At 38.3% G+C, this 70,867-nt stretch overlaps 6 protein-coding genes and 4 pseudogenes across 21 annotated transcripts in view; 4 read left to right on the top strand and 6 right to left on the bottom strand.

Moving 5' to 3' along the window:
- Positions 1-332: 332 nt before the first annotated feature.
- LOC104759763 (protein PHLOEM UNLOADING MODULATOR) lies at positions 333-2,230 on the bottom strand. The gene is made up of 4 exons (XM_010482649.2): positions 1,813-2,230; positions 1,242-1,639; positions 967-1,160; positions 333-877 (listed from the first exon to the last, which is right to left on the bottom strand). Exons 1-4 carry the CDS (start codon positions 2,157-2,159, stop codon positions 482-484), a joined length of 1,335 nt encoding a protein of 444 aa, XP_010480951.2. The 5' UTR covers positions 2,160-2,230; the 3' UTR covers positions 333-481.
- A 5,950-nt stretch (positions 2,231-8,180) lies between these two features.
- On the bottom strand, positions 8,181-9,037 carry LOC147924507 (uncharacterized). The gene is made up of 2 exons (XM_087496812.1): positions 8,983-9,037; positions 8,181-8,800 (listed from the first exon to the last, which is right to left on the bottom strand). Exons 1-2 carry the CDS (start codon positions 9,035-9,037, stop codon positions 8,181-8,183), a joined length of 675 nt encoding a protein of 224 aa, XP_087352938.1.
- A 508-nt stretch (positions 9,038-9,545) lies between these two features.
- LOC109129942 (RNA polymerase II C-terminal domain phosphatase-like 5 pseudogene) lies at positions 9,546-10,447 on the top strand (annotated as a pseudogene).
- Positions 10,448-21,240: 10,793 nt separating this feature from the next.
- Positions 21,241-21,660, top strand: LOC104759764 (uncharacterized). Its single transcript, XM_010482650.2, has one exon. The coding sequence runs from the start codon at positions 21,241-21,243 to the stop codon at positions 21,658-21,660; it is 420 nt and encodes a 139-aa protein (XP_010480952.2).
- A 9,703-nt stretch (positions 21,661-31,363) lies between these two features.
- Positions 31,364-32,884, top strand: LOC109129943 (RNA polymerase II C-terminal domain phosphatase-like 5; annotated as a pseudogene).
- A 34-nt stretch (positions 32,885-32,918) lies between these two features.
- LOC104757917 (sterol 3-beta-glucosyltransferase UGT80B1) lies at positions 32,919-38,148 on the bottom strand. 11 transcript variants are annotated; one of them, XM_087494886.1, is made up of 16 exons: positions 37,763-38,148; positions 37,511-37,634; positions 37,029-37,426; positions 36,728-36,876; positions 36,262-36,501; positions 35,905-36,016; positions 35,576-35,746; positions 35,379-35,442; positions 35,225-35,282; positions 34,931-35,108; positions 34,584-34,714; positions 34,179-34,281; positions 33,995-34,074; positions 33,848-33,895; positions 33,561-33,710; positions 32,919-33,279 (listed from the first exon to the last, which is right to left on the bottom strand). In XM_087494886.1, the coding sequence occupies exons 3-16, from the start codon at positions 37,204-37,206 to the stop codon at positions 33,067-33,069; spliced, it is 1,875 nt and encodes a 624-aa protein (XP_087351012.1). In that variant the 5' UTR covers positions 37,207-37,426; positions 37,511-37,634; positions 37,763-38,148; the 3' UTR covers positions 32,919-33,066. The 11 variants fall into 11 exon arrangements, with proteins under 11 accessions (XP_087351012.1, XP_087351009.1, XP_087351010.1 ...); XM_087494883.1 differs by having other exon boundaries at positions 37,029-37,421; positions 37,750-38,002; XM_087494884.1 differs by having other exon boundaries at positions 37,750-38,002.
- Positions 38,149-48,859: 10,711 nt separating this feature from the next.
- LOC104757918 (transcription factor MYB88) lies at positions 48,860-52,371 on the top strand. 4 transcript variants are annotated; one of them, XM_087496294.1, is made up of 10 exons: positions 48,860-49,287; positions 49,624-49,707; positions 49,970-50,081; positions 50,313-50,368; positions 50,471-50,656; positions 50,758-50,936; positions 51,044-51,189; positions 51,321-51,448; positions 51,534-51,882; positions 52,096-52,371. In XM_087496294.1, the coding sequence occupies exons 5-10, from the start codon at positions 50,652-50,654 to the stop codon at positions 52,192-52,194; spliced, it is 906 nt and encodes a 301-aa protein (XP_087352420.1). In that variant the 5' UTR covers positions 48,860-49,287; positions 49,624-49,707; positions 49,970-50,081; positions 50,313-50,368; positions 50,471-50,651; the 3' UTR covers positions 52,195-52,371. The 4 variants fall into 4 exon arrangements, with proteins under 4 accessions (XP_087352420.1, XP_087352421.1, XP_087352419.1 ...); XM_087496295.1 differs by lacking the exon at positions 52,096-52,371 and having other exon boundaries at positions 51,534-52,000; XM_087496293.1 differs by lacking the exon at positions 49,970-50,081 and having other exon boundaries at positions 48,907-49,287.
- An 11,179-nt stretch (positions 52,372-63,550) lies between these two features.
- LOC147924508 (uncharacterized) lies at positions 63,551-65,978 on the bottom strand (annotated as a pseudogene).
- Positions 65,979-67,161: 1,183 nt separating this feature from the next.
- LOC104757919 (protein BYPASS1-LIKE pseudogene) lies at positions 67,162-68,827 on the bottom strand (annotated as a pseudogene). The gene has a single exon (XR_015587431.1). The product of XR_015587431.1 is annotated as a protein BYPASS1-LIKE pseudogene (transcript).
- Positions 68,828-70,512: 1,685 nt separating this feature from the next.
- The window catches only part of LOC104757920 (tubby-like F-box protein 5), a 2,641-nt gene continuing 2,286 nt past the window's right edge, over positions 70,513-70,867 (bottom strand). For both annotated transcript variants that reach the window (XM_087494237.1, XM_019239242.2), the window contains one exon: positions 70,513-70,867. This exon is cut by the window's right edge and continues 580 nt beyond it. In XM_087494237.1, the coding sequence (XP_087350363.1) occupies positions 70,706-70,867 (162 nt within the window). In that variant the 3' untranslated portion in view covers positions 70,513-70,705.

Raw genomic sequence — 70,867 nt, forward strand, 5'->3', positions numbered from 1 at the left:
TCTGCTATGGGCGATGGAATCGGTACTTTAACAGGGTTTGGTTTCAGTTCATTTTGAAACAGATTGTGCGAGTATCCCAAAACTTATCGAGGAGTTTGATGAGTGGCCAAACTTTTCCACGGAATTAGATAATTTTTTTAGTTTTTGGGATAAGTTTTTTGTGTTTTCTATTTCGCATATTCCTAGAACTATAAACATCCGTGCTGACCGCCTTGCAAAGGGTGCTCGGGCATGAGGTACTCTGTTTTCCCATGTTAACTCCGTGGTTGGCGTTAGAAACCAACCTATTCGAACCTGAGTAATAAAAGTATGGTGTTTTTGAGGTCAAAAAAAAAAAAAAAAAGTCTCTGATCATTAAAAACCAAAATGCCAAGAAAGTAGTAGCACAAAATTTTTAATGACACTTGTAAACGATAAACAGAGAAAACAAGATTGTAGAAAAACGTGGAAATATAACTATCCTTCTTAGTTCAACTCTCTTTTAGCCGTCGCTTGTCAAAGTCAACGCCAGAATCACTATAGTAAGTGTTGTGATCACTGTCGCACACGCAAACACAGTCATTGTCCGGTTCGAGACGGCTTTACTCTGCTTCTCTTCCCCAGAGCTAACCTCCATGTCCTCAACAAGTCTCCTTACAGCTTCCATGTCCGAATCCTTTGCTGCGTGGATTAGCCTGTTCTGAATCTTCTCTAGTTGTGTCTGCTTCGTTTTCTTTTTGTCTGACCAGATGAAACCCGTCATTTTCCAGAGAAGGATGCCAACGTAAATCGCCACGATGCAGTCTACCGTGTAATGGTGGCGCTCTCGTATTTCTCTCTGCGCGCTGTGAGCCACGAACAACCATATCATTGCCGAAGAGAAACCTCCATAAGCCTCCTGTGTTGATAGATTTACGACAAGCGTTACATATGAAATCTGTCTAACAAAAAATACATTAGCCAACAAGTGAAAGAAAATGAATATACCGTCCAAGCCATAGCGGTTAAGACAGCTACAAGCATGTGACCACTATACAAGAGGTCATTACAACCACCTCCAGCTTTCTTTAGTAGAGCAAACCAAGAAGACCCTTCCGAGTAACTAGGCCTCAAGAACTCACTGAGGAAACTCATTGAGCCCCAATCAGCTCTGTAATCACCAATATATCTTCCTGGATCAGCTGTTAAAATGAAAACAGAACTAATCAATCAGTAACCAATAAAGGCCTAAGTAGTATAAGTAAAGCAAGACTATATGTTACCATAAGCTGCATCCCAATGGAGGAGCTTCCGTATAGCAGCAGGGTCATTAGCATAGGGCACATAATATTTCTGAGCCCAACGATGAGGCTGAGAAGGTACATTGTTAAACCGAGCTGAAGCACACCAAGGTCGAGCTGAAGGTAAGATAGTCGATACGAAAGTTATAGCTCTTAAAAGACGTCCCACACCCATCGTAAACATGAATCTCGCACCTAATCCTAAACCTGGAGCTTTCACTGAGTCGAACACTACCGAGAAACCCAACATTACAAACAACATAAGAAAATGATGCAATCCAATGATATGAGCTCTCAAGATTTCCACAATTGTCTCGGGAAGGCTCTCGTTTAATGCAAGTAAGAACCATTGGCCTGTATCAGGAAGTGGAGGCGTATCCCTATCAAAGACAAAACCATTTTTATCAATACTCAAATCAAAAGATGCGAAGTAAAGAAGACTAAGAAGAGTTCAAGAATCAGATCAAAGTAGCTTAAAAATGTTAACTCTGTTCTAATTTAAAGTCAAAGACACAATCTTTGAACTAATTTGGAACAGATCTAAAATCTTTACCGGTGCCAATCTAAGCCAAGAACAGCAGTAACAGAGCGAACACAAAGAGCTTCAAAGAGAAGAGCACAGAGCATGAACACGATTGAACCAAGGAAAGGAATAGCCGCTCGTAGCTCTTTAGACCAGTGCTTGTAGAACAGAACACGAGTCACGACGGCGAGAGCAAGAACCGACCAAAGAACTGGCATAAGACGAGAATGCCAAACCGGTGACACGTAACGCATGTAATCGATTGCCACGTATGACATAGCGGCGATCCCAAGTCCACCTCCGGTCATCTGAGTGGCGGATGGTAGCCGCATCGTGCCGGATTTGGCGGTTGGAGGTCGAACACGGACAAAAGACATAATAAGGAAAGGTTTTGTCTGAAATTTGCAACAAACACGGGAATTTAATTAACTAAAGTCTTAAACTAATCATTTGTGTTTTGTTACAGTTAAACTAATAATTACTCCCTCCATTTTTTGTAACTTTATGAGAGAGGTTTTAATGTTATTATTACTCTATTTTTATTTACATGTAGTGATTATGTTTTAAATACCCGTTAATTAATACATTTTTTTCTCTTTTAGTAGGGATTTAACATGTTTTTTTTAAATTTTGTTTATGCTAATTTGTGGTTATAAACTTGGATATGAATGTTGGTATTTTTAATGTTACCATTTCATCAATCTACGGTTTTCTTATTACTAGATAAGGCCCCGCATAATGTGCAGGTATTAAAATCGTTGAAAAGAATAAATCTTAAATCCTAAACAATTTTTAAAAGATATAAAAGAAATTTATTTTTGAAGTAAATATATAAATAATTTTAGTTAGAAAAAAATCATATTTGCATTTACCTTCATACAATTATTTATATTTTTTGATTTTTAATATATTATAATAATTATTACAATAATCTAAAGCTAAATTATACTCCACCAAAATCATATTTGTATTTACCTTTATACACTTATTTATATTTTTATTATATTATAACAATTATTACAATAATCTAAAGCTAAATTATATCCCACCAAAACTTTCGCCAAATACTCATCATTACACATATTATTATTTTCAAATTTTAAAAACATTTCACAACTTATTACAAAATATTTTACATGCAAATAATTCATCAAAACAACATATAATGTAGTAACCACGTACAATTTTACTGTATGTTTCACCATTAAAATATGCTCTTAAACCCTAAATTATTATATTGTTAAAGTATGCTTTTTATCACCACCTATAAAATGTTTTTAAACAAATTAAACAAATTTTATGTTGCTTTGCAATATTATAATTGTTATAATTACTAAAATTGTTTTCTGACATAATTTCCTTAACCATGATTTTTTTTTACTCCAAAGATATTTTGGATGAACAACTGGTGAAAATTATCTACTCTATTACAATGATTTTATGACCAAGCTAATCAAAGTTGAGAAATTGAAAGAAAGTTAATATAGCATAAAAATAAAAATTTGAATATTATAATCATGATGGTATATATAAAGCCTTAGATAATTCAGATATACAAAAAATAAACTTTATAAACAATCCAAAACATGATATATGTCATAATCACGTTAAGGATCGATGCCTTAATTACTCCTCAGAAGTATCACATTGTACCAAAATTACTTAGAAATATGACCTTATCTCAATTATTCTTGAATCGTAAGTTTTCAACTTATTCTACCTGAATCAAAAGTTCTCATATATTTCTTTATATACTTGGATTTAAACGGTTTATGAACCAAATTTGATAGAAAACCACATAAATCAGGTTTGAAACAATTTTATAACGGTTTACCGTTCCAACTTCCCAAATTAAAAAATCGCTTCTCAATTACTCGGTCAAGCAGCTCTTGTGTCAGTCCCGAAATCATTGACATTATCCAGAAGATAAAATTCTAGATTTTGACTAAATACATCAACCACCGACAAATCTTTGAAACTTATAACGCTACTAACTGTAGATTTACTTTTGGAACCTCCATCAGTGTCTCCATCGTCAATTTGATAGAAAACCACATAAATCAGGTTTGAAACCAATTTTATAACGGTTTACCATTCCAACTTCCCAAATTAAAAAATCGCTTCTCAATTACTCGTTCAAGCAGCTCTTGTTTCAGTACCGGAATCATTGACATTATCCAGAAGATAAAATTCTAGATTTTGACCAAATACATCAACCACCGACAAATCTTTGAAACTTATAACGCTACTATATGTAGATTTACTTTTGGAACCTCCATCAGTGTCTCCATCGTCAATTAATTTAGCAAGCTTTATATACTTTGATTCCATTTCATTGCATCTGATAGCTTCCATTGAAGAACTCGCACGAATAAAAGACCCAAAATAGATTAGCAAAATTATATTAAAAAAATCAAAGATTAAAACTTTTTGATATAAACATATAAATTTTATGTAGATATAATGTTATTTTCTTAATTAGTTGTTCCTATTAAGTTTCAAAAATAATAATTCTTTTGACATAACTTTTGTTATTTTTTTAAGATTTGTTATTCACTATTTCTTGATTAATAATAATATACATGCTTAATGAATTATTTTTTTGTTTATACATGTCAAAAGCCAATTGAGAAAACACATAAAATATAATTAGCGTAGAATGGAAAATTATATTAGTTTTGTTAATTTTTCTTTTTGATTCAGGGAAATTTTTTTATAGATATAAAGATGTAAATTTTATGTAGATTTAATGTTATTATCTTAATTAGCTGTTTTAAATAATAATGTTTTATGTTACTATTTTAATTAGCTGTTTTACAAAATTAATAATTTTTTCACACATGTCAACGTATTAGAAGTATATTTGACACGTGTCACGATCTGGTGAGTTACTAACTTTGAGAACCAAACTTTATATAATAAGATATTCACACTATTGATGTTAGTGTATCAGTATTTTCCAAAATAACGATTTTATTTTTTATTTTTTATAACTTTAATAAAAATAATTAGCATAATATGATTATTACATTATTTTTTAATTTGAATCTAACAAAAACATACTAAAATATATTTAAATATATATATATATATAGTTGATTATAAATATTTAGAGAGAAATAACTAAAATATATATCTTTTAAAGACACAAATGTATATATAAATATATATAAGATTATAATTTGTTTTCTTGAAATTCCTATAATATTTTTATAGTTATATTTATAGTTATATTAACTGAAACTAATAATACTCAAAAAACTAATAAATGTATTTTTTGGTGAACCTTCTTGCATATTTTAGTAAATTTCATATCCTATCACATCTTTTGCAACTCTCATATTAATAATATTATTCATCTTTAAGGTACTAAATTTCATTTTATTGAAATTATTTACTTCTATTATATGTTGACACTTTTGTAATTTCCATAATATTATTAGTATTGTAATGAATAATAACAATTAGAAACATAATAAATATTAAAATATATTAATATGCATTTATTGCATTTTGTAACTCTCATATAGCTTATGTAACTTCTTATAGATATAAATTGATATAAGGATTAGTGCATTAACTATCCAATTAAATAATCAATTTATAATAGGCTTCTAACTCCAAATTTTTCTATAAAAAGAAAGATACACATCTCAATAACCCTCATATCTCAAATCTCACATAAGTTTGTAAATTCTATAAATTTTTGTATTCAACTAACATTATCTTAGTGTATTTCTCACAAATGGCACTCATTCCTCTCAAGATTATATTCATAAAAGATATCCTACAAAAATATCTTAACATTTTAGCAATGTCCTTTTAGTTATTATATATATATATATATATATATATATATATATTTCATTGATCAATCTATATATATGAAGCTGGCTTTTCTCTCTTCTCCTTCTTCCGCCTCATCACTTCTTATTTTTATTTTTTACACATTAATCTACATTATTAAAGGAACATAAAATCTAAAGTTAATTCATAAATTAATTCACTCATTTGTAGTACTTTTATTATTCAAAATAATAATTTACAATAATATAAACCAAAAATGAAATGAAAAAAAATACAGCAAAGTAAAACATTAAAATAAAATATGAATAGAGATTACATAAATATAAAATTATAATTATATATTTCTATCATAACATATAAGAATTCTTTAATAGTGAAAAATACTAAGAAGAAATTTAAGAAAGCTATTTGTAGTAAACAATTTGTAGTAGAATTTTAGTTAAAATTTATATACTTATATTTATGGATAGATACACATATTTAAAAGTTACGAGTAATATTATGAGTTTGTAGATTTAGGAGAATCGAAATGAAAGAACACTATATAAAAACACAGTAGATTATACATATTTTAAAGTAGAAAAAATTATATAAAATAATTTTTCTTTTGTCAAACAGTTAAAATAAAATGTAATTTTTGATGTTATAATATGATGTTTATGGATAGAAACGAGTCCAATTATGAGATTCATTACTAGGAAGCAAAATTTACGTGTAGTACAACATTATCAAAGAAACTTCGCAACAAAGGGTGGATATATTCTTCAAAACTATTTTACGTCTATGTTAGTAAGTAATGTTCACTCAACCGATAAAAAAAAAGTATTGAAAAATGAAAAAGATGGGAAATAGTTATGAACTTATGATATGTCTTCATAATCAATATATTATAATTGAGATAATAGAATATTAAAAGAGAGTAGAAGCAAGAGATGACGAGTGTATACCGGAAAAGAAATAAAGAATTAATTGTGAAAAAGTAAAAGAAATAGATCAGTTATATATGTGACACTCCGGTTTCAGAGACTTGCGGAAAGTTTAAAAGAATTGATTTGGCCACCTATGTCACAAAAGTGCACTTATCTTTTCGGTCAAGAGTTCTGAGAAAACTCCAGAGTTAAGCGTGCTTGAGCTGGAGTAGTCCCAGGATGGGTGACCTTCGTGGAAGTAATTGTCGGAACTGTGCAAGTGAGGACAAAAAACAGGGAATGATCATGTGGTGATTTGTAGGGATGGTAACAAGTTTTTAAAACCTCCCGGACCTAGCAAACCGACCGTCGGATATGGATGGGCTCACGGGCCTAGTGAGAGGACGTGAGGCCCATTAAGGAAAGTGGGCCCATGGCTGAGATTGGATATGGGGCCCACTAAGAGGCGGCAGTCGGGGCGTTACAATATATCGCATAATTATAGATTTATATTTTTAATCTTGAATAATTATAATTAGATTCAACGGTTCATTATAGTCCCGCGCAACGTGCGGGTTATAAATCTAGTAGTTAATAAAAGAAAGAGACTTCTTCGCTATTCTATCAGCCATTTTAAAAAACTATGAATGTAAGATTAATAAGAAATTTTCAATGGCTGGTGATTTTGAATATAAGTCAAATATGAACTATGTTTGTTTTTTTTATAAATAAAAATGGATAAATCTCCGGACCTATGGAAGGGTCCAAAACTAGTTTTTTGGGAAAAGATATCCCACGGGTCCCCAAAGTTTGCAAATGGGTCGTAATCGTAATCAATATGCTGGAGAAAAATCCATCTATAGCCTAGATCAACATGGCTAATTTTCCACCAAGCTAGAACTACACCTCCTGATGGTTAATATGAACTATGTTACTCCCTAAATCATAATCTTCTTCAATGATTGGTGATTTGTTTAATTGTTATTATAAGTTGCATACACTAACAAACAACATAAAAACTTTCTTTCCAATAACAATGAAATCAAACTCGAAAAATTTATCTTTTAGTTATAATTTTCATTAATATTTTTGTATTTTGGTTTAATTAATAGTCTGCGGGCTGAACTGCATATCCACAAATATTAAGCGGGTTAGACTAGGATTTTGAGTTTTATGACTCTGGTTCGAAGCGGGCTGACCCATCAAAACCAAAAAAAGAGCCCGCTGCAGTTATGGTTAAAAATATGTGTGCCAACCCTAATTGACAGCTATCTCTATCTATATTAACATTTTTGAATTATATATTTATTATACTTTTTAAGTTATATTTATTTATGAAGTTAATCCCTAGAAAATTGCACAAAATAATAACTATATGGTAATTCAAATTCGAGTACTCAATTAATATGTCTATAATCGTTAAACCAAGTTTATTCCTAAAATATCTCTTCTAATATAATTTCTATTTTCCTAACTCAATTTTTGTTTATACTTACACAATGTTTACATTTAACATCATATTCCTAAATTGATATCTTGAATCAGGTATTATCCTTATAATATCTCCACTTCATTGCTATTTTTCTTTATCAATTAAAATCTTTCAGTCATTGCTTATAATAGTTATATATATATATATATATATATATATATATATATATATATTTGACAACCAAACAATAATTAGAAAGTAACTCTAGGAGAGGTAGCCCAAACCAGAGAAAAAGAGTTTACAAAAGAAGTATGATAGAGAAGAGAACAGGAAGACTGAGCGAGGCAATCCACCCGCTGATTTGATGATCGAGGAATCTTTGACAGATAGAACAGAGGAAAGGAAGCCTGGAGAAGATGGAAATCGTCCGGAAGATTAGAGAAGGCTGACCAGTCGTCCGGAGCTTGAATCATCGCGATTAGTTCTGCATAGTCCATCTCAAATCTCTGACAAAAGCCTCCGATGACAAGAATACTCTCCAGGGCCCAAAGCAGGGCATCCAACTCCGAATGAAGCGGGGAAGGACTTCGTCTAAGGCATTTAGCGTCCAACAACAAAGTCCCAGCATCACCAATATAACACCACCACCCCAACCCGGAATTAGGGTATGTGGCTTTCCAGGAGCCATCATATTGACAATAGGGACCTTGACCCTGACTTCCCGGAGGATCCAAGAAATCTGGGATACTTAAACCAGAAGCCACTTCAATCTGAAACTGCGCCTCTTCCCATAATATTTTCTCACTGATAGCCTGATTAATTACCTCAGCTGACACAAGCTGCGTGGCTTGAAAAACTTTTTTGTTCCTATCTTTCCATATCGACCATAATATCCAAGGTAACTGAACGACATAATCTGGATCCTCTTACTTGGGTGTTCCTCTCCAATAATACAATCCAAATTTGAAAACACTGATGTAATTTAACTAAATTCTATAATTGTTCATTGAACCGAGCTTGGGCATTCGAATAGAGCATGGTTAATTGTCTCACGCGCAGACTCGCAACGTTTACACCATGTATCACACTGAACACCACGATCCGTCATTAGGAGAGAATAGTTTAAAGTATTATATAATGTGGTTATATGGTGGGATGAATTATAGACTTGACACGTTTGAATTAACATTAGTATAAATTTAAAATATCATTAACTTAATGTTAAAATACGGATTAAATCTTCATTTAATTATTTGGTCAACACTACAAATGTTAGAATATTAGACATATTAAATCAATGTAATTTAACTAAATTCGGTAAAACAATTAAATCATTAGCAAAATTGTTTTTTAATCAGATAATATCTTATAAATTACTTATTATGTATTTTATGATTTATACTAATTATGAACAATAAAAATACTACTTAACTAAATATAACAAACAAATCGAAGTTAAAATTTTATAATATAAAAAAATTGTCCCTTGGTGTACCACGGGTTAAAATATAGTATTTATACAAAGATTATGCCACTCGTTGTTTTCTCTCCAGGGTTCCTATCAAATTAGGTTTTTTTCTTGCTATTTGATTTCAGAAGCTTTTTTTTTCTTCATAATGTCTCTAGTAAAACAACTTCCACCGCAACCCAAATCCAAAAGGCAGAAGGGGTCATCCTCGTCGTCGCTGCCTTGCTTTGATGATTTTGGCAAGAGTTTACAACAACTGAGCTACGATACTGCGAGTCTTAAAAATCATCTATTACTACACAACTTTTAAAAATCAACAAAAAAGACAAAAAAAAAAAGAAACAAACTGGCATACGATGAGAAGGAGAAGGAGAAGGAGAGGAAGAAGAAGAAGAATAAGAAGAAGAAGAAGAAGACGAAGAAGCTTCACCTAGTCCTTGACTTGGACCACACGCTTATCCAGTCGAAGGTTGTTCGAGACCTTCCTAGAGAGGAGAAGTATCTACTCGAAGAAGCTGAAACAAGGCTAGATCAATGGATATGCAGCTACGACAATTGCTGTGAATTTATGATAAAGCTACGACCTTTTGTTCATGAGTTTCTAATCTATTAGAAGCCAACAAGCGTTTCACCATGCACGTTTACACAATGAGCAGTTCCAGTTACGCTAAGACGGTGTTGAAGTTGATTGATCCGGATAAAGTATATTTTGGAGACCGAGTCATAACCAGAGATGCAAGTCCTTACATTAAGACACGTACACGTGTTAGGGCTTATAAGAGGAGAGTGGTAATTGTGGATGATACGGTTGAAGTTTGGCCTTAACATGAGAAAAACTTGTTAGATATCACCAAATACGTATATTTCGGAGACGCTGGTACTATGTGGGAATCATACGCAAAAGAGAAGAAAGACGAGAGTGGACGCGAAGGATCCTTGACGAATGTTCTAAAGTTCCTTAAAGATGTTCACAAAAGATTTGAAGAGGAGTTAGGTTCTAAAGATTTGAGGCTATTGATACATGATCCTTGCACACAACGTTGCTTCTGACAGGGAGTAAGTAGATTCAATCCAGAGTGCTGCACACTTGCACTTGCACTCGTAAAGCTACTTAGCAGGAAGATCATCTAATTATAGTTTAGTTTAACTTTTATAACAAGCTCTTAAACCTAGTTTTAGGTCGTTTTAGAAAGAGGATTTTTTTTTTTTTTTTTTTTTTGTTATGACATATATATAGTTACTAGATGAGGACCCGCCCGATGTGCGTGTTTAAATTTTTATAAATTAAATTAAATTTAGCAAAAATATATTAAAAATTTGTTGTATGTTGTTTCTAAATTTTATTTTGTTATAATACACTAATTTATATCCATTTACAAATCTTTTAAGTATATAACTTTTAAAAGTGTGTTTTTTTACACCTAAATATACTCTGTGTTACAAATATATTATTTATCACCACCTAGAAAATGTCTATATGAACACATTAAGCCGACTATTTTACTTTCACTTCTGTATAGTTTTTAATTACTAAAATTGTTGGCTTAAACAACATTTTGAATAAAAAATATATTACATAATATACTAATCAATGATGTATCATCACAATAATGTATGACCACCATGGAGAAAACCTTGACTCCGCTTTCATCTTTTATGGAGAGAACCTTGCGTCCAACCTCCTCCACCTTTCTCTTTTGGGAAGATAACCTTGTGTCCAACCTTCTCCACCATAGAGAGAACCTCGGATCTGCCCTCCACCGGTGTGGAGAGAATATGATCACGTCTTTTTGCTATCTCAAAATGGCTTGCTCCGACAACCAATAAAATTAAAAACCTTTTTCTAATGTCACAAAATCTTTTGATAGTAACTAATATTAAATTTTCCAATGTATTCGTAGAAGCCTCTGTCTCTGTAACGCTTCAACTGTCACCTTGCTTAGTGAGCCTATGTCCACTCTCAGTCCATAGGCCCATCTTCCTAAGTTGCCCTTACATCTATTCCCGGCCCGTGAACCAACCCATATTCGATGGGCGGTTTGTTACGTCTGAGAGACTTTTAAAACTTGTTTACCGATCGTACAAATCAACAAATGATATTTTCCTGTGTTTTGTCCTCACTCTCACAGTTCCGACAATCACTTCTAGGAAGGTCACCCATCATGAAGTTCTCTCACGACTCTTGACAAAAAAATAAGTGTATTTTGGTGACATATGTGGCCAAATCAATTCTTTTAAATCTTTCCGCAAACGTAGGTGTTACAGTCTTTGAGCTCCTATGGATCTATCAACAACGATTTATGTTTTTCCAATCTATTTATCTATGTTTGTTGGAAGCTTGTGTTTGATTAGCCTATTTTATCTATTCATTAGTTTGATGAACTTCTACTCGTTATCTCCCTCTGGAATTGAATGAATAATGGTAACAATTATGTTTGCAAAAAAAAAAAAAAAAAAGTTTATGACCAACCAATCAATGTTGAGAAATTAGAAGAAATTATTTTGGCATAATTAAAGAAAAAATAGAAAATTATAAGCACAGTAATATATGAATCTCAAATAATTCAAAGATGAAAATATAAATTAAATAAAACAATCTAAAATACAGTATTAAGAAAAGAAGACGCATATATTAACATTTTTTTTGTCAACATATTAATCTTACATATTCCCAACTGAAAAGGAGAAAATTTTGGTTTAAAAACATAAGAAAAATTTACCTTCCCATTAAAAAAAACTAAGTTGAAAGCAGTATTTTTGATTAAATAATTTAAATATGAGACGATCTATGTTTATATAGAAGTGAGTATTTACAAAATTTTGAATTAAAAATTAATTGTATATTTTCCTTAATCCTTTTTTCTATATTTTTTTGTAGATTTAATAACTTAAAATTAAAAATAAGTAAATAATATTAGAATTTCGAATTTTATGAAATATATATATATATATATATATATATATAATCTCCTTATAATTATTTATAAAACTTTGTATTATTTATAAATTCTTTAATTTTTGTTAATTATCCTTTTACATTACTAATATTTTTAAAAATAAAATACTTATTTTTGTTGTTAGCAAATTCCTCCTATTAAATATTTATTTTTACACATGTCAAAATCTGAGATTATAACTTGACACGTGTCATGATCCTGTTAATGACTAACTTTGAAAACTCAACTTTATATAATAAGATATGGACTTTAACGAAACTTATTAGGTTTGAGTAATTTTGAAAAGACTATGGATTTATACAAATTTTGCAAAAGTTTTAGATAAAAAGTTCTAATTAAGATGTCAACTATGTTACTCAAAAAAAAAATCTACAGATAGATGCTTCAGAGTTCAGATGCTTTGCCTCTCTTTAGTAAAATAGATTTTCTATTTATATTTGCTTTTAATAAACATTAGAAAGTTATTATGATTTTTTGTTTTGTTTTTTCACTTATGATTACATTTCTTCATTATATATTTTTTCTTCTTACAATAAAAACTCAAAAACAGTTTTCATAAATATATAGAGAATAATACTCCCTCTGTTCCAATATATAAGTTTTTCTAGTTAAAAGCACAATGCTTAATAAATAATAAATGTATTGTTACTTTACATAATATATATGATTAAATATTTATTCAAAAAAATTAACTAATAGAGAAAAAGATTAGATAGTTTTGTTGTATTTCTGAAAACAACAATTTTTAGAAATTTGTAGTAAAAAAAAAACTATTTTAGTAGTATTTTTAGAAAATAAAACTAATAATGGTATTTGTGGAAGAAAACTCATTTTAGTGGTGTTTATGAGAATTGCCCTTCAATATAATCTTAATCACATATAAATAAGAAAACCTAAAAATTTGAAAATAAATGTGAAAATTCAATTGAAAATTAATTATAAATATATAGAAATCAAAATAATTATTTTCTATTGTTTCACATATCAACTGATTTTATTTTCTGTTTCTTTTATTTTCGGTTTTTTTACATACAAGTTAAAAAAATTTCAGGGCATAATCTAGGCTGTTCTAAATATATACAAAGGCTTCCATTGGTAACCACAATTTAGGAAGAATGTGATATTTTTCTTCATACCTCAAATATTGTACCAAAAGTAATATTTTTTCTTCTACATTCTTCAAAAACAAGGAACAGTAGAACAAAAATGTTTCTCTCCAAGATTGATGAGCAAAAAATAGAACAAAAAAGGAACATATATATATATATATATTTAAATAAATAAAAATTATGTTTATTAATAATATTTCAATTTTGTAATATAATATTTTTCCTGTTTTCACAATGTATTGACAGAAAAAATATTGTTGATATGAATTCTATGTTAAACTAATCTTAAGGCTCTCTTTGAAAATTGTATGAATAGTAAAATAAATTTAAGAGATGTTTATATCATAGATAAAAGCTAAAATATTTTAAATTACTCTTAAAATTTTATTGTAGGTTAATATTTATTATTAATATTGAATATGACATATCTAAAATTTAATTCACAAACTTTATTTGAAATCAAATGTAAAATGTATTATATATACATTTTTCTTTCATTTTTCAAAAACTGTTTATTTCGTTCTCCATTATTCATTTTATTTTTGTTCTTCTAATGTTTACCGATATGAGCCAAAGTATTTTGATTGATGTTCACAAAAAAGAGGCGATTGTAGATGATGGGCTGTAGAAGCTTTTACTTTTGTTTTTTTTTAAAGTTTTTAAAGTTTTATATTTTTAAAGTTTTATATTCTCCGATCACACTTTATTTTTTTAACAGCCTTCAAAGCACTCTTAATTTTCTCACATTGTCCTTTCTTTTAATAGCCTATTCTTTGTGACTTTTATTTTTTTGAAGTCACAGCATTTAAATTTTTTGAAGTCACAGCGTTTAAAAGTAACAGTCATTGGTGTCTCCTCTCTAGGGCACCGATAAAACTATTTTTGTTATAGGGTTTTGTGTTGATAATGTCTGTAGAGAATCCACCGCAACCCAAATCCAAAAGGCGAGAAGAGTCATCTTCGTCGTCGCTTTTGTTGGCGGTAGATTCTCACTCCCACAACATGGCCTGGTCCAAAGTACATTGAAGCCCAAGAAATACCTTTTAGCTGGGAAGGACATTTTGGTCCTTTCAGAGGACGAACCGACACAGATCCCTATAAAAGTAAGAGTACGGCGTCCGTGAACAGGGATGAAAAGATTGTTGCGAAGAGAAAATACGGATAGAAGTAACGCCCGACAACTCGTCCAAGTTAGAATCGATGAGCTCACAGCTCGTCTATTGTCTTTCGTCCGTTATCTTTAACTCGTCTAGACCAAATTGTAACCCGTCTTTTTGTGCCCCGGCACCGATCTGTAAAGAGAATTTCAGTCTCCTTTTTACCGAACTAAACATTCTAATTGTGACCGATTTGGACATCAACAATTTGGCGCGCCAGAAAGGGGGAGCCAAGTCAAAGTTTTCTTTGAAAGTTTGAAGAACGGACCTACAACAGCTAGACGAGATGATTGGAATCACCAAAGAAGGAAGCAAGGAAATCGGTTCGTCGGGGGGGGGGGGGACGATAACTCTGGCAACGGATCAAGTGGAGCTAGCAGTCCTTCCGACCCCAGACGCCCCGAGGAAGGCTGTAGCGGCAGAAAGTCCAGAAACGTTCGTCATCACGACAAACCTAACAAGCCCGACGACAACAAAGTGACGCAGAACCCTACACAACTCACTTTACTCAATAGCCAGCCCATCTCCAGTATAGACGAGCTATTCTGCGGGATCCTAACATGCCTTGACCAACAGGAGCAACGAACCAACACTCATTTGGATGCGTTAAGCGCGACACAGATTAACTCCCTGGAGGAAATTAATCATCTTCACACTGCTAAACAAATCCCGGCGAACCTCATCTCGACCGGGGCGGTGATAAGGCCACAAATTCGAACCAATGAGCAAAGACTTAACCTCGACAAACAAGTCGACGAGCGAAAAAGTAGAGGAAAGGACCCGGAGTTGATAGAGATCAAAGAGAAAATGCAAGAAATGGAGACGATCATTCAAAAGGCGAGGAGCAAGGCACTGGGGATGGACCTCATGCTCAAAGCAACCCAACGAACCCCGTTCTCTAAACGACTCACGACCACTCCAGTGCGACAAACATTTAAGCCGAGGCTTGGTTACTATGATGGGACAGTGGATCCGCGGGATTTCCTGCTCACTTTCGGAGTATCACTCGGTCCCTTGCAATTCGGCCCAGATGAGTACTTGACAGGAACCGCCCTGAGTTCGTTCTGTCTTGATGGAGAACAAGAACTCACATGCCGATCTCTACGCCCTGACTCATGAGCGCCACGAGTCACTTCGATCATTTATTACAAGATTTAAAGAAGTCGTTGTCAACGTCTCGATTCCTGACGTAGCAGCTATCGTCGCACTCAGAAACGCCCTATGGTACGAATCCCGATTCAAGGAAGAGCTGTCTTTGTCACATGTGGAGACCATCGCCGACGCATTGTTGCGGGTTGCGAAGCAATTGAGGTCGAAGAAGAAAAGGCTGTTAACGCTAAAAAGCCTGCGGCAGCAAAAAGCGTCCCCACCAAAGAACCAGCAGTCGTAGCACCAAAGATCGAGCATGTCAAACCTCGACAGCACTTTACCTGTAACCAAAATCGAACTCGTCGAACCTTCGCGATCGGCGTAGATACGCAATCCGGCTTACCATGGAATAAGTACGTCAGGAAGGAAAGAGGCGAGAGTAGCGCGACTCAATACTACGATTGCCATCAAAGCACCACCCATTGAACCAAAGAATGTCGCTACCTCTAAACAGTCCTGATGGAGCGATATAAAAAGGGCACTATAATCGTCGAGTCTGACACGAGTAGGACAACCTGACCTGGACGGAATGATACCAAGCGTACCAAAAAAATCGCTCAGAAAATTGTAAAGGACTCCAAGACACTCGCCGACCAAAGTGAGGACGAGATGGAAGTTCCAAATGATGTCAATCATGAAAAACGACCGCGCACAGATCATCAGCCCGATCAACGTCCCCCAACAATAAGACGAATAAACATGATTATGGGCGGGCAAGCAGGGTGCAACGACTCGGTCAGGTCGATAAGGGACTACACCAAGAAAGCCGAAATGAAGAAATCCTGGCCGTCGAGGATCAACTCCGAAAACACGCCAATATCCTTCGACAACATCAATCTAGAAGGTTTAGATCTGCCACATAACGACACTTTGGTTGTCGAATCCCTGATCGGCGAAAGCGAAGTTACGAAAATCCTGGTCGACACCGGAAGCTCGGTAAATGTGATCTTCAAGAATGTTCTGGCACAAATAGAGGTCAGCCAGAGTGACATCAAGCCAGAGTGCCACTCGTTAACCGGTTTCGACGGAGATCACATCATGTCAGTCGACACCATTGATATGCCGATCTTCGTTGGGGGAACGGCAAGATATTTCCGATTTGCTATCATCGACAAACCAACTATCTACAACGTCATCCTTGGAACCCTGTGGCTTCATAAGATGAACGCAGTCCCATCGACGTACCATCAGTGCGTCAAATTTCCAACCCCAAAAGGCGTGTATACATTGCGCGGAAACCAGCAGAGCACGAGAGCCTTCTTCCTGATTGAACACAAGATTCGCACAGCAAAGAAGTTATAGCAACCAAAGCAGCGGGTCGGCGACGACCAGAAAAAGACGTCGTTCATTACAGATAGGGGAACCTATTGTTATAAGGTCATGCCCTTCAGCTTAAAGAATGCGGGAGAAACTTACCAACGACTAGTCAACAAGATATTCACTGAGGAACTCGGCAGAACCATGGAGGTACACATAGACGACATGCTCATCAAATCACAACGCGCCGGTGACCATATCACCCGTCTCCGACAGTGCTTCAATACTCTTAATAAGTAAGGGATGAAATTTAATCCAGCCAATTGCACCTTTGCAGCCAAATCGGGGGAGCTTCTCAGCTACCTGGTAACTCGGCGAGACATTGAAGAAAATCCAAAGCAAATCAAGGCGATCATCGACCTACGATCGACAAGGAATGCCAGAGAGGTACAACGGCTAGCTGCACGAATTGCCGCCCTGAATCGCTTTATATCCAGATCAACAGATAAGTGCCTGCCATTTTACCAACTCCTCAAGACCAAAGGAAAGTTTGAATGGAATGAAGTCTGCCACAACGCGTTCAGTAAATTGAAGAGTTACTTATCGACTCCCCCGATCCTAGCCAATCTAGAGTTTGGCGAGGTCTTGTTCCTTTATATCGTGGTCTTGGGTTGGCGGTCATCGGAGTGCTCGTCTAAGACGACCGAGGAGATCGCCCTGGTAGTCGTCACATTGACAAGAAAGCTCCGACCGTATTTTCAGTCACACACCATCGCCGTCCTGTCCAACCAGCCCTTACGATCTATATTGCACAGTCCGAATCATTCCGGCCGATTAACGAAGTGGGCGATCGAGCTCAACGAGTATGATATCGAATTCCACACCCGCCCAGCCGCTAAGTCTCAAGTATTGGTCGACTTCTTAATTGAACTACCATTAGGCAAAGCCGAGCCAACGCCCACCAATCCATCAGACGGACAGTGGACCCTACATGTCGTCGGTGCATCCTCATACCTTGGTTCCGGTGTGGAAATCCGATTAACTTCTCCAACCGGCGAAATCTTGGAGCAATCTTTCCGTCTTTGGTTCCAGGCAACCAACAATGTCGCCAAGTATGAGGCACTAATCACTGGGCTCAAACTCGCTAGTGGAATGCAAATCAAGCGAATCCGAGCTTTCTTTGACTCTTAACTCGTCGCCAATCAGTTTAGCGGTGAATACGATACTAAGAGCGAGCTAATGGCTGCATACCTCGACGTCGTCAGGATCCTATCCAAGCGTTTTGACGAGTTTGAACTCATAAAGATCCCCAGAGGGGACAACGCTCCGGCCGACCCCTTAGCAGCACTCGCTTCAACATCAGACCCCGACCTTCGACGGATTATCCCAATGGAAAGCATTGACACGCCAAGCATAAAAGAAACTCGAACAGAGACCTGCCTTACCTTTCACCAGCCCAACGAAATTAGGACCACCTGGTGATGTTCATATATTTTACCCTGTTTTCCCTTAGTATATGCACATCTTTTTCATATTTTGCTATCCATTTTGACCATTATTGCTTAGCTTTAGGACTAATCATGCATTAGAGTTTAGTTGCATTGCATTTGCATCTTTACATGCATAATCAGGTGATTTGGAGCTTAAGGAGCATGGAAGCAATGCTGAGGAGAAGTGAAGCAATCATGAAGGGAAAACAAGAGAGTTAAGACTGAAGAGCCAAGGTCCGGAGTCCCACTCGACCGCCCACTCGACCAGACACTCGACCGTGTGCAGAGAGGGACTCGACCGAGTGGAAAGAGAACCAGAGAAGCCAACTCGACCGGTCACTCGACCGAGCACCGGGTCGAGTTGGCCGAGCTGCCTATCTATTTTGTCTTTTAGCATTTTTAGGGCTTCCACTACTTCTTCTATTTAAGGGCCTTGTACCCTGCAGCCACCAAGAGTCCAACTTTTTAGATAGTCAAAAACCTAGTTTTTACCTTTTTTGGGAGTTATTCCTTTTGCACTTTTATTTTTTTAGATCTTGTACCTTCTTTTGAAGGAGAAAACATAAGATTCTTGTATTTTGTTGGTTTCATAACTTTCAAGATAATAAGAATTCATGTTTGATTCCTTCTTGAATATTGTAGATCTTTGCTTTATCTTTCATTTGATGCAAGTTTCAGTATTTTATGGGTTTATGAATTTGATGTTCATCATGTGTTCTTGTGAGTAGTTGCTTAGGATCTTGAGGATGGGTTAGGCTGGCTTGTGTTTGAGGTTTGTTTGATTTGGTCAAGCTTGATTGTAGTAGGATCTCTTCTAGGCTAGATGTTCTTAATGCTGATCCTATATCTGAGAGGGTAGGGTTTGATTTCAAGCATCTTAGCATCACACCAATGTCTAAGGAGCATAGATAAGGCTAGATCTAGAGTTTACCATTAGGCTTGCTAAGAGATTAGAGGTCTTGTTTGGTATTTGACATGTTGCTTAATGCCTGCTTGTGTAGATTCTTTACTTTGTGAGAACAAGTCTAGAGATGCATGAGTTTGATTGTTTCTTGCCATGAGAGTGGATTAAACATGTCTTAGAAATATATGTCTAGAGATTAGCTCAAGTTGTTTAAGATTTGTTGACCAAGTTAGATGACCTCAATCATTAGTCCAGCCCATGAATCCCTCCTCAAGACCTTCCTTGTTTATTGATTTCTAAGTCTTAATCCTGTTGTTTGATCGTTGTTTGATTCGCTTTAGTATTGCTGTTTTTCTTGTGTTGCTCTGTTTTTTGCATTTATCCAGCTCGACCCTGCACTTGATCTACACTCGATCGAGTGCTTGCTCGAGTTCATCCCCAGAAATTTGGTTTATGATTTGTGTTTATCTTGTCTCATTCTAGTTGCATTTCAGTGGCATTCACTTAGCTTCCTGTTCATTATTTGCCTTGCATTAGTTCATTACTTGTATTACCATAGTTTCTATTTCTGTTGTAGCTTTATAATTGTCATAATCATTCTGTTCCATTTACATTTAGCATCTAGTTCTAGTAGCTTTTACATTCTGCACTTTACATTTCATCATAAGATTGTTAGTGACAAACATCCTACATACTTGGCTTGACTTAGACATATATGCACATCCTGATTGCTTGCAAACTCTCAGATCTGATTGACACCTCTTGTACTACAATTGCATAAGGGGAATTGAAACACCCTGCTATCCATTCATTCATATCTCACCATTCCATACATTCACCATTTCACACCCACAAACATATGTGTTTCAATTTGGCGCCGTTGCCCATTTGAGTGTGATTTTGTGACAATTAGGATCAATAGAAATCTAAGATTAAGTTCGCTTATCCACTTGTTCACTACTGATCTCGCTTCTTCTACTGCTTGGCTGTCTTGTGTTTCAGGTATCAGCTCGACCCCCTACTCGACCACCACTCGACCGAGTGAGTGCTCGAGTACTTGATCAAGTCAGAAGCCGGATACAATTAGACATCACTTCTCAGTCGACTCGACCTTCAACTCGAGCCAGTGCTCGACCAAGTGTCTGTTTGAGTCAGTAATCATGTTTCAAAGCAGTATGTTCCATTATGTACCCATGCAACAACAACCAGGGTTCCAAGCTCAATGGTGTCACCCTCCAATGTTTCAGACCTACCAAACCCAAGAACCTGACTTAAGAGCTATGAGGCAAGAAATGTTGCTTGGGCAAGCCAATAAGCAGATTGAGGAAGAAAGAAAGTTTGCTGAGATTACCCAAAAGTTGAATTCTTATTCTAATGCCCTGAGTAACAAGCTTGAGAGTCTGACCTCTACATTCCACTACATGGAGAGCTCCATTGCTTCTACTGCAGCTCCTAAGCCACACCAACTTCCTGAACAAGTTATTCAAGACCCTAGGGAGTTCACTGCAAAAGCCATTCATATCCTTGATGAAGAAGTCATTGAGGACAGTAAAGTTCAAGCTGGGGAGGATTGGTCATTTCTTGAAGTTCAGAGTGAAGATAGTGCAAAGCAGACTGAATTCAGCATTGCACTCGACCAGGTGCTCGAGCCAGCACTCGACCGAGTGACTGATCGAGTGGTCGATCGAGCTGAGGATACAGAAGCTGTTAAGCCTGCTAAGTACATTCCTCCTACTTACAAACCACCTCTACCATTCTCAGGACGTTTCAAGGCACAAAAGCTTAAGGAATTAAGGGAAATCATTGAGAGAAAGGAAATGATGGCTTTGCAACAAGAGAAAGTAATGGCCATTCAACAAGAGGTTGTCATTGAGGAGAAGGAGGAAGATAGAGGACCTCCTTTGGAAAAATATGCTCACCATCCTGCACTCAAGGACATGCTTCTTGAATTATCCAAGCAGATTGCTCAAGACCAAGACATGAAAGATTTGAAAGAGATTGGGAAAGTTGTTATTCCAACCAAGCTTAAGGATCCAGGCTCATTCAACCTACCTTGCTCCATTAGCTACATGCACTTCAACAAGTGCCTATGTGATTTAGGAGCTTCAGTGAGCTTAATGCCATACTCAGTGGCTGAGAAGTTGCGATATGAATATTTTAAGCCTTGCAATCTCTATATTGGGCTAGCAGATGGATCCAAGAGGGATGTGCTTGGAGTGATTGAAGATATATCCCAGTAAAGATAAGGAAGGCTAGAATCCCAACTGACTTTGTGATCATGAACATGGACCAAGAGCCAGAAGATCCTCTCATCTTGGGAAGACCATTCTTAGCCACAACTGGGGCTGTAATTGATGTTAAGATGGGAACCATCAAGCTCCACCTTGCTAAAGACTTCACTATGAAGTTTGACATCAAGAATTCAACACATCAACCTACTATTGAAGGTCAGCACTTTGTGGTAGAGGAAAAAGCTAGTTGTGAAGTTTTTGAGGATGGAGAGGACCCTAGCATTAAAGGTTCAGCCCAAGCCAAGACTGTGCAAGAACTAAAGGGTTCAGTTCAAGTGCTAGCTGGTTTAGTGAAGGAACTTCAAGCTCAGCTCAACAAGAGGTCTTTGAAGAAGGCAAGACCAAGACTCAAATTTAAGAAGAAACATGGTTCAATTATTAAGGAAGTAGTGATCAAGAAGGAACACCAAGGTTATCAAGTAGAACCAGGGGGATTTCATCACCTTCTTGGTCTCCAAACCAAGCTTGAAGAGCTATAGAATTCAAGCTTAGTGACTTTAAACAAGCTCACTAGGGAGGAAGTCCCTAAGGTATCTCTGTATATATTGCTTAGGATTTTGGTATTTTGACTTTTGTTTTGGTATTTTCATGGTCAGGGAAGCAAGGGAGTCTAAACAGAAGAAGAGAGGAAGGCTCGCAGCCCAGCTCGACCCCCCCCCCCCCCACTTGAGCACGCACTCGTCGAGCTGCCCCAATCTCCATCTCCAAGTCACCAACAAGACCCCAACTACACTTTTGACAGCATGCAAGAGGATGTGGACAATTTCTTCTCCAATCCTTGAGGTACCACTATCACCTTCACTTGTAAATACCATTGCATTTCATATTATGTTTTGTTTTAGGTCTTGAATCCTCAATCAAATTTCTTTCACACAGAGGACTGTGTGATTTAAGTTTGAGGGAGGGTTTGAGATAGCATTTGACATTGTCTTTTGTGTTCTTATTTCAAATTTTTAGCATAATCATGTTAGTATTTGCATAGCATTTAAGGCATAGAAAAACCCTAAAAATTAAAAAATTTGCAAAAATCTTTATAAAAAAAAGAGTGTTGTGACTTGATACCATTTCCTATTTATAATAACCTAATATTGAATCTCAATTATCAATGTGTGCATTGCTTTAAACTCATGAATACCATATACATATTTGGATCATCTTTCTCCTTTTTACCATTCTTGTTGATCCAAGTAGCTGATTAAACCAATAAAATCATTTTCCCTACCCATTAACCAACCCTTCTTTCAAGCCATGTTTATTCTTGTGTGTGAGGCCTATTTTTGGGATTGAGCTTGGTAGAAAGTGTTAGGTTTGAACTGACAAGAGTAAAGCCTTGTGTAGTTCTAGTTTGCATTTTTCAAACTAGATAGGACTAAGTGGTTCACTTGTTGGGTTTGGGACTTGGCTGTTTAGAAAAGAAAAGTGGAAAAAGAGAAAGAAAAATGGTAGAGTCTTTAAGAGGAGAATGTGTTTAAGCAAAGTCTACTGAAAGGATGGGAAGTAAAAAAATTGTTGAAGATGGTTCTAGTTAAAGAAAAGAAAAGAAAGAAAAGAAAAGTCTAGCAAAATGCTTGTATGTCTTAAGAATAAGAAGAAAAGAGAACCATAGCAAAAAAATAAGAATCCCCCATCCCACTTGAAAGATCAAATAAGAAACCTCTCCTAAGACTTGAAAACCAAAAGAGAAAGGGTGAAAGAGAAGTGAAGAAGTTAAATGGTAGCACTAGGATCATTTGGGTTTAGATTGATAGGATAAACACTTTGGGTACCTTTGAGTAGACAAGGTTTTGTTCTTGTATGTGTCTAAGTGTTCTTACCTTTAGCATTCTTCTTAAGCTCAATCCATTTTTTATGAGAGAACCTTGATATTGATAAGCCCCACTCTAAAAAGAGGCCATCATTGTCTCAAAACTTTTATCTCCAAGCCAAATGAGTTTAAGTATTGCATAAGATTGATTCATGTTCTTGATTAATGAATGTTAAAGGAAATGGTTGATTTGAATGCATGTGGACATTTAAGGCTCAAATCAGTAAAGGTTGTGATATGCTTGTCTAAAATCTTTAAGTACAGCTCATTCAACTTGCATCATAGTACTAGTAACTTGGACATTAATTCTAGATGGTCTATTTGCAAGCTTTAGGAGCTGAGATCCCACTTTCAAACCTTACCTACCTTCTTATGTCTTGTTTATTTGCTTGAGGGTAAGCAAAGACTAAGTTTAGGGGTGTTGATGTTCATATATTTTACCCTATTTTCCCTTAGTATATTCACATCTCTTTTGCATATTTTGCTATCCATTTTGACCATTATTGCTTAGCTTTAGGACTAATCATGCATTAGAGTTTAGTTGCATTGCATTTGCATCTTTTCATGCATAATCAGGTGATTTTGGAGCTTAAGGAGCATGGAAACAATGCTGAGGAGAAGTGAAGCAATCATGAAGGAAAAGCAAGAGAGTTAAGGCTGAAGAACCAAGGTCCGGAGTCCCACTCGACCGCCCACTCGACCAGACACTCGACCGTGTGCAGAGAGGGACTCGACCGAGTGGAAGGAGAACCAGAGAAGCCAACTCGACCGGTCACTCGACCGAGCACCGGGTCGAGTTGGCCGAGCCGCCTAGCTATTTTTTCTTTTAGCATTTTTAGGGCTTCCACTACTTTTTCTATTTAAGGGCCTTGTATCCTGCAGCCACCAAGAGTCCAGCTTTCTAGATAGTCAAAAACCTAGTTTTTACCCTTTTGGGAATTATTCCTTTTGCACTTTTATTTTCTTAGATCTTGTACCTTCTTTTGAAGGAGAAAACATAAGATTTTTGGATTTTGTTGGTTTCATAAATTTCAAGATAATAAGAATTTGTGTTTGATTCCTTCTTGAATATTGTAGATCTTTGCTTTATCTTTCATGTGATGCAAGTTTCAGTATTTTCTGGGTTTATGACTTTGATGTTCATCATGTGTTCTTGTGAGTAGTTGCTTAGGATCTTGAGGATGGGTTAGGCTGGCTTGTGTTTGTGGTTTGTCAGATTTGGTCAAGCTTGATTGTAGTAGGATCTCTTCTAGGCTAGATGTTCTTAATGCTGATCTTATATCTGAGAGGGTAGGGTTTGATTTCAAGCATCTTAGCATCACACCAATGTCTAAGGAGCATAGATAAGGCTAGATCTAGAGTTTACAAAGGCTTGCTAAGAGATTAGAGGTCTTGTTTGGTATTTGACATGTTGCTTAATGCCTGCTTGTGTAGATTCTTTACTTTGTGAGAACAAGTCTAGAGATGCATGAGTTTGATTGTTTCTTGCCATGAGAATGGATTAAACATGTCTTAGAAATATATGTCTAGAGATTAGCTCAAGTTGTTTAAGATTTGTTGACCAAGTTAGATGACTTCAATCATTAGTCCAGCCCATGAATCCCTCCTCAAGACCTTCCTTGTTTATTGATTTCTAAGTCTTAATCCTGTTGTTTGATCGTTGTTTGATTCGCTTTAGTATTGCTGTTTTTCTTGTGTTGCTCTGTTTTTTGCATTTGTCCAGCTCGACCCTGCACTCGATCTACACTCGATCGAGTGCTTGCTCGAGTTCATCCCCAGAACTTTGGTTTATGATTTGTGTTTATCTTGTCTCATTCTAGTTGCATTTCAGTGGCATTCACTTAGCTTCCTGTTCATTATTGCCTTGCATTAGTTCATTACTTGCATTACCATAGTTTCTATTTCATTTGTAGCTTCATAATTGTCATAATCATTCTGTTCCATTTACTTTTAGCATCTAGTTCTAGTAGCTTTTACATTCTGCACTTTACATTTCATCATAGGATTGTTAGTGACAAACATCCTACATACTTGGCTTGACTTAGACATATATGCACATCATGATTGCTTGCAAACTCTCACATTGGATTGACACCTTTTGTACTACAATTGCATAAGGGGAATTGAAACACCCTGCCATCCATTCATTCATATCTCACCATTCCATACATTCACCATTTCACACCCACAAACATATGTGTTTCACCTTGCGAACCGCGACTTTGCGACGGCAGTTCGAGCCTCCTTCGGATGACGACAAGAAAGACTGGCAAGTCGAGATTCGCGCATATCTCGCAGACGGCACCCTCTATACCTTAATGAAGGAACACTTAACTCGCGCATATCTCGCATCAGGCGCCCTCTTGTTATGTTTACACGGTGATGACACAGAACGGGTCATGATGGAAACTCACGAAGGAGCCAGAGGTAACCATTCAGGAGGCCGAGCTTTGACACTAAGAATTAAGAAGCATGGCCATTACTGGCCGACAATGATGTCCGATTGGAAGAAGTTTGTCGGCACATGCGAGAATTGCCAACGACATACCCTCATCATCTATTAGCCGACCGAGCTGCTGCGAGCCGGCATAGCTCCATATCCTTTAATGCGTTAGGCGATAAACATTATCGGCCCGTTACCCGCTTCCAGAAAAAAATGCTACATTCTCGTCCTCACCGACTATTTCACCAAGTGGGTCGAAGCCGAATCCTACGCCAACATCAAAGCCAAAGACGTCCAGCTCGTCGTATGGAAATACATCATCTGCCATCACGGCCTTCCCTATGAAATAGTCACCAAAAATGACTCGCAATTCATCCCCCTACAATTCGAAGACTTCTGTGCAAAGTGGAGAATCAAGTTAAGGAAGTCAACGCCGAGGTACCCACAAGGAAACGGGCAGGCAGAAGCAATGAATAAAACTATACTCGACGGCCTGAAGAAAATGTTAGACGCCAAGAAGGGTGCTTGGGCCGACAAGCTCGACAGATACTTTGGTCCTACCGTACGACCCCGCGGAAAGCTACCAACCAAACTCCGTTCTCCCTGGCCTATGGGATAGAAGCAATGGCGCCTGTCGAGGTCGGCAGTACAAGTCTTCGACAAACAATGCTCGTCCAGGACACCACACTCAACAGTCAGATGCTTCTAGACAGACTTGACGACTTGGAAGAGGAATGCGATAAGGCACTTCTGTGAATTCAGAATTACCAGCTCGCCGCGGCCAAGTACTACAACAAGAAGGTCCACAATCGACACTTTGACGAAGGGGACCTCATCCTCCGGAAGGTCTTCGAAAACACCGCCGAGCCAAACGTCGAAAAGATGGGGGCTAGTTGGGAAGGTCCATATCAGGTGTCCAAGGTCAACCACCCCAGTGTGCACGAACTTTTAACAATGAGCGGCGGACACAGATCGTGGAACTCCATGCATCTAAAGCGTTACTACTACTAAAAAAAAAAACGAGCTTGGCTACGTTTAGCTCGCTTTCTACAATTTCGAACAATCATGTAATGTGAACTACGAGTGGCTTGATCTCTCCTGATTGGAGGGTACGTAGGCAGTCCCGTCTGACGGGACACAGCTGCCAGTAATATAATTTCCTTTTCATTATCTCAAGCTTGCAAGATTTTACAAACCATTTGTAAGCCGTTATCCTGGCCCGATAACGACTCGACGTTCCGACGTGTTATCTAAGCCGAGTTGCAACTCGAAAAATAAGGGTAAGCCAATCATCATGAGTCGCACCTGATTTAAAAAGAAACATAAGCCGAGTCGCAACTCGCAAAAAAGGGGGTAAGCCGATCATCACGAGTCGCACTTGATTTTAAAGAAAAATAAGCCGAGTCGCAACTCGCAAAACAGGAGTAAGCCGATCGTCACAGGTTGCACCTAATTTAAAAGATTAATTAACCAAGTCGCTATTCGTAATAAGGATAAACCAACCATCGCACGTTGTACCTAAATAGTTAAAACGATGAAATATTAAAGTTGTGTTCAAGATAACGAAGGGTGCCGACCCCTAGCCCGGCAATAGTTCAACACGAGAGCCGACCTCATTACGGCACATACCCAAAAAAAAAGGGCAGGAAGAGAAGAAAAATAAACTGGACGAGTCACCACGCACGAGAAGTTCACTCGTCAATCCCAAGGTCGGCATTTGCAGGTTCGTCAAACTCCAGTCCTCCGAGTGTCGTCTGCCAAAAATGGCATGATTCTTGTAACTCCTTCAGCCTATCCATCGGGACGACTACACCCCTAGCAACCATCTTCTCGAGATAAGCGTAGGCTCCCTCGACACGGCTACTTTCGCAAAAGTAATGATCGGTGTTCTCCAGCTGCTTGATGTATTGGCGCAGCACGTCGACCTGAGTTCGGCAATTATCAAGCTCCGCATGTTCTTCGAACAGCCTCCTACCGATGGGTTCAAGATCACCCTCATTAAGATTAGACACTTCCGCCTCAGCCAACAACGCCTCACAGCGAGAGCGTTCTTCAAGCAATCGGTCCCATCTCCATTTCGGAATGAGAAATCCATCATCGATCAGAAGCTCAAGATGTTCCACAGTCCCGTCAACACGGCAAAATTGGAAATGACGCTCGAACATACGACGCGTAGCTGCGATATAATTCCTCAGCCTCCGAATCCGAGCGTGGTAGTACTCGATCTCCGAACGAATCACATCGTTGGATCTCACAGCAAGCCGCTCTCGCGCCCTCCTCAACCACGCCGACCTCGTCGTTACAGGCATCAGGGCAACCTCACCTATCTTACCAACGAGCTATCTCTCGGAAGTAAAGAGAAGAAACAGAATGGAGTATGCAGAGTTTGGAGAGTTATTTATAGAACGAAGGGCACAATTCCTTGATGACAAACAACCAGTCAGGGAGCTTTGGAAATCACGCCCGTTAAATGATCAACACGGGTCATAAAGACCATTGGTTAAAAAAGAGGCTAATGCAATAAAACCGATAAAGTTCAAAGGGAGCCGACCCCCGAAACACGACGACAACGAGCAAAGGGAGCCGATCCCCGCAAACGGCAGCTTAAACGAAAAACACACAACAAAGGGAGCCGACCCTTGAACACGGCAATCCGAAGTTTACGATAAAAACATAATGTTAGGAGCCGACCCCAATACAGCGAAAACCTTAAAAAACCAGACCGATGACCGGAGAATCCTCCTCGCATTCCTGGGTGGAGACTTGTTCATTTTGCTCTTCTCTCTGAGCGACGATATGCCCACCTTCCCCTTCTGCATGGATGACGACCTGTTCGTCTCGTCCTTCCACCTGGATGACGGCTTCATCACTCTGTACCTCCACTCCATCCCCGGAGATTTCCATCGCTAAGGTACTCCCCTGCGCCTCGGTCTTCCCCTCCTCCTCATCGCTGGATGCCCTGTCCTAGAACTCATGACGAACTTCCTCGAAGCCCGGCGACCTGACCCATTCCACCTCTGGAAGGGGAGTAGCAAAACACGAGGACATGTCAAAGTCAACAACAACGATATCGGGAATGAAGACCTGTTCAACTCCTCCTTAAGCTGAGCAGCCACATTGTCAACCCTCTCAATGACCCCGTCAACCAGAAGAGAGATTTGACCATCTGCGACGAGTGCCTCCAATATATGCTTATTCCCGACGGCCTGGTTATACTCCAAGAACTTCGGACGAGAACCTTCAAATGGATCAGCATAACTCTTGTGCTTCGATAAGAGCCTCTGAGCATGACCGACAAGATGGCGATAGGCGGAGAGTTTCATGTAAAGACAATAGTCTTCTCGACGCACCCGCAACCACTTCATTTCAGACTCCAGCGCCACGTTCAGCTCGTCACGCGACGACTCAGAATTCCCCAGCTTGACACGAAGCTCGTCCCTCTCGGCTACCAACCCCCCGCGACTATGTTTGAGTTTCGCAACTTGTTCACTTAGCTTTCGATTTGAACGTAGGGCCTCTGCCAGTTGATTTTTGAGCCACTTGACTTTGTCAGCAGAGTGGTCAGGACGCTCGGCAGCAGCAGCTTCTAACTCGCGGATGTTGCGCTCATAACGGGAAACCGCCCGATTGCTCGTCGCAATAAGCTGCAAAGCGGAAAAACTCGGTCAAAATGTTTAAGAAAATGACCGTAACCGTAAAAACATTCAAGGGATAAGTAAGCCAACCTCAAAAGACGTCTTCACAACATCTGTGACCGAATCCTTCTCCCTCAACCGGTCAACTGGTATAAGTTTCCCTGTACCGAAATATATTTTGTGGAATAGCTCGGTACAGAAGAGAGTGTCATTCGGGAAAGCACAAGTCGCCGTGGAATAACGGAAATCCCATTTGTAGTCCACCCTTTTTGCCTCTTAGCCGCTTCAGGAACAGACGAGCCCGCACCATCATGGACGATCCGCAACCTCGTTTCTTTTCCTTAAAGAAAGCGTTTCAGTCGGGGTAACATGACGCTTAGGGTGCGGAGAGTCTACGGCTTTTTCCCTGTGTGTGCCTCGGCAAGGCGAGCATCCTGCGATGAAACAGTTTTCTTGCCCGCTAAATGTTCGGGCAAAGGACCCTCAGAACGATCGTGCAGACGAGGAGGGTCGGAAAGTGGAGTGGGCGGAGTCCCAGTGGATCGAAGGAAATGAGCAGAAACGTCAGGAACCTCCAAGTTTAAACGCTCCATTTCCTGCCAATCGACGAGACATTCAAAAAAAAAAAGATAAGCTCGGTCACCCATAACTCACTCAGATATTTACTTGTCGGTTTAGAAGTTTTTGCTTTCGACGACGAAGTATTCCTCACTGATGTCTTTTTCGTCGCTCAAGTCGTCCCCGGCCAAATGTAAGGACCAGTCGACTTAATCTTGTCAACCTCAACACGAAAAGCAGCAGGGTAAGGAAGCAGACACCTCGGCACAAAAACTGCAAGATGACAACAAAGTTAATCACGATACCAGAGAACTGAAGTAAAAAAATAGCTACAGAGCACGTCGGCTACCGGGTGAAAGATTCCACCCAGAATATAAGGGAATTGAAGGATCTTCGACGACCCCCAGATCTACTTTCATGAATAAATATGATCCAGCCCAGTTATAAGTCTACGCCTTCGTCCCCTCGACGAGTACCGGCCTCCTCGAACCAACATAATAAACACCCAACAATTTATTTCGGTTTTTGGGAATAAATCGGGTGAGTTCCTCGAAATGTTCAACCAAAAGGTCGACCCCCACTACCTCGGCCAAAATAGAGATACCAACCGCATTCCAAAAAGTCGCCATTGCAAATTGGGATATCGCCATCTTACGATTCGCCAAATACGACATCAGGAAAGCATGAAGGGGAAATGTGACTGCACACTCGGTGAAAAGCTTCTCCGAGAGACAGATGTAACCATCTGGAACATCCCAAGGATGTTGACTTTCGTCCGGAATAACAATAGGAGGAAGAGGAGACAACCCGCCGAGTCTAACTGCTCTCTCAGCCGAATCAATATTAATAGTGGTCGGAGGAACGCATGAGAGGATGTGCCTCCTGGCCCCAGAAATGCGGGGAATAACCGGCAACGACCCACGAACGACGACACGATCCTTGGGAATACAAGAATCGTTCAGATCCTCATCAATCAGAGAAGGGATCGCACAAGGAAGGTGAGATGAACTCGTAGTCGCCGCATGGGAGAAAGCCCGGCGTTGAAGCTCAGCTAATAAAGCCGAATCAGAAGATGATTCAGAATGTGGACTCGTCGACGACCTCGGACCACCACGACTCGGCCTGTTGACGTCGCCAGAGTCCGAAGAAGTCGCTTGGCAAAGGTGGCTCACCGCAGAAGAATTGGAAGAAGCGGATCCGGGGGAAGTCATTATGGACGAGCAAGAAAAGAAGACGAACGATTTAAAGAAAGAAGAGAAGGAAATATACCTGGTGACTCGAGAGCGGAGGGTGACTCTTAGGCAAGATAAAGAAAATGAAGAAGAGAGGAGGTATTTATAGGAAGGAAAGGAGGATTCTCAAAGCGTAATCATTACAGCACGCGTTTGGTGATGGTACGACTTCTGGATTTCACGCGCGTCAGGAACCGCACACGATGATTCGACCTCTAGCATAAAAACTGAAGAATCTCACGCACGATCTTTCATTTCGTCCAGAGTAACCACCCCAACGATCGAGATTCAGAATCAGAAACCCTCCGGGCGAGCTGAGTTCCTACGCCGAGCCATCAAGGAGAAGACGAGTCCCCCGGACAAAGTTCTCCGCCTAAAGGCTACGAACTGGTGTTGAGGGGGGAATACTGTTGGGGGTGGATTCTCACTTCCACAACATGGCCCGGCCCAAAGTACATTGAAGCCCAAGAAATGCCTTTTACCTGGGAAGGGCATTTTGGTCCTTTCAGCGGACGAACCCACACAGATCCCTATAAAAGTAAGAGTACGGCGTCCTTGAACAAGGATGAAAAGATTGCTGCGAAGAGGAAAAACGGATAGAAGTAACGCCTGACAACTCGTCCAAGTTAGAATCGACGAGCTCACAGCTCGTCTATTGTCTTTGGTCCGTTATCTTTAACTCGTCTAAACCAAATTGTAACTCGTCTTTTTGTGCCCCAGCACCGATCTATAAAGAGAATTTCGATCTCCAATTTACCGAACTAAACATTCTAATTGTGACCGATTTGGACATCAACAGCTTTGCTTGATCGATGATTTTGTCAAGAGATTACAACAATTGAACCTCGCGTACAATGTTGCGACTGCGAGGTTTATAAAGACAGAACTCAGATGTCTCAACGACAAGAAGAAGAAGAAGCTTCACCTTGTCCTTGACTTGGACCACAGGCTTATCCACACAAAGTTTGTTTGAGACCTTTCTAAAAAGGAGAAGTATCTACTCGAAGAAGATGATTCAAGGCTAGATCTATGGAGATGCAACGAATATATGATAAAGCTACGACCTTTCTATTAGAAGCCAAGAAGCTTTTCACCATGCACGTTTACACAGTGGGCAGTTCCAGTTACGCTAAGATGGTGTTGAAGTGGAATGATCCGGATAAAGTATACTTTCGAAACCGAGTCATAACTAGAGAAGCAAGTCCTTACTATAAGACACTTGATCTTGTTAACGCTGATAAGTGTAGAGTGGTGATTGTGGATGATACGGTTGATGTTTGGCCTTATCACCAGATACAAATATTTCAGAGACGCTGGTACAATGTCGGAATCTTACGCAGAAGAGAAGAAAGACGAGAGCCGACGCAAAGGATCAATGGAATATGTTTTGATGTTCCTTAAACATGCTCACAAAAGATTCGAAGAGGAGTTAGATTGTAAAGATTTGAGGCCATTGATACCTGATCCTTGCACACAATGCTGCTTCTGACTTCTGACTGAGAGTAAGTAAAAATATCTTTATAAAGATGCTCAAATCCATCACAATAATTTTATTATATCCAATTTTAAAGCAACTGTGCAAACAATATCTAATCATATTCCTGAGCATTGAATGAAATGAATTGAGTTGAGTTGCATAGACAAGATTTTTGAAAGATAAAACACACCTAAGGAAATTTGATATCACACGCCACCACATGGAAGGCAACACTTTTTGCCAATCTGAATAAAGAACCATTGTAACAGGTCTGGTTGATCATCTTCATCCTTTTTCTCAGGTGAGGACTCGGGCAGTGGCAGCTTCGGTGGCAAATGCCTGTGGAATGCATCAACTGCTGCAGCTACACCATCCTCGTTCCCTAGTACTTTCGCTAGTTCCATCACTTGTGATTTCACCTGAAAGCACAAGAGATTCGTGTCCTATGATGTCTGCGCTTTCTAGAAGACTTAGGATATTATTTAGGATGAGATCTCACTTGTGAGACACATCAAAGCTAGAGATAGTGAGATACTTTGGAGCTTTGTTTATCGTCACAAAGCTTTACGTCTTGGGTTTTGTATGGTTCTTTTGATTTTGTAATACAGAGAGCGTTTTGGTTTTACTTCTATTGTGATTCATTACTCTTAACATCCTAATTACTGGGCTTGGGAAAAAAGGGAAAGCAAGTCTTGTTTACCTCTGGTTGTAGCATGAACCTTATGGAATTACTGAGGTTCTCAACGTTGAGCTGAGCTATCGGTATTGGCGCAGGCCCAAGTCCTTTCTCATAGATCCTGTCACCCCAGAAGAACTGATCCCCAAAGAATGGCACGATTGTTGTTGGACACTGCAGACACAAATGTAATAGGGAACCATTAGTTCTTTTATGAGGTCAAGAAAACTGATAAAGATTCAACCACAGGACACGTTAATGATCGGTATGAAAAGTCAGACAACCAGATTTTCAAAATTAAAATTCTTTACCCCTGCTTTTAGTCCAGTGGCTGTGGTTCCAGCACCACCATGGTGAATCTTCATATCCATAACACAAGAAAAAGCCTCAATTAGAAAATAATATCTTCGGAGACATAAATGTAGTAATAAAGTGGGAATAATCTAGGGAGGGCTTACCACAGCCGAACATTGAGGAAACAACCAATCGTGAGGACAGTCCTCCAAAAGGAATACATTTTCAGGAACTTCAGTAGCAACTGCAAAATGTTAACTGGTAAAAATGTATCCTGAATCCGTAAAAGCAAGAAGAAAACTGGTTCAGGCACAGAGAGCCAAGACAGAAGGCACAGAAGCTGCTTACGGTTTCCAAGGCCACCCCAACCTCGATCAACTATCCCTCTCTGTTCTGTATCTCTCAGTGTTTCCAGTATAATGTCCATTATTTTTTTGGGATCATCAAGAGGCTGGTTGTGTAAAGGAGAAGAAATAACAAAGCAACAATACTGTGAGCTAAAGCTAGTGCATCATCAGTTAAACAATCAAGACGGACAAGGACCTCAATTTAGGGAGATAAAACTATCGATAAAAATACAGTAGAACTGGTATGATACGCTTCAAGTTGATAAAGTTTAACATGCTGCAAATCAAAGATTTTAATGTGACCGCCTAACCAATACTACCAAGATTCACTGTCAACACTATGTCCATCATTGAATATTACCAAAGAGAGGAACCCATTATATCACTATTAAGGGTCTTGCCTTACCATGCTCCCAAAACCAATATATATGGGCGGTGATCCTCTTTCTATCCAGTGGCTAAACTCTTCGCGAGGTTGGTACTTTGATCCAAGGTTCAGGAAACAATAGCCAACAACATCGACTAAAGGACCCCAGTCTGCATATTAGTTGAACAAAAGCATAATCTTTCAGATATCTATCAAAGAAAATATAATGAGCTGAGACTCAAAGAATATTACGAATGCAAAATTTGACAACGCATGATGGTCTTGCCATAGCCAGAAGAAGAAAGTATAATGCAAAATGGTAGCAAGGAAACATATGATAAACCTGAAGAGGAATAGATGTACAAGGGAAAAGGCTGTGCTCTTACCACTTGGTTTTGGCACAACATGGGGACTCCACATGTAACCAGTAGGCAAGTGCGAAATGGAGCCATGGTATGTGCTGAAATATGCGATAGGTGCAAGGTTTAGCTTCCTCTTCCTAAAATCATTTATATATGTCCTTATGCTCCACCATACCATCAGATCAACAACTATATATGATAGCTGAGACAAGAAAATGTCTTGAAAGAATCAGCCTCAGAATGCTTTTAATCATTTTTAAAGGGTGGGCATATTCATAAGAAAGAACCAGTTAAGGCCGCACTACATAATAACATTACCCAATATGCAGCACTCTGAGAAACACGCGCCAAAGGGTGGGGGAATTCATGAGTTGGCCTGCCTACAGAAAAAGGATGTAAGAAAGCATGAAAATAAATAACACGTTTAGGCTGGTGTAGACCCTGAGATTAAAACGCAAAAACGTCAACTCACGTCCATGGCATTGTGAAAAAAATGTGAATTGGTACTCCAAGAGCTTCAGCAACATGCACATGTCCTGCAATTAGAACCAAAAACATATCATCAGCTTAAAGGAGGAATGAAAACAACCAAGTATATTTGCTATAGAAAAGTTTAGAAACAATGAGGTGCTGATGAGTAAAACATTCTGAAGTCGGTGAGGGACTTACCATATGCAGGAGGATTTGCAATTATTGCTTGAGCTCTGAAAGAGGTAGCAGTTTCCATATCAGGCTCTACGCATGCCGGAAGAAGAGACTCTATAATTGCCTTCAACTGTTTTCTCTGTTTTGATATTTCTGAAGGCCCAGAAGGAATCAGACCTTTATTTCTAGCCATATCTACATTCAAAGATACTCATAAATGTCATTTTAATAATATTTCCACATGAAGAATATTTCTGACAGCTCATCTGTGTTTCCATATAAGGCTTTCATCAGAAAAGAAAAAAACGAGAAACAAAAGGATAAATGTATCATTTAGTGGAGGAATTATATACATGCAGCTAACTCTCTGGGATCACCACCCAAGGGGTAGAACTCTACTCCAGCAGACCGTACAAAAGAGCGGAAATTTGCATGAGTTGCCAACCTAACACGATGACCAAATTCCTGCAACGGAGAACAAATATTATGTCTAACTTTAACCTTCCTCAATCACTCAATGTCATGAAAAATCTATTCAAAATGTCTGACTAAGAATCTTGGGTACCTATTCCCTAGCTCTAACGGAAATGAGCCAAGAACATATATGAGGAAGTGATGAAGAAATCAAACTAAACTAAAAGTGTAGGCACATGAGCCTATTTAATAGCACAATGCTTCCCTCTATACATCTTAAGTTCAAGATATGATACCTGGAGGCGCTTTGCCATAGCCAAAAAAGGCTGCACATCACCTCGAGTTCCAACCACAAGTATAACAATTTTTAACCTTGGAATGGATCTAAAGGACTCCGTTAAGGACTTTTCATATGTGATTGTGGACTGCCCTTTCGTTGGCTCGAACTCCCATAACTCCGATACCGGAGTACCGTTATCTATAACTTCCACTCTCCCGTCATTTTGTATTCTGACTAGCTCAACAATGAGTTTTTGCTGGAACCACAATATATTAACAAAAAGGAATCATGAGAATAGAATAATGATTTCAGTGTACTGCATCTGAGAAACATATCCTAGTGATTCATACAGCACAAAAATAGAATCCAAGATTAATACCATGATGAGGCAATTGGCAATAATAAGATAAAAGTTATTCTTATGTTCATGCTACATAGCCATAGAAACAAGTGGATGGATACATGAGGGTTTAGTTTCCTACCTTTTCCCGCTCAGATAATCTATCCAATTTTAGATTATGACTTGCAGGAGACCCTTTCTCTGTCAAGGACCGAGAGTACTTAATCTCACTGTCATCGACTAGCATATCGCCATAAAGACCAACAGGTGCAGTTCCGCAGTGGTCTAGTCCTACAAGAAGATACAATCTTGATCAGTGGTTATACTCTATTTCAGAATACTGGTAACACAATGGAGATCCAAAGTCCTGGGTGAATTATGCAGATATAACAACTGGTTCAGAAAGTGGAATGACAGAAGGTTGAATAGATGAGAGAACTAACCCCTACGCCAATCAGAAGAACGACCAGAACCTTCAGGAGCAGTCTCTACAGAACTAGATGTTTCCAACAAACTCGCTTTCTCGCTGTGTACACCATTATCTCCATCAGAATCATCCTTCCCAGACCTGTTCCCATCCTCTACTTGTTGAAGTGGATGATCAAATACATTACTCGCCATGACTTTAAAAAACTGAATTTAACTAAACAGCTCTCACTGCCCCCAATTCCCACACAATCATCAATTGCAGCAACAATCTATACTCACTAACACTCTCCTAATACGATCAAAGGCGCCTTGTAGATGCTAATGTCTCTTGCTGGAAAACGCTGTAAACAGCAAAACAAAAGTTTGAAGCACCGACCAGTCAATCCTCAGGTACAGAAGAAAGTTAGCTGCACTTTATACACCAAAAAGGCAAATAAATATATATATGTATATATTTTAAACAAATCGGAAAAAGAAAGGTTTATCTAATCTCAACCGTTTCATATAAAACGAGAAAACGCAAGAGAGAAGATCATGGAACAAAAAGGTCGGTCTCACGTTTAGCGCGAGAATGAGATTACCCACCACGAAAGAGTCAAGCTTTACTTGTAGAACTCAAACTATAACACGATTTCAAAAACAATTTAAGCAGAATTCAATCAAAAACAAAGTAAAATGCAAGAATTGAATCGAGGGTTCATCAACAATGGCCTTATAGAATGAAAAAGATTGTACCTTTTTCTTTTACCTGAGTGAATAAGGAGAGATATTGATTTTGTGGGTATCTCTGTGGAAGAAAGATTCTTTCTGGGTTTGGATAATTCGAGGAGAAAGGGAATGATGATGATGGATTGAGAACAGAGAAACTTGAAGGTTCCAAAGGCTTTGGAGACTTTTGAATCAACCAAAATGTGGTGAGACCGCCGATGAGATATTTTATTAATAATTGCAGAAAATAATACTAATAAATATCCATCATTAAATGTATAGTAGCCAATGCCACCGAACCAGATATTAAATTGACAAGGGGAACTTGGATTAATTCTAAGACCACCAAGTTATCAAGATACTACGGCTCCACCTATTGGTAACAACAACAACAAAATGAAGAAATAGAACAATGCAAAACGGAATAAACAGTTTTATGAGGAATGAAAGAAAAATATGTAGAAAAGGAACAATATAGTAAATGGTAACCAAACAATAAAAATGTTTTTTAAAATATATTAAATATTAAACAAATCAAATTTCAGTGATAATATTAATACTACTTTTAATGTATATATAATGAATTTTATATTTGATTTCAAAATTAAATTTGTAAATTAAATTTTAGATATGTCATATTAAATTTTAATAATTAATTTTAATCTACAATTAATTTTTAAGAATAATTTAAAATATTTTTAGTTAAGATTAGTTTAACATGAAATTCATATCAAAAATATTTTTTCTATCAATACATTGTGGAAATATGAACATTATTTTACTACAAAATTGAAATATTATAAATAAACACATTTTTTTGTTTATTTTAAAATAAAAAAATGAATTTTAATATTTGTTCTTTTTTTTGTTCCATTTGTTCCTTATCAACTTTGGAGAGGAACATTTTTGTTCTATTGTTCCTTAATTTTTTAAGAATGTAGAGGAATGTAGAGGAAAAAATATTACTTTCAAATGGTAAAAAAATTGTGGAATAAAGAGGAATGTGATATTCCTCCTCATTCTTTTCCTAAATTGTGGTCACCAATTGGAGCTACGACTTTTCGTTGTAAAAATATGCTTTTCTTTCTCCTTAATCCAAAAAAGCAAAAGCATCATAGACTGTTTGATTGTTGGAGGCAAAACTTAAACCACTTCTCTTTTCCCTAAGATCCGGCTTACGAAATGATAAATGTGATTGTTGCAAATAAGTTTTTATGATCAGGTCGGTACGCTCCTGATCAGATTAAAATCAAACCATTCCGCTATTTTCTACTATTCACACAATTGTCCAATATATTCCATACCAATTCCAGACCAACTCCAAACCAATAAAACACATGTTAGAATGCAGTGAACAGTAACTCTATACTAAAATATAACTATTCATCTATGAGAACTCACATGCATATGTCTGTACGACCGTACATCCGTACAAGGAACCAAGTTGGGCCGTCCGTACAGATGAAAGGGCCAACGAATCCAGTCCATGAACAAAAGCCTTCAACGGTCGCTAACCCTCTATAATCTTCTCATAGAGCCGTTAGGTGAGTTGATGCAAGTGGGAGATTAAGTCAAAGTCACATGTTTTTCTTAAGAAGAGATGTCGCTATCTTGTGGTTAATTGTGCATAGAATCTTTGTAGGATATTCCTTTTGTAACTTGTCTATATGTAGTTTGTAACCATGATCTAAATCAAGTAAGAAGAGAGAATTCTCTTTCTCCATTACACTCAATACTTCCGATTTCTCTTTACACTCTCTATACTACTTTACACTTCTTCACTTTGTTCTATCACTACTTGTTACACAAGTAATCACTTTGTTCTTTCTAAACTTACATGGTATCAGAGCGAGTTTGTTCCTCACTCTAAATCTCATACCCACTAAACTCTTCCGCTTCAATTTTTGTTTCGTTCTTGAAAGTATTTTTTTCTTTACCCGTTGGACAATAGTATTAACCAACGGATACTTCGACATGGAAGGCAACAAGACCTTGATTGTACCAGTTACTCTCAAAGGAGAGAACTATCTGTTGTGGGCAAGAACCACCAAGACAACACTGTGCGGCCGAGGGCTTTGGACCCACATTACTTCAAGTGAAGCTCCAAAGGAGCCACCAACCCAAGAAGGCAAAGAAGTTGTCACCAGCGGTGAAGACAAGTGGTTCCAAGAAGACCAAAGTGTTCTTGCCATCATTCAAAACTCTCTTGATGCTCCAATCCTTGAAGCATATTCCTATTGTGAAACCGCAAAGGATCTATGGGATACTCTCCAAAATGTCTTTGGAAATGTTACTAATGTCAACCGAATCTTTGAGATAAAGAGAGCCATCAATAACCTCAATCAAGAAGATATGGAGTTCACTAAACATTTTCGAAAGTTTAGATCTCTCTGGGCTGAACTCGAGATGCTCCGACCAGCGACCATAGATCCGGCGACCTTAAATGAGAGGCGTGAACAAGACAAGGTGTTCGGCCTACTTCTCACCCTGAACCCATCTTACAATGATCTCATCAAGCATATTTTGAGGTCGGAAAAGCTCCCAAGTCTTGACGACGTGTGCAACCAGATCCAAAAGGAACATGGCTCCATGGGCTTGTTTGGGAGCAAAGGAGAGCTTGTAATGGCTAATAAGGTGGAGATAGCTTCCGCAAACAAAGGCTACTACAGACATGATGAAAAGAATCCACCAGTTTGTGACCATTGTAAGAAGGTTGGTCATCTTAAGAGCCGGTGCTGGATTATCCACCCTCATCTCCGAGCTAATCGCCCTACGACTAACTGTGGAGGACCAAGAGCCCATCAAGCTGCCATGGTGGGAGAAGCAACGACTTACGAGCCAAACCAGCAAGTCTCCGGAGGAAATGGAACGGCCTTAGCGGCTTCTTCCGAGCTAGTGAGGAAATCAGACCTTGATGCACTCATCAAAGCCCTCAAGGAGGCCTCCGGTAACTCTTACCTTGCTTTAAAACCGACTAAACCGCTTATTGTTGATTCTGGTGCATCTCATCACATGATTAGTGATTCTAAGTTGATTAGTGAAATTAAACCTGCTAGTGGAAATATGATTATAGCTAATGGTGAGAAGGTACCAATAGAAGGTATTGGAAACTTAAAGTTTTTTGATAAAACCTCTAAATCTTTCTATATGCCTAGTTTTACTTCAAATTTACTATCAGTTAAGAAAGCCACCACTGATTTAAACTGTTATGCAATATTTGGGCCTAATGATGTATATTTTCAGGATATTGAGACAAGTAAAGTGCTTGGTCAAGGAGTCACTAAAGATGATATCTACTTGCTTGAGGACTTGAACCTACCATCTTCTAATTTATATTTTTTTAGTTCGATTATTGTTAAAGCAAACAATGCTATTTGGCATGCTAGACTAGGACATCCTCACTCTCGAGCCTTAGAACTTGTGTTTCCAAATATTTCTTTTAGAAATGATGATTGTGAGGCTTGTATCCTTGGTAAACATTGCAAATCTGTTTTTCCTAAGTCCTTGACTATTTATGAAAATTATTTTGATCTAGTTCACTATGATGTATGGACATCACCATGTCTATCTAGAGAAAACCAAAAATATTTTGTCACTTTTATTGATGAAAAATCTAAGTATATACTTGGTTAACCCTTCTTCCTTCTAAAGATAGGGTGCTTGAAGCATTTATTAGCTTTCAAAATTATGTGACTAACCATTATAATGCAAAATTAAGATTTTAAGATCAGATAATGGTGGGGAGTACACAAGTCATGCCTTCAAACAACACCTTACCAAACATGGCATAATTCACCAAACAAGTTGTCTCTATACCCCACAACAAAATGGTGTAGCTGAAAGGAAGAATAGCCATCTCATGGAAGTGGCAAGGTCTATGATGTTTCACACCAATGTTCCAAAACGTTTTTGGGGCGACGCTGTTCTTGCTGCATGCTATCTCATCAATCGTACCCCCACAAAGATTCTCCATGATGTCTCTCCATTTGAGGTATTAAACAAAGAAAAACCCACCTTTGAACATTTATGTGTTTTTGGGTGTACTTGTTTTGTCTTAAAACCAGGTGAGTTACAGGACAAGCTTGACGCCAAAAGTACCAAGAGCATGTTCATCGGCTACTCTACAACTCAAAAAGGCTACAAGTGCTATTAACCTGTGTCTAGACGTATCCTGGTATCTCGTGATGTGAAGTTTGTGGAAACTCGGGGATACTATGACGAGAAAAATTGGGACGACCTTCGAGACCTATCCACATATTCATCCGATCGTGCCAAGAACCATTGTGTTATCCTTGAACGGTTAGGACTCAAAAACGATCGGGCCGATCAAAATCCAGCCGGGCCAAACATACCAGGAGACTCTATTCCACCAGTCGACAACACTCCCAGTAATTCAACTGAAGCTGATCACTCCACTCAACTTGATCAACCTGGTCACGATGAGGAAAATCACCAACATCTTGAGAATGATACACAACCTGAGAACGTGGCCATACTAAGTGACAGTGATGATGAAGAACAAGATCATGATGGTTATGAAGATCATACGGAGATCATCCCACTACGGTGAAGTCAACGACTAAAACATGTCCCTCGTGTGTACTACAACAATGTTGTTGTTGCCCATCCGATTCAAACCGTCTGCACTCTTGCTCATTTTCCTTTGACACACCAGGCCTTCCTTGGCCAAGTTGACAAACATTGGATACCACAGACCTATGATGAAGCCAAGGAACATAGGGTGTGGCGTGATGCAGTTAGAGTAGAGAAAACGGCCATGGAGCAAAACCACATGTGGGACGAGGCAGACTTACCAAAAGGTAAGAAGGCGGTTACCTCTCGATGGATCTTCACTATCAAATACAAGAGTGATGGGGAGATAGAACGCTTCAAAGCAAGACTGGTTGCAAGAGGATTCACACAAACGTATGGGGAGGACTATCATGATACGTTTTCTCCGGTTGCCAAATTACACACGGTTCGAGTGGTTCTCTCATTGGCAACTAACCTAGATTGGGAACTTTGGCAAATGGACGTTAAGAATGCGTTCTTGCAAGGTGAGCTTGAAGATGAAGTCTACATGCGACCTCCACCAGGCCTCGAAGACACCATTGGTCTTGGCAAGGTATTTAAACTCAATAAAGCAATATATGGTCTAAAACAGTCTCCAAGGGCATGGTACCATAAGTAAAGCACCACACTACTTGAGGGAGGATTTCGCAAATCAGAGGCGGATCACATCCTCTTCACTCTACCAAGCGACAAAGGTATTGTAGTCATTCTAGTATATGTTGATGATATCATCATATCTGGAAGTGACAAGGTAGGGATTCACGATACTAAGAACTTTCTCAAATCAGTATTTGCTATTAAAGACCTTGGAGAGCTTAAATATTTTCTTGGGATAGAAGTATATAGGTCTGATGAAGGATTGTTTCTATCTCAAAGAAAATATGCACTTTACTTGTTATGTGAGGTAGGAAAACTTGGTTCAAAAGCGGTATCAACACCACTTGAAGAAAACTATAAGGCAGGAGGAAAGGGGGAGCTTGATGCTGCTCCATTTGAAGATGTCAAATGATATCGGCGACTAGTAGGTAAACTTATATATCTTACTATTACTCGCCCTGATATTTGTTTTGCTGTGAACCAAGCCAGTCAGCACATGCAAAACCCAACAGTTCACCATTGGAACATGGTAAACCGGATCCCTAAGTACATCAAAGGAGCACCGGGACAAGGAATTTGGATGGGACGAAATGAAAGCACCGAATTAGTTGGATATTGCGATGCTGATTACGCTGGTGACCGTGAAGACCGCCGCTCCACCACAGGCTATTTCACTTTTCTAGGAGGCAACTTAGTCACATGGAAAAGCAAGAAACAAAAGGCGGTCTCACTATCAAGCCCTGAATCCAAATATAGGGCTATAAGGAAGCTAACTACCAAGCTAATGTGGCTTAAAGGACTACTCAAGGATCTTGGAGTGGAGTCATCAAAGCCAATCACGATGCATTATGATAATGAAGCAGACATTCACATAGCTTCCAACTCAGTGTTTCACGAGAGAACGAAGCACATTGAAGTCGATTGTCACAAGGTTTGAGAACAAGTTCAACTTGGAGTGATTTTCCCATGCTATACCGAAAGCTCCGAACAGTTAGCCGATGTACTCACCAAAGCAGCCAGTCCACAAGTGTGTGAGTATATTCATTCGAAACTTGGTCTCATTGACCTCACTCGGCCATGAGTTATTTAATGTGGCACCTACACTCTTTTTCCCTTATGTATAGTTTTTCCCAAGTGGTTTTCTATACTAAGGTTTTTAATGAGGTGGGTGCATGTTAGTTCAAGCTTAATCGATAATCCTAATCGATCAAGCTTGAGGGGGAGTATGAGAACTCACACGCATATGTCCGTACGTCCGTACGTCCGTACAAGGAACCAAGTTGGGCCTTCTGTACAGATGAAAGGGCCAACGAATCCAGTCCATGAACAGAAGCCTTCAACGATCGCTAACCCTCTAGAATCTTCTCATAGAGCCGTTAGGCGAGTTGATGCAAGTGGGAGATTAAGTCAAAGTCACATGTTTGTCTTAAGAAGAGATGTCGCTATCTTATAGTTAATTGTGCATAGAATCTTTGTAGGATATTCCTTTTGTAACTTGTCTATATGTAGTTTGTAATCATGATCTAAATCAAGTAAGAAGAGAGAATTCTCTTTCTCCATTACATTCAATACTTCCGATTTCTCTTTACACTCTCTATACTACTTTACACTTCTTCACTTTGTTCTATCACTACTTGTTACACAAGTAATCACTTTGTTTTTTCTAAACTTACATCATCCGCACTTTTTTATCTCTTTAAAAATATTGCATACTATAGTATGGAGTTTAGCATACCAAATTATTAATACGTATTGTCTAGTATGCAGTTTGTGAAATTTGTGGCCCAATATAGAACATATTTTTTTATGGGTTTTATTGATAAATTTTAAAACTAAGACCAAATCTTTAAATTTTAGAGAAGAGCATATTTTTGCAATAACACAAAATAGATAAATTTAAAAATTGAGGTCAAATCTTAAAATTTCATAAAAATGGGGCCTATGTTTACATTAAAAAAAAAAATTGGGGCCTATTTTTGTTACTAAAAACTCAAAAATTTTGGAGGCCCAACACGAATGTGTTTTGAGAATGTGTGAAGGGCGATACCCATATGAAGTGCATATATCAACCATTCAAAGCCTAAGTCTAATGTCAAAACATATATCTATAACTATAAAGTTGGCTTTTCTCTCTTCTCCTTCCTCCATCTAATCACTTCTTATTTTCTATTTGAACAAATTAATCTACATCATCAAAGGACATAAAATCTAAAGTTAATGCATCAACTAATTCACTCATTTTTGTAATATTGATATTATTATTAAAAACAATAATTTAAACTAAAATATAAAATAAAAATGAAATGAAAAAAATACAATCAAAAAATTATCAAAGTAAAATATAAATAGAGATTATATATATATATATATATATATATATAATTAGATATTTTTATCATAATACATAAAAATTGTGTAAATAATTGTAAAAGAATAGAAATAGGAGAAAAATAAAACTATCATATATTTAATGGAACAACAATTACTTTCAAGAGTTACAATTATTAGGATAAAGAAAATCAGAGTTTTTCTTCTTAAAACAAACAGAAATATTTAAAGGTTTTTTAAATCAAGAGATTATTCAATTCTTGGTGTTAAATTCATGTTATCAATTAAAATTCGGTGTATATTATTGTTTTTAATTATAGCAAAATTTAACTGTAGCACAATATTGCCAAAGAAATTTTGTGATAAAGGGTGAGTATATTCTCTAAGATTTCTTTACGTCTAAATTAGTAAGTAATGATCATTCGACCGATAAAAAAAATGTATTAGAAGGTGAAGTGACCTTAGTGCAGTGATCAATGGTAAGTCCAATTATAGAAGGTACCATCACACCAGGGATCGAGTCCAGCTCCCTACGAATGTAGAATTTGACTAATCGGCCAGCTGTTGTGGTCCAAAGGTTGACAAAAAAAAGTATTAGAAGATAAAAAATAGTTATGATATATGTCTTCATAATTATTTTTTTTTGTCAACATTGAATCGTGATTCATAGCCAATATAATCAATATATTATAAATGAGATAATAAAATATGAAAAGAGAGTAGTTGCAAGAGATGGCGAGTGTATACCAAAAAGTAAAGAAAAAATTAATTGTGAAAAATATTAAAAAAATAGATAAGTTATATTAATCAAAGAAATTTACATCTATATAGATTTTTATTTTTAATATTTAGATAATTATAATTATATTTAACGGTTCGTATTAATAACAAAAAAAATATAGTCTCGCGCATGGGTTATAAATCTAGTACCTAATAATCGTAAGGAGACATCAAAGGTTTTCATAGCTCCGTCGTTGATTGAATTAAAGGTTAAGTTGTTTTGTTTTAGGTGGTTTAGTGGCGACAAGCTCGGTCTTGTAATTGTTGTGGCCCAATACCAAATCAAAAATTGAGGCATGATGATATCACAAATTTGCCAAAAATAAGCAAAATAAAAATAAAAATAAAAAATGGGTATCATTTTTTGTTTTCTTTTCGAAATTTAAGTCTATGACTGCAAATGGTTGCATAAAATTGAATGAATTGGAAATATATAGCTGAACAAAATTGGGTTGAATATTATTCAACCCATTCATCTCCAAAATATTGGTTTAACAAGTTGAACAAATTTGCTGTAGGATTAGTTTATTTTTTCAACTTTTTAAGTTGAATGGGTTGAATAGTTTTTTCCAACTTCTTCAACCTGTTCCATTCAAATGGTGAAATTTGATCAATAATTTTTTTCAACTGCTTCAACCTTTTTAACTATGCAACCATTTGCAACCTATATATTAATTTGCCAAAAAACAAACAAAAAGAAAATAAAAATGGGAATTAATATTTGAGTCCACATACACATGTATTAAATTGGTCATGGTGTAATGTCCCAACCGCCATCTCTCTGTGGACTCCACTTACACTCCCAGTTTATGGGCCCATCTTTTTTAGTGGTGGCCTATGGACTAGGAGTGGACATAGAGCTCAGTAAGAAATGACGGTCGGGGCGTTACACAAGGGTCGGGACTGAGTGATAATATTCTTTCAGGACCATTTTTTTATTTTACAAAAGGGCGAAATAGAGAATCAATGGATTTTTTGACAAATCTAGAAGCGCAAAATTTTTAGTGACGACCCTTTGGTTAATCCTATGTAATCTCCTTCTGACAGATTCAGAAAAATAAAACCTTAACAGCCGCCCTTTGGTTAATCTTTGTCTTTGGAATACTATTTAAATAGATGATTGAAAGAGAAAAGTATTTAATTATGATAAGGGATTCATCATTAAAGTTAAACCTATATGCTTAGTAATATGTTTGATATATTAGTTAATTGTTTAATTTAATATACATGTTTGCCTAGATGTAACATCCGCGAACCGGAATCCCGGTTAGGGATTGCATCGGTCGATGCACTATGTGCATCAGTCGATGCATAGTCGGTTTAGTGCGGACGAGTTTAAGTTAAACGCTGCGTTTGGGTTTAGGGAAAACCCTTAAATTCGAGTTTTGTGTCTTTCGGCGAGCTTGACCATTTTTGAGAGAAAACAAAAGAGAGAAAAGGTTCTTGAGTGTTCTTGAGGATTTTGGGTGATTTGAGGCATTTCCTATAGAGATCTGTAGCTGGGATCATTGTAGGAGCTTCCTAGGAGCGTTGTTGTGCTTGTTTAAGGTTCAGAATCTTCTTGGCAAAGGTAAGTGCATGACCATGGCTTATCTAAGCTAGAGATCTCTCTGATTTGCTTGTTCTGTGTTGTTAGGCTTGTTAGATTGATATTTGGGTCGTTAGGAAGCTTTTTTGTGGCTTGGGATCGAGTTTTGTGGTTGTAGGAACGAAGATCCAGCGAAAAGCTTTGGGGACGATGCTCGGTATTGCATCAATCGATGCACTTTGTGCGTCGGTCAATGCAATTGCTAGGACGGCGCGTAAAACCTAGGGTTTTTGTGTTATGTCGAGCATGCGTCAGTTGATGCAGTGCGAGTGTCGATCGATGCAAGTGCATCTAGCATCGGTCGATGCAACCTTGTGTCGGTCGATGCATGTTGGTGTCGGTCGATGCAGAGTCCTGGTTTGTTATTGTTGATTGTTGATTGTTGGTTGATGATTAGAGATGTCTCTATTGCTTATGTGTATAGCCCAGTAGATAAGAGGATTGCCTTACTGAGTATTTATAAAATACTCATGCATTGCAATTTGTGTTTGTGGTGCAGGTAAAGGCAAAGTGTGATCGTGGAATCAAGGCAATGAAGAGGAGGATGTTCTAGTGGTTCGCTTGGTTGTCTGGCTTCTGTTAGGTTGCTAGAGTTGAGTCCTAGAATGTTGTTTAGGATTGCTGGTTCTCTGGTTTATGTTTTTTGGATCATTAGCTTATGACTAGGTTAGACCCGCGCTACGCCGCGAGATTATTTTTGTAACTATATTTAAATATATTTAATTATTGAAAATATGATTTTTTTATTTTATTTTTGGAATCGGATTAATTATAAAAACTATAGTTTATATAATGAGAAGATAGAAAAATGCACTAATAAACTTTAAATAGAGAAATCTTAAAATCAAATCTAGGATAGCTTATAAATGTTTACATTTAAATCGGATCAAATTAATTATATAAATAGCCTAACTATTTGAATATATTAGTGTAGTTTGAATTTGTGGTGTAATTTTTGTTATTTTTACAAATTTAATCACATAATTGTTATATAGTATTTTTTTATCGATCTTATTTTCGGGTAACTTCAAACCATTGTGTTGGGAAAGATCAGTACCTGTTAATTTTTTAGCACCATCATATTTTTGATCATTTTTTAATTGCTTTGCAGGTTTGGTTTTCATTATTCTTTTCATATTATATTTCTTATATATTTTTTAATTGGGAAATTACATAGAATATTACATAAAAATAGGTTTATTACTAGACTAACACGTTGAGATTTTCGACTTACTAGAATAACACATAAAAGTTTGATTATTACTTCTAAACCAGGATTGTGTGTTTTATTACGGTTTATGCCATTTATAATTAAATTTGGTTGAAAAAAATCATCAATATCTTGGGTGCAGCCGTAGCCTCAAAAAGATGCAGATCTTCGTGAAAACCTAACGGGGAAGACCATTACGCAAGAGGTCGAGTCATCTGACACCATCGACAATGTGAAAGCGAAGATCCAAGACAAGGAAGGGATCCCACCGTACAAGCAGCGTTTGATTTTCGCCGGGAAGCAGCTCGAGGTCGGCCGCACTCTCGCCGACTACAACATCCAGAAGGAATCGACGCTTCATCTCGTGCTCCGTCTCTGTTGTGGTGCTAAGAAGAGGAAGAAGAAGACTTACACCAAGCCAAGAAAATCAAGCCAAGAGTGACGAGAAAACTGTCAACGCCGCTCGTCGATATCGAGACCGTCAGAAAATGTTTGAGTCTTCTTTTTTTTTTTCTTACTTAATTGTCTTTGTTCTGGTTTGATCCTATCTTAGAGCTTTCTTAGGTCTCTCTCTAGATTATTTCCTTGATTGAGCTTCAATAGATGTAACTTAGCTTTCAACGCCTTGGGGTTATTGTGATTTTCAATTGAACTTTCCGATGTTTTTGTATTGCTGATTTGATTGTTGTTCATATTAGTTCGATAGCTTAACTACTTCTGCTGGTTTGACTTTGGTTCTTGAGTCTTTGTTGTTGTTTCTATGTGCAATTTCCAGTTATGGCTTCCATCTAACATTTGATTTTGTGTTTGTGTTGTTTGGATTTAGTCAATGCTGGAACCAACAAGGCTGCATCAAGTGGCACATCTCTCAACACCAAAAGGCTTGATGATGACACTGAGAACCTTACTCGTAAGTCTTATCTTTAATCACTTGCTTTACTTATGGTGAATTGATTTTCCTAATGGCTATAAAGATTAGATAGTGGTAGTCTCAGGCTCTGTAATCTGGGAAAATGAGGTTCTATGTTTGTCCTGGAATCATAAGAGTTTAGTTCTTTTGTTGTATTACCTGAGTTTTAGCTATGAGGAACCTTTTATGTATTGATATATTATCTTGATGATAGAGTTTCATATATTGATTATGCAATTGTGAAATATATGAACTTGCTCAGGTATTTTATTTTCCCCTCTTGTTAATGCTCTATCAACGTGTGCCAACTGAGCTAATGAACGTGTGCCAACTGAGCTAACCCAGTAATCTCCGGGCTTGTTCATGCTCTTAAGGTGAGTTGTTTTTTTAATTCACGATATGATTTGGGTGTTATGAGTCTTATGACTATATGGATATTGGGTTTTAGGGATTGATTTGATTATAAGAGAACTTTGGTTTTTAGGGATTGTCTCTGCATCTTAGTTTGATTGGTTTGTAAAGTTTTGTGACATCTTTTTTTGTTTGTTTTATCACATAGAGTTTATAGAGTTTGTGACTGATCTTGTGTGTGTTTGGTTTTGAAGGCACAGAGATTGTTTGGGAATAGGTGGATTGAGATAGCCAAAGTGGTCTCAGGCAGGTATATTGGAAACCAACAGATATAAGCTTTAATGGTGGACCAAGGTTATTATGGATATGAAATTAGAGACTTCATTCTTGTTCTTTGTGGTTTATTGTGTAGAACGGATAATGCTGTGAAGAACAGGTTTACAACACTGTGCAAGAAGAGAGCTAAGTATGAAGCCGTGGCTAAAGAGAACAAGATCGCTTGTTGTGTGAACTCAAACAACAAGAGACTGTTGTTCCCAGATGGTATTAGTACACCGAGAAAAGTCAAAAGTGAATCTCCTCTTACTAAGAAAATGAGGTGAGAAACCTTGTTTTGGTTTCTCTTGATTGATTCCAAAGAAGAAAGCTTATTTTGAACTGTTATATTGACATATATAGTGGTCATGTTCATTTATCCAGGAGAAGTCACATTCCGGATCTTACAGAGATCAAGAGCTATGGGGATAGATCACATATAAAGGTTGAATCGGCTATGAATCAACAGACTAGACCTCCACTTTCGGTAGTATCCCACAATGCTGCAGGTATCAATGGCATGAAAGAGCAGAAACTAACAAGCAATGCAAAAGAGAGTGATGGTGCGCAAAACTCTTATTCTTGCTAATCCTTATCTTGGGAAATAGATGTGAGTTGAGATGCAAACAGAGAGAGTCTTATTCAACTAAGTTGTGGTTTTGGTAAATAGGTGAGGATAAAGGTACCCAAGAGGTGTTTCTTAAGAAAGATGATCCAAAGGTGACAGCTTTGATCCAACAAGCTGAGCTTCTCAGTTCATTGGCACAGAAAGTTAATGCAGACAACACAGATCAAAGCATGGAAAATGCCTGGAAGGTAAAACAATGCACGACTCATTTTGTTCTGTAACTTGTAAAACTATTAGCTAAAATTGAACATTATGTTGGACGATCCTGTGTGAGCTTTCTAATAACAAAAGCAAGCTCTCTTGTTCCTAATGCTTCCAGGTCCTACAGGATTTCTTGAATAAAAGCAAAGAAAATGATCTATTCAGATATGGAATCCCATATATAGATTCCAAAGGTCTTGATGAGGACTTGAGGATTAGTAATGAAGATAGTCAAACATCTTGGAAGTTCAGAAATTACTTTTTTTTTTTAATATAATATATGGATGATTGTGGTTTGTATGATTCTAACAGCCAGTAATGTCACTTATAGGCAACCTGATCTCCATGATTCACCAGCAAGCTCTGATTATAGCTCAGGATCAACCGTAATGCCTCCTCATCCTTCTGATGATAAAACTCAGCAACCCATGCCTGATACTCAGACAACAACATCGCAGAAACAAAATGACGGGCAGTTACCACAAGCTAAAGTGATTGTGCCTGATGTAATAACTGTGGAACATGTGGATTTACTCACAACATGTCAGGATGTCCTAAAGAACCCTAATGAGATTGTTGTGCCTATGTCGGGTGACGAAGAGTTTCACTCCCCTGTTCAAGTCACTCCATTTTTCAGATCTCTAGCAGCAGGCATTCCTAGCCCACAATTCTCTGAAAGTGTAAGCTTTTCCATATACTTATAACGTGAGTACCTTGAAATGACTGTTTGGTTCAGCATTTTGTATGGACGCATTTTCTAAGTAATAAAAAAAAATCGGTTTGTCGTTTGCTTCAAAACATCGTCTTGTTCTTGTGTTTCTTCTAAGTGTGTCTGGTTTCCCCTCACTTGGCTGATTCGTTGAGTCTTTTATCTTTGTGCGGATTCTCCTTAGATAAAGCCTCAAAACCGGTTACTCAATTCACTTTCATCACCACCACCTCGACACTTCCACAAGTCGTCTCGTACTAGTGTGCTCACAAGTGCGGTGTGAGTCCATTCTTGTAACACTCCCTCGCATTTTCAAGGAAATCAAAAAGTTTGTAGGGTACTCAATCAGAAAGTTTGTGACTCCATAGTTGTCTAGTTGTACTCTCATATTCATAGTTGAACTTTTGTATTTTTCGAATATCCAATTGGACTATAATATAAATTATTAATTAGCAGTTGACCACAAGATTTATCAGTATTAATGAGCATATACAAGGTTTTCATAACACAATGTTCATAAAAGGTTGGGTTTACCTCTTTTGCTTCATTTGAGGTGATCACTTACTAAGTGTTCCTTATACTTTAAAGAGTATTTTATGTGAAAACGATAGTATATATTAGAAAGTGATAAATTCTTGTATTGTTGATTAAACATGGTTATTTAATAGTTCAATATGTAAAGAAATTCTTATAAACCTTAATTATCATTTTCATATTTTAAATATAAATGCAAATCTAAATATATATTTAGTTGTACCTAGTTGAACTGAGTATTATATATATATGTTATCTAAATATTACCCTCTATAGTTAAAATGTAATTTTGTATGGTTATTGTTCATTACCTCTCGAAAATATGATAAATAAACAATTACGAATTACATAGGTTGTTCTAGTAACATCTCTTACTTGTTCCATTTCCGGTGAACAACAACAACAATATTAGCTAGGGTTATAGAAGAAGATATGTTGAAGATGACTACAAAATTACAATAATATTGTTCATTAAAACGGATTTATGGACCTACACTAAGCAAAAGAACGTTATGTACGTACTCTAATCTCAAGAACATTATGTACGTATGCGTTCATATGTACGTACACGTTTATATGTACGTACACGTTCGATTTTAGGTTTAATGAACCCGAAATTACCAGAATATCCTCGTCTTCTACCTCTAACATACGACTGAAAACCCTAATTTTCCCTGCCTCACTTTATTTTTTCACGACTTATGTCTATTTTTTTGGTTTCACTTGTGGGTTTTTTACTCAACTATTATAGATTTTCATCTCAACATCTGATTTCTAAATTAAAAACCTATAAAAAGTGAGTTATATAGATTTTCGAACAGATATCTAGCTCTTCCATGGATGAACCCAGAGGAAAGATTAACGAAACAGAGTAGGAAAAAGACGTTTGCTCCGGCCGACAAACAGAATACGATTGATGAATCTGCTACAAACGTTATTACATGAACACCATAGATCGGAAGAACAGCAAACGTATTTAGATCTACCTCCAATAAGTCTATCACAACGCTAGACTATCTTTGACAGCTCAAACAAATTCGTGTTATTCTGGTAAGACTTTACAGCTGTCAAAAATGCTTACTAAATCTACCACGGACAAGAAACCTACCATCACACTCCGAAAACTATTTCAAAAAAACTAACAAGTATACCAAAAATATCTGAAACGAGAGAAGGCTGTCGAATAAATCTGTCGCAACAGGCCATTAGTCTACCATAAATATATTTTGGGTCATATTGACTGTTGAAGGTGTACATCAGATATTTTTGGTACACTTAGTTTTTGATACACATATACGTCCACCGATAAGTGTACCAACACTACAACTAAGTGTACCATCTACGTCGACGGCAAAGTGTACCAGCACTACAACTAAGTGTACCAAAAATATCTGACGTACACCTTTAATCAGTCCACGTGTATAAATCTACCATCAAAGGATCGGTAGACTTAGTCCCAACTTCCAATGTTTTTTTTTCTAATGGCATTAGCCGTAATTACGTTTTTTCCCAACACTAGTTTCAGGGGTAGTATAGGTACAATGGGTTAGTCTAGTAATAACAAACAATTGTATGTTACTTTTGTAATAAGGAAGCTTTTATGCAATATTCTAGTAACTCACCCCTAAAACCTTTTTAATTTCATAAATTAATATATGCTGTTTAGAATCAAGTATCATAATTAATTAAATTTTTGATAATTTTTTTTCTGCTATTATTATTTGCATCATCATATGATTTCATGAATTAAGTTTTTGAATATATTTTATTTCATATGATACAATTCCCTTGATTTGAATGACCAACTAAATCCACAAAATCCACAGCAGTCGTCTAATGCAATGCAAGTTAAGCAATAATTAGGAACAAAACTGATACCAAACTTACTCTAAGCACACTAAGATTATCTTTACCAAAAAAAAAGTTACACTAAGATTATGAGATTAGCTCTAATAGGCTGTGTGAACATCATCAAGAGACAAAGACTAATATCTGGCATGCCTTCAATCTTATCTCTCAATAACAGCCAAATCATTTCCATCACCAATTAAAATCTTCTTTTGAAAGCCATGTGACCTGAAAAAAAAAAAAAAAAAAATTCCTAATTATCATCAGATGTAAGAAAACCAATCAACTATACAGGAGAAACAAATCATCAGATTATTATTCTATAATGAACAGAAGAAAATCATGAGAGTAACATATGAAAAACAATGATCGAAGATATTACGAACCTATAAGCCGAGATTACAACATCCTCTCCACTGGTCACTGCACAATAATGACGGTGACTCGATGTCAAAGAATAGAATTACCCAAATTTATAAACCGGAACAAACTCCAAAAAGGTCTCTCTATTCTTTTGTTTTTTTACATCAGAAACATAACATAAAAAACTGCAGAGAATTCTCTTAGAATCATGTATGATGTAGCAGTTACGTTTGAAGTATTTCACCCAAGAGTTCACTGTCTTGGCATCCAGAGGAGATAAAGAAAGTAGATTAACTACTTTCATCTCAATCGTTCAGTGGAAAATGATAAGGAGCCATAAAAAACAAAAGTCAAATCTGAATAGGGGTATGTGATAAGGAGATTCTCAAACAGCCTCCAAACCAAACTAAAGCAACAGGTTATGGTACTTTCACATGGCGATTATATAATGTACCCAGCAAGATCCTATCTCCAATCCAATCTACAAAAAATCAGCTAAACACCAAAGATAGCTTCATAGAATCAAAACCCACAATTTCAACCTAACAATTATCCCAGATTCAGCCAAATACCAAAGATCAAGAAAACATTCAAAATTCAAACCTCGATAGGTTTGTCTAATCAAATCCGTCCTTGTTCACATCCATCTCTCGAAGCTTCTCAATCAAACCCTCTCCAATCGACATTCTTCAGATTGTCCTCCACCCGAGTCATTGAGTTCCAAAAACCTCTGAGAAATCTTCAAATCCCCGGCTCCGGATCAATCGTGGCTTCTCGTAGATTGATACAAACGAAGAAAAGAAAGAATAGATCGACATATAGAAGAAGAAATTGACTTAGAAAAGAAGAAAAAGAAATTGATGTGTCCACCTTGTAAAAAAACAATGACGTGTATTAATTGTTATAATTTTATTGGTCACACATTTTAATTGATGTGTCAATTTCTTCTTAAACTAAAAGGCTGATGTGTCAGCTCTGTAGAGAAACGCATCCTGTTTTTATTGTATTGATTTGGATTTAATGTTGGTTATTGGATTATTGATTATTTATTGGATATTGATGTTGGTTATTTTCGCTATTGATTGTGATTGTGGTTAGGTGGCTAGTGGGTATGGGACCACTAGTTGTAGTTTATTTATTATTTTAAAAAAAATTGAGTCGTTTCAGTTGGTATCAGAGCCCTTACGGTTCTAGGTTTGGATTCACTAGGCTTTGTGCTGTAGATGTTTGGGATTTGCATGCTTTGATTGATTATGTGAGTTAGTCAATTGTGTGTGGCATGAAGTCCTAGAACATCCTCTTCGAGCCTACTGTGTGATTCCACGGTGAGTTTATGTTTCTGTGTATACTTAATTTGTGTGCTTAGCCTTCTGTTCATGGTAGTGCAGATGGTTAGAGAGGATGCTGTTGCTGGTCGTGGTCGTGGACGCGGACGTGGTCATGGTAGGGGCAGAGGCCCAGTGGTTAGTGAGACTGCGGACCAGAGTGTGATAGCTGAGGGTGTTACCGAGTTGCAGGGTGTCCAGGAAGATTCCATGAGTGTGGCTGGAGGGGGCGGTGTTGAGGCTCCAATGGCCAGTGTTGATAGGGTCCCGGATGTGGGAGTCTCAGCGGATGGAGTCCCTGGTGTTGATTTTGCGGCTATGCTAGCACAGTTGTTGGAGCGGTTACCAGCAGTGGTACCGGCTCAGGCTCAGGTAGTGCCACCAGTGGTGGCAGAGGAGCGGCAGCCAATGGCTGCGGATGAAGGAGCACATGGACGTTATTTGTCCATGCTCAAGGAGATGAAGGGCATCGAGACTGCGCGTTTTTTGGGTGGTATAGACCCTACTGCAGCAGATGCGTGGAGGACGAGTGTGGAACGTAACTTCCATACTCTCATATGTCCTGAGGAGTTTTGGGTGAATATAGGGGTCAATCATATGGTTGGTGATGCTCAGGTGCGGCGGAGATCAGTGGCTGCTAGGAGGAGTTCAGAGGGAGATGACTTGGGCTGACTTCGTCTTGGAGTTCAACCGCAAGTATTTTCCTAGAGAGGCATTGGACCGGTTGGAGGTGCATTTCCTTCAGTTTTCTCAGGGGACGCGGTCAGTGCGGGAGCTGGACTTAGAGTTCAACCGACTTCTATGTTATGGGGTCGGGCTATGGAGCCTAAGGAGGCCCAGATCAGGAGGTTTATGAGGGTTCTTTGTGATGACTTGAGGGTCCATTGTAGAGGACGTAGCTATGCTACGCGTGCAGAGCTAGTTGAGACTGCAGCAGAGATTGAGGAGGATATCCGGGATCAGTTAGTGACGGTTACTCCAGCAGCTCAGCCTAGTAAGGCTCAGCATCATGGAGGTTCTAGCAGGGGCGGCAAGCCTGTGCAGGGAACCAAGAGGAGGTGGGAGGTTACGCAGACGTCGAGTGGTGCGGGTTGCTTCAAGTGTGGGAGCAAGGATCACAAGTTTGCTAGCTGTCCTAAGAGGAGTGCTCCAACGACAGCGGCTCGTGTATGCTATCATTGCAGGGAGCCAGGACACATCAGACCCTTGTGTCCCAAGTTGCAGCCGGTAGCAGTGGCAGCGTTGCAGGATGTGCAGCCAGGAGGGCAGTAGGTGGCACAAATTGAGCAGGCGCCACGGTTTTACATGACTGCAGAGACTGGTGGAACCAGTGCCGGGGTGATCACAGATATAATTTTTGGTACTTAAGCTTTGTGAATTTTACTAGGTTCAGATTTTATGTTTTCATGTGATATAGTGTTAGGTTCTCAACACTAACGCGCAAGCAGCGTTTATGAGATTGATGAACATCATGTTTCAGAAATTTCTAGACGTGTTTGTCATCATTTTCATGACGATATCCTGGTATATTCTAAGAGTCCTTAGGAGCATGCAGTGCATTTGAGGGCAGTTCTGGAGAAATTGCGGGAGCAGAAATTGTTTGCTAAGTTGAGCAAGTGCAGTTTTAGGTAGCGTGAGATGGGTTTTCTGGGTCACATTGTTTCTGCATAGGGGGTTTCTGTAGATCTGGAGAAGATTCAGGCTATCAGGGATTGGCTTAGACCGCATAATGCCACGGAGATCAGGAGTTTCCTTGGTTGGGCAGGTTACTACATGAGGTTTGTGCAGGGTTTTGCAAGTAGAGCACAGCTTATGACTAAGTTGACAGGGAAGGATGTCCCTTTTGTGTGGTCACAAGAGTGTGAGGAGGGCTTTGAAAGCTTTAAGGAGATGTTGACTACTACGCCAGTGTTGGCTTTACCTGAGCAGGGAGAACCCTATGTGGTTTATACTGATGCATCAAGAGTTGGTTTGAGGTGTGTGTTGATGCAGCATGGGAAGGTGATTGCCTACGCTTCGCGGCAGTTGCGGAAGCATGAGGGCAACTATCCTACTCATGATTTGGAGATGGCTGCTGTAGTTTTTGCCCTAAAGATTTGGAGATCTTATGTGTATGGTGCAAAGGTATAGGTGTTTATAGATCATAAGAGCCTGAACTATATATTCACTCAGCCGGAACTTGAGGCAGAGGCAGAGGCGGTGGATGGAGCTGGTGGCAGATTATGATTTAGAGATAGCCTATCACCCTGGTAGGGCTAACACGGTTGCAGTTGCTCTGAGTCGGAAGAGGGTAGCTTCGGTTCGGGAGCAGGAGATGGATTCTCTGGTAGGAGAGATCAGTTCTTTGAGGTTGTGTGCTGTGTCACAGGAACCGTTGGGTTTGGAAGCAGTTGATAGAGCAAATCTTCTGAGTAGGGTGCGGTAGGCTCAGGAAAAGGATTTGGGGCTGGTGAATGCCTCTACGGATGTTGATTCAGAGTATCAGGTCTCAGATAATGGTACTATCTTGGTGCACGGTAGGGTTTGTGTGCCCAAGGATGAGGAGTTGAGGCAGGAGATCCTGAGAGAGGCTCATGCGAGCAGGTTTTCTATTCATCCAGGAGCGACTAAGATGTACCGTGATCCCAAGAGGTACTATCATTGGGTCGGGATGAAGAAGGATGTAGCTAGTTGGGTTGCGAGATGCGATGTGTGTCAGCTAGTGAAGGCTGAGCATCAGGTTTCTGGTGGGCTACTGAAGAGTCTACCCATTCCTGAGTGGAAGTGGGATATGATCACGATGGCTTTCGTGGTAGGATTGCCAGTGTCTCGGACTTTTGATGCTATCTGGGCCATTGTGGATCGGTTGACTAAGTCAGCACATTTTCTGGCCATTACGAAGACTGATGGAGCAGCGGTCTTGGCAAAGAAGTATATGAGGAAGATAGTCAGATTGCATGGGGTGCCAGCGAGCATTGTGTCTGACAGGGATTCTAAGTTCACTTCAGTGTTCTGGAATTCATTTCACGCAGAGATGGGCACAAAGGTGCATATGAGTACAGCTTATCATCCCCAGACCGATGGACAGTCAGAGAGGACGATCAAGACGCTGGAGAATTTGCTGAGGATGTGTGTGTTGGATTGGGGTGGCCATTGGACAGATCACCTGATCCTGGTAGAGTTTGTTTACAACACAATTATCAGGCGAGTATTAAGATGGCTCCTTATGAGGCTTTGTATGGGAGGCCATGCCGTACACCGTTATGCTGGACTCAGGTGGGGGAGAGGAGCATGTTTGGGGTGGATTTTGTTCAAGAGACCTCAGAGAAGATTCGGGTTCTCAAGCTGAACATGAAGGAAGCTCAAGATAGGCAGAGGAGTTATGCTGATAAGAGGAGGAGAGATCTTGAGTTTCAGGTAGGAGACAAAGTGTACCTCAAGATGGCTTGCGGGGTCTGAACAGGTCATTGACATAAACTAAGTTGAGTCTGAGGTTTATGGGTTCGTTCAGAGTGATTGAGCAGGTGGGACCGGTAGCATATAGGCTGGAGTTGCCTGAGGTTATGCGTGCGTTCCACAAGGTCTTCCATGTTTCTATGTTGCGGAAGTGTCTCCGTGAGCATGATCAGTTGTTGGCTAAGATTCCTGAAGATCTTCAGCCTAACATGACTTTGGAGGCGAGACCAGTGAGGGTTCTCGGGAGGAGGATCAAGGAAATTCGGAAGAAGAAGATTCCTTTGATGAGTGTCCTTTGGGATTGTGATGGTGTTGAGGAGCAGACTTGGGAGCCTGAGGCGAGAATGAAGGCAAGGTTTAAGAAGTGGTATGAGAAGCAAGCCGCGACTTGAGCTTGTCTAGCCTGGTCCCATCTGTAATCCATTGCTGGAGCGGGAATGGAGTATTCCAGCCGCCCATCTCTCTTGTTTACTTGGTCGTCTGGGGTGGTTGGTTGTGCGACTCAGTAACAAGATGAGGTGGTACTCGAGGTACAAAGTTTCCGTGAGGCAGGGTTTTGGGAAGGTTTCCTGAAATTAGAAGTTTCCAAAAGTGGAAAGTGCTAAATATGGAAAGTTTGATGTGAGTTAGAATTTGTCCATTTTTAGTGGTGGAGGGCCTTGGAGGGGCTTGTGTGGCCTTAGTGGCGGACTTTTGAGTCATTGTGCCTGTGTGTGGCAGTCTTTTGAGACATTATGTAGCCTTTGTGGCGGGCTGTTTAGTCAGATGTGTGGCCTTTGTGGCGGGCTCTTTAGCCAGATATGTGGCCTTTGTGGCGGGCTGTTTAGCCAGATGTGTGGCCTTTGTGGCGGGCTGTTTAGCCAGATGTGTAGCCTTTGTGGCGGGCTGTTTAGCCAGATGTGGCGGGCTGTTTAGCCAGATGTGGCGGGCTGTTTAGCCAGATGTGTGGCCTTTGTGGCGGGCTGTTTAGCCAGAGTGGTCTTTGTGATGGTCCTGTTTAGGACAGATTGTTTGGCCTTGGTGGCGGTCCTGTTAAGGACATTTGTTTGGCTTTTGTGGCGGCCCTGTTTAGGACAGATTGTTTGGCCTTGGTGGCGGTCCTGTTTAGGATATTTGTTTGGCCCTTGTGGCATGTATATGATCCCTGTGCGGTCATGAGGTATTTCAGTGAGGGGATATGTGGTTGGTAGGACATTTTGATGTCTTACGCGAGCCACGGGAAGGAAACCTGGATAGGGATAGGACTCAGACGTGTTCAGAATTGTTTGCTCGCGAGTCTTGGGGGACTTTGGTTCTCCTAATACTGCCATATTCTGAGACTTTGTGGTTTGGGAGTATGAGTGGTATATCGACTTCGGATGACGATCCGGGGGCACGCTGTATGGTGGCAACCCAAGAGACGAGTATTGGATTTTCCTTATATATTATGGCCTATGGGCTTAGGCCCGATGAGGAGCCAACATTATGGCATACAGACTTAGGTCTGATGAGGAGCCAATAAAAACTCAAGGTTTAGGCCTATAAGTAAAGGAAAGTCCAAAAGTCGAGAGCAAATAACGCCTAGAGCGTGAGTCTATCGCCTAGAGGTGACCTTCCGTAGATCGGACGGAGGAGTGCGGGCCATGGAGACGGTAGTACTATGTGCATCGATCAAAGCATAGTCGGTTTAGTGCGGACGAGTTTAAGTTAAACGCTGCGTTTTGGGTTTAGGGAAAACCCTTAAACTCGAGTTTTGTCTCTTTCGGCGAGTTTGGTCGTTTTTGAGAGAAAACAAAAGAGAGAAAAGGTTCTTGAGTGTTCTTGAGGATTTTGGGTGATTTGAGGATGTTCCTGTAGAGATCTGTAGCTGGGATCGTTGTAGGAGCTTCCTAGGAGCGTTGTTGTGCTTGTTTAAGGTTCAGAATCTTCTTGGCAAGGGTAAGTGCATGACCATGGCTTATCTAAGCTTGAGATCTCTCTGATTTGCTTGTTATGTGTTGTTAGGCTTGTTAGATTGATATTTGGGACGTTAGAAAGCTTTCTTGTGTCTTGGGATCGAGTTTTGTGGTTGTAGGAACGAAGATCCAGCAAGAAGCTTCAGGGAAAACACGATGCTCGGTATTGCATCTGTTGATGCACTTTGTGCGTCGGTCGATGCAAGTGTGAGGACGGCACGTAAAACCTAGGGTTTTCGTGTTATGTCGAGCATTTGTCGGTCGATGTAGTGCGAGTCTCGATCGATGCAAGTGCATCTATCATCGGTCGATGCAACCTTGTGTCGGTTGATGCATCTCCATCTGGTGTCGGTCGATGTAGAGTCCTGGTTTGTTATTGTTGATTGTTGATTGTTGGTTGATGGTTAGAGATGTCTCTATTGCTTGTGTGTATAGCCCAGTAGATGGGTGGATTGCCTTAATTTATAAAATACTCATGCATTGCAATTTGTGTTTGTGGTGCAGGTAATGGCAAAGTGTGATCGTGGAATCAAGACAATGAAGAGGAGGATGTTCTAGTGGTTCGCTTGGTTGTCTGGCTTCTGTTAGGTTGCTAGAGTTGAGTCCTAGAATGTTTTTAAGATTGCTGGTTGTCTGGCTTATGCTTTGGAATTAATGTTGGTTATTGGATTATTGATTATTTATTGGATATTGATATTGCTTATTTCCGCTGTTGATTGTGATTGTGGTTAGGTGGTAGTGGGTATGAAACCATTAGTTGTAGTTTATTTATTTATTATTTTCTTTTTTAAAACAGTTGGGTCGTTTCACTAGAAAACAATTTACAGTTGAGGAGTAATACAATTTTATATGATAAAAAGGAATCATTTAAATCCTTCATGATAATTGTGATTATCCAGAAGAAGGGAAATCAATTATATTGAAGAACATTAATGGAGAGATCCATAACATAATATTTGTAAGAAGGTATATGATGAGATGGAGAAAGCTAATGCTTATTTGGATTTGATACTCTAGTTTTCTCTCAATCTTTATTTAAAGCATTGTTATCTTGTTTTGATCATGTTTGTCAAGATTACTCTATAGGTCTGTTCTTTTTATTGTCGTCGGTGGCTGTCTCTGCAACAGGTTTAAATGACGGTGACAACAACAATCAAAAAAGCAAAACGACAACAACATAAGTAAAACGACGATGACAGACGAGTTGCCCGAGTGAGAGAAAATTATCGCTGGGGAGAAAGCAGAGTCGTTGGAATTTCAAGCGACAATAGTCATCTCAACAGTACGATTCCTTTCACAGTTTTAGCGACTCTTTAAATTGTAAATGCGGATGAGGCAATAATAAAGTGCAGAAAGTAAATAACACAAGAGCTTTGTTAACGAGGTTCAGTTTTTCCTACTCCCCAGGACCACGTCCAGATTTCGATTCCACTAGAACAAGAAAGCAAATACAACCTATTCGCAAACGCGTAAATCAAGCACAACCCTCTTAATTCACCACTCTGTTCTATAACATGAAATCTTAAGGATAAATCTCTACCCTTAACTAAACTCACACCGAGGCTAGATTCAAACCAAGATAACCTAACCTTGGGCTAAACTCCCCCTCAGCCTAGACTTCAGATCTTCAACACTCTTGAGAAACCTTCACACACACGTCACACCGACGAACAAAGAAGCTTGAACAACACAAGCACCAAACCGCGAAACTAAGCCGCACACAATGAGAAAGCTCTCTAGGGTTTTTATCTTTATCTCTCAGCTCTCTTACTTCTCTAGGAAGTGCCCAACACCTCCTTATATACCCATCAAGACTTCCTAATCACCATAGGAGAAGATTTCCAAATTCCATAAGAAAAAGACTTTTTCCTTTTTGCTATTTTCCTTTTCCTTGTAAAACTCTAATTTAATCAATTAAAGAAATATTAGTTTTCCTCTTCAATTCATCCTCAAACCGTCCTTCAATATTGTCTTCTCAAACCTTCTAGAAACTTTTCACACACATAAAACACCAACAATCCTGTATTACTTCTTGAATCATACACACACTACTTCAGACAAACCAATACATCTTCATTCTCCCCCTTTTTGACTATGCTTGTGAACTTATCAGTTCAAACACCTAAACACCATCACCAGACACATCTTCATTCTCCCCCTAAATGAGTCACAACATGGTCAAAAACTAATTGGAAAATTCTCATGGCTTTGCAATACGCGGTTGATAGCCTAGTACACCACCTCCGTAGAACTCATCTTTTCTAACCCAAATTTTGTTGCGCCTAAGACCTTCATGGTTAACCTCTTGAATTAACCTGAAACAATTCCTCTTAATATGTCCTTGAACTCCACAATGATAACATGTAGGACCTTGAAACCTTACATCATAAAGATTCTCTATGCGGCTCCTCTCTCTCAACAATCTAAAACATCTTGGCCTAATATGCCCAAAAACACCACAATGATGGCAAACAGGTTGAAAAACTTGTCTAGGTAAACTTTGCAATTCAAAAATCCTTTTACTATGCTCTTTCACAAATACAGTATCTGAAGCAATCTTTGAAGCAGTCTCTAATACAGTTCCTGATGCAGACATGATTTTTCCACTTGAAACAAACACCGGATCTGATTTTGAAACTTTTCCTTCATATCCAAGGCCACACTTATCTGTCTTGCCAATATTCATAATATGATCCAACTTCTTTGTACCATTATTAAGCATCCTCAAATTCTTTTGAGTTTCTTGAAGTTGTACTTTAGCTTGTGATGATTCTTCTTCCTTTTCTGTTGCATATTTCTCTGCTTCAACAATTTTAGCCTCTAACTCGAGCGTTTCCTTAATCAAAACTGAATTATCCTCAATTACTTTAAGCCAATATTCATACAACATCTCATACTTCTTACCAAGCTCTTTATAATCCATACTCTCTGAATCACTATCACTTTCAAATTCATGTTCAGATGCAATTGCAGATTTTGCTGCAGGTTCAGAAGCAGTTGCAGACACTGATGCAGACGCTGATTCAGAACTATCTTCAAAAGTTGTAAACGCCACAAAATTCTTCAGATCTTCTTCTTCATCTGAATCAGTTTCAGAATCACTAGTAACAACATTATAGCCTTCTTCTTTTGCTTTTGTAGATTGGCACAATCAGATCTTACATGACCATATCCTTTGCTTTCAAAACATTGAACATTCTTTGATGAAGTCCTCATCTCTTCACTCATTCTACTTTTCTTCTCTTCACCCTTACGCTTCAGATATTTAGCAAATCCTTTTGATAGCATAGCCATTGAATCTTCATAAGATGATACCTTAAGAGCTACTCCAATGTCAACTTCCTTCTTTATTGCTTCCTTAACTTCATCATTTTTCTTCTTAACTCTTTCAGCTTCAAATGCTTTGCTTAATTCAAAAGCTTTAAGAATTCCAACAAACTCATCAAAAGTCATCTCATCTAAATTTTGAGCTTCTTCAACTGCAGATATTTTTGACTCAAATTTTGCAGGCAATGATTGCTTCAGCTTTTTCACAAGCTTTTTGTCTTTGTACTGCTTTCCAAGAGCAAAAGCTTCATCTATTATCCTATAAAGCACAAGTCACATGCCCAATAAAATTAAACCACATCAGATTTTATTTTTTATTTTGTTAAAAAATGAATTTTTGTACAAATAATCGTGTAAAAAAAATTGAAATATGTTAAACTATTCGACTATCTCCACCTCTTTCTCATTTTTTTTCTTTTTTCTTTAAATCCTTTATCTTTACCTAGCCAATCATATTATGCTACATGGCTTTTACTTGATATTTTAAAATTTTAACTAAATCAAGGGGAAAAAACTAAATTAAACAAAAACATACAAAAAAACAAAAAACATGTCATGCAAGAGCAACCTCCTCAAAATTAGGCATTTCAGTTTTTAAAAAAATTTGTTCACACGATTTATGAACCCACGTTCACAGTAAAACCATAAAACCATATCTTCAGTTTTAACTAAAGCATTAACTCAATTTCATTTCTATTTGTTTTTAATTACTCGCTCTCTATTCGTTTTCTGATTCTATAATGTAGAGAAATTAGTAAAAACTATCACAGGAGGTCTCTTTCACTCCAATTCAAGGTATTATCTCATTATTTTAAAAATTAATATGTTCCACTAGATACTTTGTTTTTATGTTATAATTCACTATTAGATTGGGTTCACACTAAACACGGTTAAATTGGTGTGAAAATCAACTACCAAGCATATCAAAGTAATTAAGTTTGACGATAACCACACGACAACACAACGGCTCAGCTCAAGAAACTTGATCCCCTTCCTAAACGACTGGTATTGCTTTCTTTACTGTTCAAGCAACAAATATTTATCGTTATACTTTTGTATTTATTGGCTGTTTGATGAAAATTTTCCCGTACGTAGTACGGGTAGTATACTAGTTAGATATATCACATAACTTTGCACTAAACACAGCCACAATTTCTTTTTCTTCTATCCTTAGATTCTCAAATTGTGATGCCAACATATTCAGATTTTTTCTCTTAACCCTTGAAGTACCCTCAAACATATTATCCAATGACTTCCATGCTTTCTGAGCTGATACACATTGAGAAATTAACTTGAAGTGGTTTGAATCAATGGCATTGTAAATCGCTGTCTTGGCCGTTGAATTATAACTTGATAGCTTTTTCTCTCCAGCAGTCCACTTATCTCTTGGCTTAAGACTCTCAACTCCTTTGTCATCCACACCTTTAGGAGGCTCCCAACCAAGCTCAATCGAATTCCAACAATCTTCATCAAGGTTACTAATAAACGTTTGCATATGAACCTTCCAATATCCATAATTCGTTGAATCAAGCAACGGTGGTCTTGTCATAGATGTGCATTCTCTGTATGAATTCATCACTGATTCAAAGCTCTAACTTATTTCCTGAACTACCCTCACCACTTGTAAATGCGGATTAGGCAATAATAAAGTGCAGAAAGTAAATAACACAAGAGCTTTGTTAACGAGGTTCAGTTTTTCCTACTCCCCGGGACCACGTCCATTTTTCGATTCCACTAGAACAAGAAAGCAAATACAACTTATCCGCAAACGCGTAAATCAAGCACAACCCTCTTAATTCACCGTTCTGTTCTATAACATGAAATCTTAAGGATAAATCTCTACTTTTAACTAAACTCACACTGAGCCTAGATTCAAACCAAGATAACCTAACCTTGGGCTAAACTCCCCCTGAGTTTAGACTTCAGATCTTCAACACTCTTGAGCAACCTTCACACACACCTCACACCGATGAACAAAGAAGCTTGAACAACACAAGCACCAAACCGCGAAACTAAGCCCCACACAATGAGAAAGCTCTCTAGGGTTTTTATCTTCATCTCTCAGCTCTTTTGCTTCTCTATGACGTGCCTAACACCTCCTTATATACCCATCAAGACTTCCTAATCACCATAGGAGAAGACTTCCAAATTCCATACGGAAAATACTTTTTCCTTTTTATTATTTTCTTTTTCAACTCCAATTTAATCAACCAAAGAAATAGTAGTTTTCCTCTTCAATTCATCCTCAAACCGTCCATCAATATTGCCTTCTCAAACCTTCTAGAAATTTATCACACACATAAAACATCAACAATCCTATATCACTTCTTGAATCATACAGACACTACTTCAGACAAACCAATACATCTTCATAAACGATTATAATTTTGTTTTTGTCTATTTTTTGTTGTTGCTATCATTCATTGAGCGACATTAGAAAGAACAAAAATTCTGTAATACTTTACCATTCGTTTTCTACTGATATTTGAAAAGAAATTCTCCTTACAGAATCATACCAAGATCATCAGATCATTCACATACCACAATGGCCGACTTCACATCATAAGCTTAACATTTACAGAATCAAATAACCCAATATATTTATCCCCATAGTTAAAATTTTAAATTATTTTTAAAAATTCATGCGAGAAACATCAACTATACAAAAAAAAAAATCTTGACCCAATGTTAACCCCATAATTAAATCTAAAACGCCCGGATTTAATCATATTACGGTATATATCCATGATTCTCATATTTATAAAACAAATACTCCTTAAATGAAAACATATATTTGAAAATGTCTTATTCTTGATTTTGAATCTTTCCAAGTGAATCAAGAGCCTCAGTGCGGCTACGAACAATCTGATGGAAGACATCCCTCACTTTCCTATCAAATGGATCCAAACCATCTTTCATGGCTCCGCACACATGCATCAATTCTTGAACTCTCTCCTTCACCTCTAACCCTTCCTCATCGGTTAATGAGAAATTATCTGAATCAATTAATTCACTTAATATTCTTGAGCTCCTCTCGATTTGGTTAATCTCTTTAAGTAGTCCACAACCCTTCTTCTTTTTGTCTCTTTTCTTTGATTCATCCATGATCTTATCATGCAAGGACATGACTGGTACTGCCCACTGGAAATGCCTTGGGAAATAGAAATGGACATGTAAACCACGGTCTTGGCAAGGTATGGCTGCGACAAGAACCCATGTTACAAACAATAATATTGATGTCATCGTATAGACCGTGAGGGCTAGGCCATTGGTGGCCATAACATCGCTGGTTCGAGGCGTTGCTAGGTTATGTCCAATGCCTTGTAGCTGCCTAGCAGCCGACCATGACCGGGAAACGCTCCAAGAAAGTGACCTAAAATAGCCAATGTGTTGATTATGGTCTTTGTTGCGTGCGAAAGAGCGATTACGGTGGGCCAAAGTGTTAGAAGAGTGATCTTTCTCGTCTAGCATTCCGATAGCTAAATCAATCAAAGCTTTCTTTGCACGGTGGATTCCTCCTTCGCCAAGTTGTTGTCTTTGGCTAGTGTCCAAAGCGGATATGACGATTTCAATCAGTTGCTTCCATTGTCGGATTTGCTCGATACCATCACGGATGGCATTGCATACATCAAGAGCCTTGACACTCCTTTCGAAGTAGTCTTCTATCAATCGGTCCATTGGCTGTTTAAGAAGCTCAGACTTGTGGTTGAATATTATAACTCGGAAATCTTCTTGGCAACCAAGAAAAGAATCAAGAAGTTTCCCTATCCATTCAAGTGAGAGGATCTCATCATCAGCCGCAGAGGCATTAAGATCGATGAATTTTTCCGCTACTTGTCTTTGAAAAGAATCTAACTCCACCTCCATGCTCATAGGCTCGGGGAAGGCTGTTGGATCCATTAGGTGCGCTTGGTCACGACGCAAACTAAGTAATGACCTTCCAAACGAATATTCTGTCTCTGGCATGTTTGGAAAATAGATGAAAAATTGGCTTCAAGAGATTAATCTACCTTAGGAAGAAAGTGGTGATGAGAATCAATTGGAGAAAGGGATTTGTAGCATGTTTAAATGTTCGTTAGTCTCTCTTCTTTTCTCCTATTTCTAGTAAATTCACTTTCACCTTTGTTTTTTAAACCACTTAATTTGCAGTTTATGGTTACAAATAAAAGAACTAAGTGTTCCTAAATTGAATGGAGGGCGACGTATGTTTTTGTCTTTTACAGAACTATTTTTATACAATAATTTCAATTTGTTAAAAAGTTGTATGAAAGAATTTTTTTTTTTTTTTGAGAATAAATTAGCATTGTTTTGCTATATTTTCTACTATCTTGTTATGAAAAGTTTTATTGTTTTTTTTTTTTTTTGTCATCTAGGTTTATATTATCATTGAACAGATTACATCTGTTAAATACAAAAAGGTGAAAACAAAGAAATCACCTAAGACTAATCCCAAACAAGGGAAGCACTAAGCCCAAACAAGGGAAGCTTAAGCCGGCAAGTTACACACTTCCGGAAACAAAGGTACAAAGACTAAACAACCTAGAAAAACAGATTACTAAGGCATAAACAAAAACCAAAGATCTAAAACTGCCCAGCTGAATCAGAAAGAAGCTCACAAGCTTTCCCATAGAACCTGTAAGAGCCGGAGAGTACCAATAAGACCGGAAGTGCTATAAACCTTGATAGCACACCGTCGACAAACCATCATCAGCACCGGCAGGAACGAAAGCAAGCTCGAACGACATCAGAGAAACAGAAGCCACAACCATCCAGTCGCACAAAACAAGTTAAGAGAAGGCGAGCCAAACTAGGGACAAAGAAGAAACCTTGAGATTCAACCTGAGACAACAGCTTTAACCATCTACAGAATCAAAACTGGTGACCTCCTCGCAAGAGAACAGCTGAAAGACGATTCCACTACTATGCCTAAAACCCAAAACCACAACTCAAAAGAGCCGCCGAAGTGAGCTAGTAGATGGCTAGCAACAAAATACCATCCGGTTGACAAGCAGAAAGAACGAAACCTAGCATATAGCGCAAACACTGACTAACCAGGAGACCTAATAGAGCGGAAGAACTAAGGATTGAGTACCAACCAACAGAGAAGGCAAGTTTGAGAGAAGACACAAACCATAAACTTCTCTTTGCAACCTGAAACCAGCGGATGTAGCCACACTAACACAAACAACACCACCTTGTTGAAAAACCCACAGTCCAAAGAAGAGAGAAACGAGAGAAGTACCATACCAGAACAGGAAACGACATACGTTCGTCTCCTTCAACCCATCAGCCACAAGAGAACCACCAGAACCGAGCCACAACCTAGACTAACCCATTAACAAACGGATTGTCTCTACCACAACCAAATCTTGCTGCCGATGGCTTCCCCTTCTTCAATCGATCTTCGCTTCAAAGGGGATCTTGACAACAGAAGAGTTACAACAGCGAAAACAACAGAGATAACCAAAGAAAACAAAGATTAAGAAGCAAGACGAAAAACTAAACCCTCCCACAGCTCCGGCATGAAGCCCGGCAGCCGGAGAGAGCAGATCGAAGAAATTTTTTTTTTCTCGCGGCGGCTGGTCTTTGGGAGAGAATTTAGGGCGACCTCGAAGTTTTATTGTTACGCAATAACATTTTTTTTTTTTTTTTGAATTTTAAAATTCTTAAGCTTTATGAATTGAACCAGTCGGTTTAAATTCTTTTTTTTTTTTTTTTTAATAACATTTCACGTTTAGGAACACTTAGTTCTCTGCCTCAACGTGCACGGTGCTTGTTTGTTGACATGAGAACTGTTTTTAAAAGTTCATTAACTAATGGTGCTAGTCCTATGCATTGTCGCCAACTTCATTTTTAAAGATAACAATTAATAACAACCATAACGTTCAAATTCACTAGCACACCAGATCCGATAAACAAAACCAAACAAGCCTTAGCATAATCAATATGGTATAGATCCAAACGGTTCCTATATATATATAAACTAACCCCATCTTATGTTGTGGAGCATTGGTGTCTTTCTACTTATTTATTCACATGCCAATTTAGTGTCGAAGCTGCTCAAGCAAATAGCAAAGGCTTGAAAGGCAGAGAGAGGATAGCGATAGTCCATAGTGAACATGTCCTTGCCCACTTTCCCAAACTGTAGTATGATCTTCTCATGATCTGATGGCCCTGGCTGCTGTGCTGG

The sequence above is a fragment of the Camelina sativa genome, chromosome 17 (genome assembly GCF_030686135.1).
Source record: "Camelina sativa cultivar CO46 ecotype springtype chromosome 17, ASM3068613v1".
NCBI classification, from domain to species: Eukaryota; Viridiplantae; Streptophyta; class Magnoliopsida; order Brassicales; family Brassicaceae; genus Camelina; species Camelina sativa.

Bases quoted from the DNA above. Each gene is read 5' to 3' on its own strand.
- LOC104759763 (XM_010482649.2), bottom strand. From the start codon at position 2,159: ATGTCTTTTGTCCGTGTTCGACCTCCAACCGCCAAATCCGGCACGATG. The intron at 1,161-1,241 runs GTAACATATAGT...TCATTTTAACAG, and splicing joins CCATTGGGATGCAGCTTATG to CTGATCCAGGAAGATATATT. The intron at 878-966 runs GTATATTCATTT...CTATCAACACAG, and splicing joins TAACCGCTATGGCTTGGACG to GAGGCTTATGGAGGTTTCTC.
- LOC147924507 (XM_087496812.1), bottom strand. From the start codon at position 9,037: ATGACGGATCGTGGTGTTCAGTGTGATACATGGTGTAAACGTTGCGAG. The intron at 8,801-8,982 runs GTGAGACAATTA...CGATATGGAAAG, and splicing joins TAAACGTTGCGAGTCTGCGC to ATAGGAACAAAAAAGTTTTT.
- LOC104759764 (XM_010482650.2), top strand. From the start codon at position 21,241: ATGGCTTTGCAACAAGAGAAAGTAATGGCCATTCAACAAGAGGTTGTC.
- LOC104757917 (XM_087494886.1), bottom strand. From the start codon at position 37,206: ATGGCGAGTAATGTATTTGATCATCCACTTCAACAAGTAGAGGATGGG. The intron at 36,017-36,261 runs GTATCATATCTT...TCTCCGTTGCAG, and splicing joins CTATGGCAAAGCGCCTCCAG to GAATTTGGTCATCGTGTTAG. The intron at 34,715-34,930 runs GTAAGAGCACAG...ACTAATATGCAG, and splicing joins TGTTGTGCCAAAACCAAGTG to ACTGGGGTCCTTTAGTCGAT.
- LOC104757918 (XM_087496293.1), top strand. From the start codon at position 49,627: ATGCTGGAACCAACAAGGCTGCATCAAGTGGCACATCTCTCAACACCA. The intron at 50,657-50,757 runs GTGAGAAACCTT...TCATTTATCCAG, and splicing joins CCTCTTACTAAGAAAATGAG to GAGAAGTCACATTCCGGATC. The intron at 50,937-51,043 runs GTGCGCAAAACT...TTTGGTAAATAG, and splicing joins CAATGCAAAAGAGAGTGATG to GTGAGGATAAAGGTACCCAA.